At 41.7% G+C, this 72,089-nt stretch overlaps 1 protein-coding gene across 1 annotated transcript; it reads left to right on the top strand.

Annotated features, from left to right (window-relative positions):
* Positions 1–49,061: 49,061 nt before the first annotated feature.
* LOC124143838 lies at positions 49,062–69,344 on the top strand. Its single transcript, XM_046512962.2, has 4 exons — positions 49,062–49,124; positions 63,886–63,929; positions 67,461–67,746; positions 68,355–69,344. Exons 2-4 carry the CDS (start codon positions 63,897–63,899, stop codon positions 68,456–68,458), a joined length of 423 nt encoding a protein of 140 aa, XP_046368918.1. The 5' UTR covers positions 49,062–49,124; positions 63,886–63,896; the 3' UTR covers positions 68,459–69,344.
* Positions 69,345–72,089: the final 2,745 nt, after the last annotated feature.

The following is a 72,089-nucleotide window of genomic DNA, read 5'->3' as shown; positions in this document are numbered from 1 at the left end:
CAACAGATCATGTTCTACCGTAGATTCATTACCGCTGATAGGGATCAGGGTTAAGGATTAAAATATGACGTGTTGGTAAATACCTCTTCACGCCTGTGTGTTCGGAAATAAAGGCGCATGAAATCACTGATGACACATTTATGTTGCTACAACCGATGACGTCATTGGTGTTGTGGTTAGGGCTCAGTCACACATTCAGGATTTTTACTGCCGTCCTTGCACAATTTGTCAAAAGTCTGATCAAGATCCTGTGATTCGTGGCGGGAAATTCACAAACAATCAGATATTGTTCAGGAAGCGTCCCTATTCAGCGTTTCCAGCCGAATTCTTCCCGATTCTCCCGTTCTCAATCCGAATCTGATCCCATTTGTATCTTCCGCATGATAATAAACGACCGAGTCTGTCCCAACAGCGTCCCGACTCTCCCGAATGCGATCCGACAGAGATCAGACAGTGACCGGACAGTGAACCGTCAAAGACGGTTGGCATTCGGCAAGCTCTGGACGCAGTCTGGACTCAATCGACAAGAAACTGAATGAACAATTCATCACGACAGCGTCCCGATCCACAGGACACCGTCCAGACAACACAGGACATTGTTACGATTTCGATCCGATACAGCAGAATCTGACACGACATAGTCACGATTGTAATCCGACTAGACAAAATCGGCTGAGTTTCCCCAATGTTACGGGACGCACCATACTGTCGGAAGTGCTTGGCTGACCTCTCTGGACCTTTCCCGATCCGTTGGACTCTGTTACGAACGTATACGACTGCGTTCAGACAATTATGGGACATTCCAGATCATTGAGGATACTGTTCGTGTCGTAGCGCTGTCTGATCTCAAACGGGAGCCATAATCGGCACCGTGTGAACCTGGCCTTAAAGCGTCAGCTTGCACGCCGAATGCTCGGGTTCATTTCCCCTCATGATACAATGTGTGAAGCCCATTTCCGGTGTCCCCTTGCCATGGTATTGCGGGAATATTTCTCGTCTCGTAAATAATAATAAGTAATAAGTCTCGTAAAGCCATGGACATCCACCCACTCGCCATAACGAAGCTTTGTGATGAACGTGGCTATTCTCCACAGATTGTCCGGGTAAGAACTGGTCTTAACGATCCTGTGCCTTTCGGAAGAGGCGACTAACGGGATACGATGACATGGCTGATGTATGTTATCATATCCCAATTGCGTCGAAACTTGCGATCGTTTTCCAATTATAAATAATTTATAAGGTTATATTATGAAATCACCTTTTGTTAAATTCCATATTTATGTTTGTAGACATGCAATTTGCCTACCGAAAAAAGTTACTAATGTTACGCATTCAGACGAAATAATCGTAATATAGGATGGCTAATGGTTGTTTTTTGCGCTGTGACAAAATTCATCATCTTTTCCAGTAATACTTTCAGCTGATAGTCCTCTGGTAATGGACATTTTGATCGTGTCCGAGTTAAGAAATGTTATATTCCCTGTATCTGAAAAAGATGAAGTTATATGTTATTATAAGAAAGTTTATATCTTCTATTGTTTTATAATTTCCAATAACTTATAACTAATATATATATTCGAGGGTTTGGGTTGCATCAAAAACAATTTCGCCATGAATGATGACAGCGTCTATATTGTTGAAATATGGAGCAAAGAACAAACAAAAAATTCTTTTAAGGATAAAAATTTACTCCAGCATAAGCTTTAAATGTCAAGCTTCGTTGTGTTGAATGGTTAAATGTTACTCGATGTGATTCATTAAAGAACAATTTAAAGGAGATCAAAGTACTTTTTTAGGTGTTAATATATGACATATTTGTTAAAGAAGTCAAAGGATTGTTGCCCAAGAAATGTATATGTAATTTATCAATGTCATTTGTTGAAGTCTGTAAATCTTCAGAATGAAAGTTAAAAAAACATCGTTAAAACATAACATTTTCTTACCTTTAACAAGCATGTATGTGTTTCTTTATTTATGTATTGTTTCCAACAGGTAAACAAGCCAGACCGCATAAAACTGTTCGAAATTAGTGTTGCAGAACAATATCAAGATTCAAGATTTCAAGATTCAAGATTCTTTATTTCAGTAATGGAGGCCTCGTGGCCCAGAGTACAATTCATTTATAAAATAATTTATTTGTGGATCTCACACAATTGATTTACAACTTTTCGATGATATGTGACGTAATACATTATACAAAATTAGTTTTTTTTCAAATTTCTCTTCAGATTCAAAGCAAGACCTTTGATTGTTGAATGTGTTGGAGAGGACATAAGTTCAATTAATTTTTGACGAGAAGGATGTTTATGGTAGTAATATTGTGGCATAAATGTATTTCTACTTTGCTTATAATATGAACAGACCAGTACAAACTGGTCCTCAACAACTAATCCTCACAATGGTCACAGTATAGCAGTAGCCGATGAACATTTGTTTTCGCATTATTTGTACTATAACGCAGTTTTTGTATTTTCAAACTATGAGAAAGAGTGCGGAACTTAGCTAATACACAGATCAAGTCTTTATCTAAAATACCCGATGGGATATACATCTCTGGCGCTAGTAATGACTTGTATGAATTATAATGTGACAGGAAATGTGAGCTGGTAATCTTTTGAAACCATTTCTTTATCTCAATATCTACACATCTCTGTTTAAACATAGTTATGAAACCCTTCGTGTTTCCACAATCCTGAGCAATCCAGACATAAGCAAAACCTGACTGTTTTGTTTATTGCAGGCATAGGGGTAACGCTACGGATTCATACGAATACGTTTACACCAATATTTTAGACACCTGCTAAAATAATTTATACATAGATTTATACAAACGGCACATGAAGGTGCTTGTTTTCCCAGTTTCAAATTTTTTTTTTAAGAAATAAACTTTGTGCTCTTTCTATAGATCCTCTGTATGTATATTCCCAAATTTCACTGCCATAACATAGAATGGGTGCAATTTTTGAATCAAACAAAGCAACAATTGTCTTCAAAGATATATCTGGATAAGTTTTCATAAGTTGACATAACGGGAAATATGACTTTCTAGCTTGTAATGTAATAGTCTCTCAAGCTTTAGACCAGATTAACCTGAAAGAAAATATAATGCCCAAGTATTTATAATGTGAAGTTGCTGACACAATGCCTGCTAAACAAAAATATCATCAGTTGTTGAATGATCCTCTCTAAATCCAGCTTGGGATTCCGATAACATCTCGTTGATTTCATCCCAGTATCTAAGTCTATGTTCAACAACAGGAGTAACTATTTTCCAATTACATTTAGGAGGGATATTCCTCTATAACTGTTAGGATTTGTTGACTCACCAGATTTATACAAAGGAATTATAAGGCCAATATTCCAGGCACAAGGGAAAGTCCCTGTCTTTAAAATGGCATTGAAAAGTATATTTAAGTATGGGACGATATTCATGCAATATTTGTAGAACTCTGGTGGTATTCCATCCGGTCCAGGTGCCTTACCTAATTTTAAAGTTTTCAATACTTGTTTTATTTCCTCATCCGTTATCAAATCAGAAATTTCTTGGTAATTTTCAGACACATTTTTTTATATGTTTCACACTTAATTGAACAAAATGCACCCCCCCCAAATTTTGACTTTTTTTGGAAGGTATCCGGGCCGGATCCAAAGTGGGAAGGTATCCGGAAGGTTTCCGAAGAACGGAAACCGACACTTTTTTTTGCTGTGAAAGCACCTCAGTATCGTTACAATTCTCACCATTCAGAGGATCATGATGTCTGATAAAATCTGCAACAGATTTATCAAACTCATTATCAGGAACTTGTTCAGGATTTAAAAGTTCATGAAAATAAGTAACCCACACAGACAATGGCACCCAAGATTTTCGACTGCGATACTGTAATAAACGTTTAATACTACTCCAGTAAGTTGAGCAGTTTTTATTTAGTGGGGCAGAATTGATGGACTCAATCGATTTTTGCGTAAAAACACTCATGCCTTTCATGACATAATTTTCTAAAATTTCCTTTAGACTCAAGGTACAACCTCAAATTTTGGGGACTTTGTGTTGTTCGAAGAAGGTGCAAACAGTTGTATTTTAACTTTTTTAATACATTACATTCATTGTCGAACCGCTGAGGTTGAGTATGAACCTGAAATGAATCTGACTGTACTTTCCTTACTTTCTCCAATTGCGATCCTGCAACATAAAATACATTTGTTAATTCATCTGCAGCTTCATCTATGTTCTCATTTACTGAGTTAGAGAATTTCTGAATAATTGATTGTACTTTATCCGAAGACAAATTGGCATTAAATTGCTGTTTTCCACCTTCTTCCCAAATATACTGAGTCAAATGAAAAACTTCACACTTTTAAAAGTAATCCCATATATGATATACAACGGACAAATGTATCAGAGAAGGTAATTTTTAATCATTAATGTCCAAAGAAGGATTTTAATTAACGGTGGTAACCATAATTTGTTCCAAGCACCTACGGTATTCGGTAATAACATCAACAGTTTAAATCATAAGTCCCAAGCACGAGAATTTGATGGCACACAAGTTCAGTAGCGTGTATGGCCATCATGTGCGTTGGCAACTGCCACACAACGCCTCCGCATGGACCTTGTGATGCTTGTGAACACATGATTGGGAAGACGACGCCATTGTTGCTGCAAAATGGTGCCAAGATCTTGCAAATTCTGTGGTTGGTTCTGGAGAGTGCGCAGACTTCTGCCAAGAGAATCCCAGACGTGTTCGATGAGTTGAGGTCGGGAGACCTTGACGGCCAGTCCATGACGTTGACTCCCGCATTCTGAAGGAAATTCCTTGTCAAAATTGCTGTGTGGGGTCTGGCATTGTCGTGTTGGAAGATCAAACCGGGTCCATGTGCTGCCATAAAAGGCAGAAGTTCTGGTGCCAGTACCTGGTCGCGGTAAGCAGCAGCGTTGAGGTTGCCACGGATGACAAGAAGCCTGGAACGGGCATTGCCACAGAAAGCACCCTACACCATGACACTTCCGCCTCGAAATCTGTCAACTTCCTGTACACAACACTGGGCGTAACGTTCATGACGGCGCCTCCTAACCCTCGCCCTACCATCAGCAAATCGAAGATTAAATCGGGATTCATCACTGAAGACGACTTGATTCCAATTCCTCTGAGTCTATCGTAAGTGTCGCTGTGCCCACAATTGACGTTGACGTCTGTGTAATTGAGTCAGAATCGGCCCGCAGTATGGCCGTCGTGCTTGAAGGTGAGCAGTTCTCAGACGGTTTCGAACAGTTTGCGCACTCAGTCTACCCCTGAACAGTTCATTTCTGGTTGATGTAGCCGTCAAAAATCGGTTACGGAGGTGACGTAAGACAATCTGACGATCCTCTGCATGTGACGTCACACGTGGTCGACCTGGCCGAGGGCGATCAGCGGTGGTACCCGTTTGCTGTAGACGCATCTGTAAATCATAAACAGTCCGTCGACAACAAGCCATCGTCCTTTTGACTTCAGCTACGGACGTTCCCGTCTGCAACATGCCGATGGCACGTTCACGTTGCACATTTGAAAGGCATGGCATGACAAATGGCCGTAAAGACTTTTGTTTTCTTGTGTTTTTTAATGACTGCTAACAAGTATGGCTGAAAACACGTGCGGTATTATGGCCACGTGACCAGTTGCACGTGAAAAAACACTTTTGCCACTATAGTGCTGTGCACATGATTTTGATCGATTCACCTGCACAAAAACAGGTGTTATCTGAAGACAATACGTGGCCATTACTGTTTAAATACACAATAAGGGCCCACAATGATAACTGGTCATATTGTTAAAATTTTAGGATTGTGAAGTTTTTAATTTGGTTGAGTATATGTGGCAACTACCAAAGCGGAAATGAGTGCCCAATATAGGTTTGTGGTCCATCCCACTGCCGAGTCCCTAGGTTTCCTGCTCACCCTGGGGTGTCCTACCTTGTGGCTCATGGGCTGGTGACCGCCACCGTGGTCTAGTGGTAGAGCGTCCGCCCGGAGAGCGGAAGGTCCGGTGTTCGATCCCCGGCCGCGTCATACCGAAAGACGTTAAAAGATGGTACTTGTTGTTACCCTGTCTGGGGCTCGACATTTAGGGGCTAAAACAAGGACAGCTCGGCTCGGAGTCAGTATACTGTGTCTGAGTGGGGTATTCATGTTCAACTGCGGCATGGTATCTCAGTGAGCTAGCACTATAAATCGGCATCAGACCGGACTAGTACAAGCAGCCACACACACACACACACATACGTACATGCACGTCGCTATATAAGTGCAATAATCTTGGACGCGACGTTAAACCTCATTTCACCTCACCTCACCACCTCATGGGCTGGTTCTCAAGCACCTCATGAAGCTCGTGGACTCCCTGTGCAGCTCTATCTGTGCCAGCACCACGACCAGGGTGAGGAACTCGCCTGGTGGTACCCACTGGTTCATATAACATATACTTGATCAGATATAACCAACTTGTCATATGTTAAGTTTGCCCTTTTACCATCATTTCGGGATTAAACCATGAACAGTATCAGCTGTGATCGAACATTTCTTACCCTCTCATTTACAACTCTGAACGATTTATCATCTCGGAGTTTGATTTTGGCTGCATCCAAAACACAACGTTTATCTTTAAAAAAGGTAAACTTAACGATGACTGGTTTTATTTTTGATTTAGTATTCAAGCGGTGTGCTCGCTGAATGGAATACTTATCTACGTCTTTCATCCCAAGCTTCTCACGCATGAAGTCACGGGCTAACTTCTCTGTGTCGTCCCGGCCACGCCCTCAAGACCATGGATTATGATGTTGTTCCTTCTGCTCTGGGCTTCGTATCCGTTAAACTTTACTTCAAGCCTCTCAAGTTTAGTCTTAAGTTCCTTATTTTCTTCTGTCAAACGAATTTGTTTGTCCATGAACTCTTTCCTGAAACTCTCAAACTTTGAGTTTAAAGACTGTATTTCCTCCTTAATGTCTCTGAGCATAGAAACAGTGTCGCCTTGCTCGTCATTATCGCTATCAACACTCGTGTGATAAGCACCTTTGCTTTTCAGTTGGTCCCTTCTGACTACGTACTCTTGGGCCAGGATTCAGTTCCATGTCACAACATAGTTGCAATAGTCTTGGTACATATGGTTTACTACAAATAGTTAGTTCATTGCACATGGTCTGATTTGATTTCATTTGCAATACATCCACTGTCGGCAGACAACCGTCCTGAACACCGCCATGTTGAGACATCCGGCAATTCAGGAAAATACACAAGTTCAGAATAAGCAACAATTGTCTAGAAATAAAGCCACCATTCAAAATCAACGAATTATTTTTCACCGGTGGCTTTCGTCTCCTTGGTACGAACGAGCCGACCCGGGCCCTCCAACACTGAATAGAGATACTCATACTCTTTTTGCACGAGCTTTCCGTGACAGCCGGCAGTACGATACTCACTCACATTTTATCAACATCGTACAATTGTGCGTACAAAGCTTCAGGTTACACAAATACTATTAACCATTTTATAATAGCGTGTGCTAAGACCACTATCTAACTCGTATAAGTAATTTTCAGGTCGTTGTAAATGCTCTACGGCTGTATTTTGCTGAGCCGATGTGATTCGTGTCCTCCCGGTGCAAGCTCCACCTGTCGAGTGAGTGAGTGAGTTGGTTTTAACGCCGCTTTTAACAGTATTCCAGTTATATCGCGGCGTGTCTGCTTAATGTGGGAGGAAAGCCCGAAGTGATGCAGGTCTCAGACGTTTACCACTTCGGTGAAACCCACGAGCACGGGTATGGTGCTGACAAACCTAGAAACATAATCGGGGCGAATCGAGACTCGAACCCACAATCATAGGTTTCTGGCGTGCCCAAGGGACGCAACTCTGCACAGCGAATCGCGGCGCCTTAGACAACTGGGCCACCCGTGCCCCCACCACCTGTCTGAATGAATTGAGAACAATATCCCGTTATACTTCAAGAGAAATAAGTAAATTGTAAATAATAAAAATTATTGTGGCTTAACGCCGCAAGTCAGAAATACCCATCACAGCGGTTGTAAATAATCAAAACGAAGAAGAATAGTGAGTGAGTGAGTGAGTGAGTTGGGTTTAACGCCGCTGTTAACAGCATTACAGTTATATAACGGCGTATAAGCTTCATGTTGGAGGAAAGTCCGAATGATTCAGGTCTTAGATGTTTACCACGTTAATGAAACCCATGAGCCATGGTGCTAACAAACCTAGACACATAATCGGAATGAACCGGGACTCGAACCCACAATCTGGCGGGTCCAAGGAAGGCAACTCTCCACAGCGTCGTAGACGACTGAAGAAGAAGAAGAAGAAGAAAAAGAAAAGAAATTATTTAATCATTGTGACCCACTTATATTCATGTATATAACCATGATACTGACAAAGGTAACACTAGTTACCTTCTGGCTTATCGCTTACGTGATTATATTAGAAACGTCCTAGACAGTAGGGGACACAGGTGACCCATTCGTCTAAAGCGCAGCAATTAGAGTTGCGCCCCTTAGGCGTGCCAGAAGCCTGCGATCCTGGGTTGAAATCCCAAATTCGCCCTCATAAGCGTCCTGAGTGAGTACCATACATGTAGTTCGTGGGTTTCACCCTAGTGGTAACGTCCTTCCTCCCACATCAAGCTGACACGCCGTGATGGAACTGAAACACTGTTCAAAGCGGCGTTAAACCCAACTCACTCACTAGTGGCCTGGGTGATACTGTGACGGGAGTAGATGGTCTCCATGACCAAGCTCCCTACAAAATACACTATAGCGCAGAAAAGGCAGATCAGTGCTTGTTTACTCGGGGTGACGCTCGGTGACGCTCTACATCAGTCTGATAACACAAGTGGCGTTGTCCCTGCTGGTGACCTATACCGCCAATACCAGTGACCCCCAATCGACCATGAAGGACACACAAGCAAATTATGACGATTTAGATCTAGTGACGTAGGAATAATCACGGATTATGGTTCTGACAGACCAAGGGTCGTAATACAGACCAATCTTGGATTCGAAACCACCAGCGGATCCTGGCACGGTTTAGGGAAGTAACCATGTCAAGCAAATTACGACAATTTAGACCTAGTGCTGTTGGTATGATAAGTCCTGGAGCGGGTTTGGTTCTTATTCTACAGATCAAGGGTCATATTTGGGCGCATTTGATGTTCGAACCCATAAATAGCGGATCCTGGCACGGTTAAGGGACGTGACCCTGTCAAGCAAATTACGACGATTTAGACCTTGTGCCGTTGGTATGATGAATCCTGGAGCGGGCATGGTTCTTATTCTACAGATCAAGGGTCATATTTGGGCGAATTTGAGGTTCGAACCCATAAATAGCGGATCCTGGCACGGTTAAGGGACGTGACCCTGTCAAGCAAATTACGACGATTAAGGTCACTGGGTTACTACCCCTGTTAAGGTGAAGAGTTGTCAGCATATCATATGAAGAAGAGATTCTAAGCATAGAGGTGGGTCTTTTACGAACGCTTGCCTCAATTTGTGTTGGCGAGTGACGAGACAGACAGGCTGAGCCAAAATACATTCAGTGCAAATGATTTATAGAGCAGAGTATTGATTGGCGGTTTCTAGTTTTCAACAATTTGTTTACTCCATGTAAATATAAGGCAGTATTACATATTACATATTATATCCATCGTATTGTTCTGTAAACGATTTATAAGAGTCCGAGCTCCGATATATGCTTTGTTCTTATATGAGAGTAATGATAAAAAACGGGTAAAACTTGTATTGCATGTTCAACATAGCATAAGTCTTTAGATAAATGATGTACACACAGGTTTGCACAACGTGAAGCAGTGCTCATGCTGTCAACCACTGTTTTCATAGAACGGACTTGATTATTTACAGGCCTGTATGTTGTAGCTAGAATTGCAATCGCTTGCTCGTTCATTATAACTGGATAATATAGTGCAACACTAACTTCTAACAGTTCTATACTAACCGGCTTATTTACTTCTTGAGAGCAATACACTGATAAATAACTCATATGTATATGTTAAAACTTTGTATTAATGACTCAATTGCATATATATCGCCTTATTCAATATGACTGAAATAATGCTGAGGCGACGTGAAATTTTAACTCATTCACACACATGTATATGTTAAAGGGCAATATTGTTGTGTTTTAGTGATATTTCTTTTTTTTATTTTCACTAAAGATTTACAGTGTTAAACATATGACACTGATAAATTGCATATAAAATCTTTGGGAGATAATATTTTGATTTGTTTTTTATCCTGTTTGGTTCGGAGTATGTGCGGTACCGTCGTTGTGAGTGAGGGTGTGTCAGGAGAATGATATACTGATAAACCTATCACATTTTTCTTCTGATTATAAATCTCGTAAATCGTAAATTGTCTATCAACGTGGGGCGGTCGGGTAGCCTAGTGGTTAAAGCGTTCGCTCGTCACGCCGAAGACCCGGGTTCGATTCCCGACATGGGTACAATGTGTGAAGCCCATTTCTGGTGTCCCCCGCCGTGATATTGCTGGAATATTGCTAAAAGCGGCGTAAAACCATACTCAGTCAGTCAGTCAGTCTATCAACGTATGAGAAAACGTAAATTATTTTTTTCTGGATTATATACCGGGGAAAACTAGAATCCCAGTGTCCAATGTTTGTTGTCAGAGATAAACATGAGGTTCGGTGGCACAGTATGCATCCATCGTGCCCCCATGGTGTGGATAGGTGCTCGTGCTGTCAACCACTAGTTTGATTATCCTAGATTCGATTATTCACATGCCACCGTGATATACCTGGAATTTTAGTGACAAAGATTTACTCAATGCAAATATCGTTTTAAAAGGACTGAACAACCACTTCACCAATTACATGAAACGCGCATAAAATCCCCCAGCATCGCCACATGGCGATCGAGCGGGTGTCCTGAAGGAAAAACGTCAAGGACAAAAGGCAAAAACCTGTGACGATTTGGGTAGAGAAAAGGCCTTAGCAACCCATGTTTGTCGTAATAGGCGACTAACGGGATCGGGGGTCGGGCTCGCAGACTTGGTTGATGCATATAATCGTATCCCAATAGCGTAGATCGATGTTCATTATGTCAATCACTGGAATGTCTGGTCCAGACTTGATTATTTACAGACCACCGTCATACAACTGGAATATTGCTGAGTTCGGCGTTAAACAACAAACATATTTCAACCTTCATGCAAATCGCGTTCGTGCAAACCTAAACCTGAAAAAAAGAAAGCTACGTACTCATACTCCTCCCTTCACAGACACAGACATGATGACGACCAAGCTGTTACAACTCAATTTCAAACTTTAATTTGAGATTCAATTACAACCTTTTGTACATAGGCAGTATTCAAGGGAGGTCTCATTATTCCCATTCATCAACTGAGTGGCTGTTGATTGCTTCTATCAATAGCTGACACAACCCTATAACCAATCAACTACCCCTCCCGCCACCACCCTTGATCCTCAACTACCCTCCACACACCCTTGATCCTCAATACCTCTCCCTCCACCCTAACTTGACCCTCAACTACCTCTCCCTCCATCCACCTCTTGATCCTCAACTACTTCTCCCTCCATCCACCTCTTGATCCTCAACTACCCCTCCCTCCACCCACCCTTCACCCTCAACTACCTCTCCCTCCACCCACCCTTCACCCTCAACTACCTCTCCCTCCACCCTCCCTTGATCCTCAACTACTTCTCCCTCCACCCACCTCTTGACCCTCAACTACCCCTCCCTCCACCCACCCTTCACCCTCAACTACCCCTCCCTCCACCCACCTCTTGACCCTCAACTACCCCTCCCTCCACCCACCCCTTCACCCTCAACTACCCCTCCCTCCACCCACCTCTTGACCCTCAACTACCCCTCCCTCCACCCACCCCTTCACCCTCAACTACCCCTCCCTCCACCCACCCTTCACCCTCAACTACCCCTCCCTCCACCCACCCCTTCACCCTCAACTACCTCTCACTCCACCCACCTCTTGACCCTCAACTACCCCTCCCTCCACCCACCCTTCACCCTCAACTACCCCTCCCTCCACCCACCTCTTGACCCTCAACTACCCCTCCCTCCACCCACCTCTTGACCCTCAACTACCTCTCCCTCCACCCACCCTTCACCCTCAACTACCTCTCCCTCCACCCTCCCTTGATCCTCAACTACTTCTCCCTCCACCCACCTCTTGACCCTCAACTACCCCTCCCTCCACCCACCTCTTGACCCTCAACTACCCCTCCCTCCACCCACCCCTTCACCCTCAACTACCCCTCCCTCCACCCACCTCTTGACCCTCAACTACCCCTCCCTCCACCCACCCCTTCACCCTCAACTACCCCTCCCTCCACCCACCCTTCACCCTCAACTACCCCTCCCTCCACCCACCCCTTCACCCTCAACTACCTCTCACTCCACCCACCTCTTGACCCTCAACTACCCCTCCCTCCACCCACCCTTCACCCTCAACTACCCCTCCCTCCACCCACCTCTTGACCCTCAACTACCCCTCCCTCCACCCACCTCTTGACCCTCAACTACCTCTCCCTCCACCCACCCTTCACCCTCAACTACCCCTCCCTCCACCCACCTCTTGACCCTCAACTACCCCTCCCTCCACCCACCTCTTGACCCTCAACTACCCCTCCCTCCACCCACCCTTCACCCTCAACTACCCCTCCCTCCACCCACCTCTTGACCCTCAACTACCCCTCCCTCCACCCACCCTTCACCCTCAACTACCTCTCCCTCCACCCACCCTTCACCCTCAACTACCTCTCCCTCCACCCTCCCTTGATCCTCAACTACTTCTCCCTCCACCCACCTCTTGACCCTCAACTACCTCTCCCTCCACCCACCCTTCACCCTCAACTACTTCTCCCTCCATCAACCTCTTGACCCTCAACTACCCCTCCCTCCACCCACCTCTTGACCCTCAACTACTTCTCCCTCCACCCACCTCTTGACCCTCAACTACCTCTCCCTCCACCCACCTCTTGATCCTCAACTACCCCTCCCTCCACCCACCTCTTGACCCTCAACTACCTCTCCCTCCACCCACCTCTTGACCCTCAACTACCTCTCACTCCACCCACCTCTTGACCCTCAACTACCCCTCCCTCCACCCACCTCTTGACCCTCAACTACCCCTCCCTCCACCCACCTCTTGACCCTCAACTACCCCTCCCTCCACCCACCTCTTGACCCTCAACTACCTCTCCCTCCACCCACCTCTTGACCCTCAACTACCCCTCCCTCCACCCACCCTTCACCCTCAACTACCCCTCCCTCCACCCACCCTTCACCCTCAACTACCCCTCCCTCCACCCACCCTTCACCCTCAACTACCCCTCCCTCCACCCACCTCTTGACCCTCAACTACCCCTCCCTCCACCCACCTCTTCACCCTCAACTACCCCTCCCTCCACCCACCTCTTGACCCTCAACTACCTCTCCCTCCACCCACCTCTTGACCCTCAACTACCCCTCCCTCCACCCACCCTTCACCCTCAACTACCCCTCCCTCCACCCACCCTTCACCCTCAACTACCCCTCCCTCCACCCACCCTTCACCCTCAACTACCTCTCCCTCCACCCACCTCTTGACCCTCAACTACTTCTCCCTCCATCAACCTCTTGACCCTCAACTACCCCTCCCTCCACCCACCTCTTGACCCTCAACTACCTCTCCCTCCACCCACCCTTCACCCTCAACTACCCCTCCCTCCACCCACCCCTTCACCCTCAACTACCTCTCACTCCACCCACCCTTGACCCTCAACTACCCCTCCCTCCACCCACCTCTTGACCCTCAACTACCCCTCCCTCCACCCACCCTTCACCCTCAACTACCCCTCCCTCCACCCACCCTTCACCCTCAACTACCCCTCCCTCCACCCACCCTTCACCCTCAACTACCTCTCCCTCCACCCACCTCTTGACCCTCAACTACCTCTCCCTCCACCCACCTCTTGACCCTCAACTACCTCTCCCTCCACCCACCTCTTGATCCTCAACTACCCCTCCCTCCACCCACCTCTTGACCCTCAACTACCTCTCCCTCCACCCACCCCTTCACCCTCAACTACCCCTCCCTCCACCCACCTCTTGACCCTCAACTACCCCTCCCTCCACCCACCCTTCACCCTCAACTACCTCTCCCTCCACCCACCCTTCACCCTCAACTACCTCTCCCTCCACCCTCCCTTGATCCTCAACTACTTCTCCCTCCACCCACCTCTTGACCCTCAACTACCTCTCCCTCCACCCACCCTTCACCCTCAACTACCTCTCCCTCCACCCTCCCTTGATCCTCAACTACCCCTCCCTCCACCCACCTCTTGACCCTCAACTACCTCTCCCTCCACCCACCTCTTGACCCTCAACTACCTCTCACTCCACCCACCTCTTGATCCTCAACTACCCCTCCCTCCACCCACCCTTCACCCTCAACTACCTCTCCCTCCACCCACCCTTCACCCTCAACTACCTCTCCCTCCACCCTCCCTTGATCCTCAACTACCCCTCCCTCCACCCACCTCTTGACCCTCAACTACCTCTCCCTCCACCCACCTCTTGACCCTCAACTACTTCTCCCTCCACCCACCTCTTGATCCTCAACTACCCCTCCCTCCACCCACCCTTCACCCTCAACTACCTCTCCCTCCACCCACCCTTCACCCTCAACTACCTCTCCCTCCACCCTCCCTTGATCCTCAACTACTTCTCCCTCCATCCACCTCTTGACCCTCAACTACCCTTCCCTCCACCCACCTCTTGACCCTCAACTACCTCTCCCTCCACCCACCTCTTGACCCTCAACTACCCCTCCCTCCACCCTCCCTTGATCCTCAACTACTTCTCCCTCCACCCACCTCTTGACCCTCAACTACCCCTCCCTCCACCCACCTCTTGACCCTCAACTACCTCTCCCTCCACCCACCTCTTGACCCTCAACTACCCCTCCCTCCACCCTCCCTTGACCCTCAACTACCTCTCCCTCCACCCACCTCTTGACCCTCAACTACCTCTCCCTCCACCCACCTCTTGACCCTCAACTACCTCTCCCTCCACCCACCTCTTGACCCTCAACTACCCCTCCCTCCACCCACCTCTTGACCCTCAACTACCCCTCCCTCCACCCACCCCTTGACCCTCAACTACCCCTCCCTCCACCCACCTCTTGACCCTCAACTACCCCTCCCTCCACCCACCTCTTGACCCTCAACTACCCCTCCCTCCACCCACCTCTTGACCCTCAACTACCCCTCCCTCCACCCACCCTTCACCCTCAACTACCCCTCCCTCCACCCACCCTTCACCCTCAACTACCCCTCCCTCCATCCACCTCTTGACCCTCAACTACCTCTCCCTCCACCCACCTCTTGACCCTCAACTACCTCTCCCTCCACCCACCCCTTGACCCTCAACTACCTCTCACTCCACCCACCCTTGACCCTCAACTACCCCTCCCTCCACCCACCCCTTGACCCTCAACTACCTCTCACTCCACCCACCCTTGACCCTCAACTACCTCTCACTCCACCCACCCCTTGACCCTCAACTACCTCTCACTCCACCCACCCTTGACCCTCAACTACCCCTCCCTCCACCCACCCCTTGACCCTCAACTACCTCTCCCTCCACCCGGCCTTGACCCTCAACTACCCCTCCCTCCACCCACCTCTTGACCCTCAACTACCTCTCACTCCACCCACCTCTTGACCCTCAACTACCCCTCCCTCCACCCACCCCTTGACCCTCAACTACCTCTCCCTCCACCCGGCCTTGACCCTCAACTACCCCTCCCTCCACCCGGCCTTGACCCTCAACTACCTCTCCCTCCACCCGGCCTTGACCCTCAACTACCTCTCCCTCCACCCACCCTTGACCCTCAACTACCCCTCCCTCCACCCACCCCTTGATCCCCATTGGTCGAGGATTAATTACAACAATGGGCGAGTTTAATGACAGTGTAACAGTTGTTTTTCGCCAGAGTGGTGACGTGTCATGTAGCGTCCTCGGAGACCCGGGTTGTAAACATGAATGAGTGTAGTTAGGAGATATAAATACTGTGTTTTCAATGTACACTTAGGTAACCTGTAGACTTAACCGCGCTATATTGAATCTGGAACCGAACGTGCAGCGTCACCAACTTCTTGACTTAACCACACATAGCCAAGCCTAAACAGAAACATATTTTTCACTTTAGTTCCCCAATGTTATACGCTTATCATCTGAAGAGGGGTCGACGATTAATTACTACAATGTGCGACGTTTATGACAGTATTACAGCTAGTTTCCGTCAGAGTGTTAAAATATGTCCTTGGCGATCCCGGCTGTGACCCATTTGTGATCACGGCCAGGGACACCAGGGTTTCACACATTGGGTCTATGTGGGGAATAGAACCCGTGCCTTCGGCGTGACGAGCGAACGCTTTAACCACTAGGCTACCCGACCGTCCCGGACTGAGTGTAGTTATGATATAAACATACCGTGTTTTCAATATAGAGCTAGGTTATCTGTAGATTTTACCGTTCTAAACTGAATTTGGATTAACCACACACACACACACACACACACACACACACACACACACACACACACACATGGATATTGAAAGCCAAGTTGTGTGGCTACTGTTGTCCAATTGCTATTGTATGCTTAACGTATAATACCAGTGTATTTTAGTTCCACTGGATAAGAATAGTACATCCCCCCATACTTTAGCGGGTCAAGCCCCCTCTTAATGCTTTGATAGCCCTCAATTATTGTCACGCTTGCGGGGATATATTACCCCCAAAATAGTATACGTGGATGCATGTCAGCGAACTCGCATGTGTAACCTTCACGTGATTTATCAACTACGTGTACATTTTTGAGTTTTGGTAATTTTTATCTGGTGGTGTGTGTTGGTGGTGGGGTGGGTTGTGGGTGTGGTGTGGGTGTGGTGTGGTGTGGTGTGGTGTGGGTGCTGGGTCTTATGACTTCTAATATGTAATTGAGTTTCATGACTTTGTTACCTTTTCTTTAATCGTCTCCCTAGGATCGGCATTGTGTTTATTCGACTTAAAAACAACTTAAATTCTATAGTTAATTATACACATCAATAACTTGACGTATCTGTGTACCATTATATTAAATGAAAACATAATATGTATGACGGAAAATCAAAAGTATTGGCTACTTATATTAGTTGCTGTAGATGTACAACTGGTGGATTTAAAACTATTACTGTCATTTCAAATTAAATGATTGATCTTTTGGAGGTAGAGATTATAGTATGACCTTGTACTATGTACTATGTACGTAGTCTGTTATATTTCGAAATGTCGACATTTTAACTTAGCAAATATATGTCATTTGTAATTTTGTGTGATAAATTAATAGAAAAACAAAATATATTTGATCATTTTGCCACAAGTTAATGTTTCCTTAAGCAATTAGCTATTTAACACTTTTTAATTAAGTGTTCTAGTTATTGTAGTCTGTCATACAGACCCTGAAACAAATATATCTACTACAGCCCATGCAGGTCTATAATATTTGGCAAATTTAGATTACTGTAAAATAGTTCATTCCAGAGACTAGATGTTAGTCTATAGTTATTGTAAGGCTCGTGATGTCAATCACTGGATTGTCTGGTTCAGACTCGAGTATTTAAAGACAGTCGTCATATAAAGCCATATCGAGCCAGTAATTTTATATAATAGTGAAATCTGGGGTGTAGAATCAATCCTCCTGAACAACTTTGATTCATTTATCCCCGAAAAACTGCAGCTCAAATTTTGTAAATCCATATTAGGTGTCAACAAAACAACACATAACTGGGCAAGCCGAGCTGAACTAGGACTCTACCCCCTTATCTACACAGTATTAATCAAAATAGCAAATTTTTATCACCATGTCTGTTCTTCCAAAAACATAATACTTCAGAACGCTTTTACAGAAAGTACATATTTGGTGAAAAAACGATTAGGATGGGTTTACCAGCTAAATATATTCTTAGGAAAACACAATTTGAGTATTTCAGCTTTGCTTTCACCAATATTCAAAGAGACAATCAAATCTAAATTCAACTCCCTCTTCAAGGAATCTCTTCAAGATGTAAATACAACAAGAGGCACAGGAAACAAACTTAGGACATATAGGCTAGTTAAAAATGAAATAAAATTAGAACCCTATCTCAGTCACTGTAAAGTAAAAAAATATCGAGTTCACTTTTCTAAACTAAGATTAAGTAACCATAAATTAAATATTGAACTTGGAAGACACACAAAGCCACCAACCCCACTACATCAGAGGCTATGCTCTACATGTTCAATCATTGATAACGAAAAACATTACTTACTTCATTGTATTAAACACACTCGAGAAAGAAATATACTATTTGAAAAACTATCCAGGCAAAATGTAAATGTAAATGTCCATAATCATGAAGACAAATTATTTCAATACATCCTGTCAAATAATGAAGCAGTCAATATCAACTGCATTTGTTTCCACATCTATAATTTCAAACAATAAATACCCCCTCATAATCAACCGTTGACATTTTATGTATAAAATATGTAATATTGATTATTTTGTTTTTGTATGTGTCTACAGGAATGTAAATTATGTTTGTCTGTATATATGTATATATAAATCATAATGTCTTGTCTTTTAAAATTGCATCTGTCCCGTAATGGAACGTTTCTGCAATAAATATTATCTATCTTATCTATAAAGTCTTTGAAAGGCATTATGAAGGAATACACGTAAGGAAGAGAATTTATGGATTTCAACTTCTTTATTATGAGGGACACAACGTTTCGGGGTATATACTTACTCCTTCACCAGGTGACCATCCCTATTCGTCATATAGCTGGAATACCGTGGTGTCAAACAATAAAGAAACAAATTAGTTATTGTAACATATGCCAGTCTTGGCGTTAGTATCGACATCTTCATAACACCTTTAAACTGACAAATACTTCTTTCAAAAGACGGAACTCAACCATCAGGTACTCCGTCATTGGCTCCAACTCATTTTACTATATGTGACTTTGTAGTTTCAGGTAAAATATGATTTATTGCATCATGGAAAAAAGGAAAGTTCTAAGAATACTGCTTTTAGGAAGAGAGTGTGTATCAATTGGCGTGGCACTCTGCGTCACATACTTGTCATTGTAACAGAACGCACCTGTCACTATCTATATAACGTCACTACACACATGCGGGAACGCAATGGACACCGCTATCCGCAATGTACAACACTATTACAACAACACAGGAAGCAAGAATCAACACGTGGGTGGTGAGCGGTGGACTTTGGACCCCGCTGACCGGCGCGCACGATGACCAGTCCAGTTTGGAATGCCGGTCGATGATTGACCGCTAGACAGTACACGTATTGTTTACAACGGTCACATATCTAAGCCAACGGCATGGATTAGGTTGGTCAAGCCTTTAGTGTCAGTGGCGTGATGATCTAGAAAATCTATCCAAAGTACACATGTACACAAATATTGCATTTATAAAACATCAATCAATTCTTTAACTAGTATACATATGTATGGTTGAACTTATATATATTAGGACATTCCTAATTGTTCAAGATAAATGTTTAATATCTTTATATCTTTGAAAGTTTAACAACTCTCCACCAATATTGGATGACACGTGTCATGTAAATAATTTTCAAAGGGGAACCAGCTTCAAATTCACTCAGGACCATTCCATTGCATGATGTTCTACCAGTTCTTAAGAAATATTAATAAAGTTAATCTGTACTGACTCTATGATTTTACGATGGCAGGATCCCAGATTCCTCGAGCGTAGCATAGAATTATCATTAAAATAAATATGTTAAACAAATCAATAACCGATGATGCCTAATTTCCTTTGAAAACAATTCACAGTCTAAACAGCCTTCCCGTCTTGTGATCCTAAAAAGGTTTGACCTAAGTTTAGAAATGCTACAAGTTCAAGATAACATTCTTAATGTTATTGTCTGTGGGGGAAATTGTCTACGGAGGGAATTGTCTATGTGGGAAACTGTCCGAACCCCTGTGAAACCATACATATCCAGAACGTTTCCAATATCAAAGTTTCCCAGTTTTACTTTGATGTAAATATAAGTATAGCGGATGAAATTTAAAAAATCCATAACGATATGTTTGTAAATAGGATGTTTTTCACGTCGACATTAACAAGTCCACAGTTCAAATGCTCCTGTCGACCTGGCGAGGTGTGCCATGTCATGACAACCTGTCGTTAGTGCTGAGAGGTGACTCAAGACACAGATAACAGGTATTGCAAAATATAATGCTGAAAAAGTAATACGGGCGGGCGGTCAGAGCTTGTGGGGCGAGTACACTCCCTTCTGAAGAGCAGGATAAAAAAACAAACATATTTCACCCTAAATACGCAGGTTGATTGTTAATACGGTTCCTCTGTGGAAGTTCGGGATTCCAAAAATATAATGTTTATATATATATATATATATATATATATGTGTGTGTGTGTGTGTGTGTGTGTGTGTGTGTGTGTGTGTGTGTGTGTGTGTGTGTGTGTGTGTGTGTTGCTCGTAGGGTTGCCTAGCACTCTCATATACAAATATTTTCATCTTTAATACAAAGGTAATTATTTACTTGCTAAACATTTTACATCATGCATTACACGGCTATAACAGTCATATTAGTTTCAAGGGGCGTTTCACACATCTGATTTGAACAAGGTCAATCATGAATTTGTAAATTGTCAAAATAATGTTGCTTTTGTTAGTATAACGTATATGGCAACATATATTTCTTAAGTCATGCGACAAAATGGACTACGCCGTTTTCTCATCTACACTAAACAGACTTATAGTTATTTGTGTGAAATGCAGATGAACCTCGTTATGAGATTGAGCTGTATAATTTACTCAACCGGTTTCACGAATGTGATTTTCAAGAGTACAGTTATACCGTTACACTGTTTTGACGTCCAACACTGCGAATAAGTAAGCCATAAAAATGTTTACTGTTTGTAGAGCCCAGTGATTTAATCTCGTCACTCTCTGTGCCTACTGACCTGATGTGCCTACTGACTTGGTGTGCCTACATTCCTGATGTGCCTACTGACTTGATGTGCCTACAGACCTGATGTGCCTACAGTCCTGGTGTGCCTACTGACCTTTTGTGCCTACAGTCCTGGTGTGCCTACTGACCTGATGTGCTTACAGACCTGATGTGCCTACAGTCCTGATGTGCCTACTGACCTGATGTGCCTACAGTCATGATGTGCCTAAAGACCTGTGGTGCCTACAGTCCCGATGTGCCTACAGTCCCGATGTGCCTACAGTCCTGATGTGCCTACAGTCCTGATGTGCCTACAGTCCTGATGTGCCTACAGTCCTGAAATGCCCGCTGACCTGATGTGCCTACTAACCAGGAGTGCCTACAGTCCTGATATGCCTACGTCCTGATGTGCCTACTGACCTGATGTGCCTACTGACCTGATGTGCCTACAGTCCTGATGTGTCTACTGTATTTATAAAATGATACGTCTGATGTTCAGAAAGTGATGCACGAGTGAACATGACTCTGACCTGTTGTACATGAGATATGAGATAACTTTGTCCACACTGAGACAACGAGACAATGTAGGCACAATGGGAAACACTTGTGAAATGAAATAAAAACATACCATAATGAAAGTCACGGATATATTCTATTTATAATAAAACACAGACAAAAATAACAATAATTTTGGCAATAGTTTTACATTAAATCAATTAACCACAGGCAAATCAAGGAAAGTTATTGACTTAATTTGATAAGGTGACCTGCCGTCACATAGCTGGGATATTGCTGAGTGCGGCGTTAAACAACAAATAAACAAACAAACAAATGATAGGGTGAACAGTGACATCTAATAAATGCATGGGTGTCTTTTTTTCCAGAGGCGAGGTGGTCCTTCAGTGTCATCATCAACCTGTATCCACTGGACTTTTACAGTCAGTGAACTCCCTTGCCTCGGGAAGATGGTTGATAATGTCCGGTTAGTCAACAGTGCAAAGACAACTGGGTAAATCTTAGCATTCACCATACAATGAACTGCATACAAATGGCCCCACAAACTGGGACACATACAGTACGTGCCATCCAATTACAACGTGTCAAAACTTTGATGATCACAATTTGTTTCTTGGTTGACAGTCATAACAGTCGACTTGAGGATTGGATGGTCACAATGTATTTCTTTGTTGACAGTCATAACAGTCGACTTGAGGATTGGACGGTTACAATGGGTTTCTTTGTTGATTGTCAAAACAGGCGACTTAAGGATTGGATGGTTACACTGTGTTTCTTTGTTGATTGTCAAAACAGGCGACTTGAGGATTGGATGATCACAATGTGTGACCTGGCTTGTTGTTAACCAGCGTGCCCCGACTGTGTGTATCGTTGCTGATGCTACCAACCAACCACTGGCCAAGACACGATTAACAAGTCGCAATAACACATTCACTCAGCACATTTAAACAAATATCACCAAGATGACGCCACGTACACTTTCAACTATGTGTCATATCGGGTTATACATGTACATCGACATGGACTTCGTGGGGTATTGAAAAACATGAAAAATGAAAAACAGACTAATCTTAAAGTCAAACATGGGATATTATTAGAAGTACTAATTCAAACAATAAAAATAGATTACAAAACAGTAGGTTCATGTTTATCATCATAGCTGGTAAACATATCTGATACACATTATGGTAATCCTGTCTCGGTATAAGCCTTGCAAACAGGGCTATACCTACGGCAGTTCCAAAGTCCACTAGGAAGTCGCTTTCTCACGTCCAAGTAAATAACATGGTTTCCTGGGTTTACGTGCCACCTGACGTGAGCGTCCGTGTATATCACTTCAACATGGTGACACACGTATATGTTGTTGACTATTCATGAAATAGCATTACCTGTGGATGACATGACGGCCTGGATATATCAAATACACACCTGGAAAATAGTTGAGCATCACTCCTTCGTATATCCTAAACGTCAATATATCTATTGGAAATATCAGAACATGATATTGATATCATTTTGTTTAATATGTTGACTATACCACCGATACCCGCTGAGCAGTCTGCACAAGAACACTGCATGTTCATCCAGATGGTCGCAAGTCCCGGGTCAAATCGTGTGATGCAAAGAGTGAGTTTGTATTGATTTACGCCGCTTTTAGAAATATTACAGCAATATCGCGGCGGGGGACACCAGAAATGGGCTTCACACATTGTACCCATATGGGGAATCGAACCCGGGTCTTCGTCGTGACGAGAAGATGAAGAAGATGAAGCACTTGAAAGGGTACTAAAATAAGTACGCAGTAAAAAATCTGTTCAGATCCTAAACACAAACCGAAGCGCGTTCCATGTACCACAAGCGCTTCGGACCTACACATTTCTTAGGTTTGTGTTTAAACGTATTTAGTATTCAAATGTGGGAGAGAGCAGTATCCCAACATACACACCCCTCACCCCTCACCCCTCACCCCTCACCTTCCGCACCCCTTCCTTGTACAGTAAACTTCGGTTATAACGAACACGGTTATAACGAACTAACGGATATAACGAACTAACTTTTTAGTCCCGACTATATGCTGTAGTTATGCTGTATATATGCTTATAACGAATTACGGTTATAACGAACAAAAATTAGTAGTCCCTTTGAGTTCGTTATAACCGTAGTTTACTGTAATTCATTGTTGGTAATTGGAAAAAGGGGGCTCGTCCCATGTCTAAAATGTTATGAGTCTACCATAGAAATCAAAAAACTTTCATTCAGTTTTCAGTTTCAGGTTCTATTAGTCATACAGTAACAACACGTTTAAGAAGGCAACGCTTTTAAAAACTCGGCGGGAGACGAACCCGCGACTTCTTGATTTGCAGTCGGGGTACGCGGTCACAAATATATCAAGCCACCGAGCCTTGCCAATCGATCGAATGTTTTTATACGAGCAATAGAGTGTTTGTTGGGAACGTCACAAGAGCGGTTGGTAACGTCTTCCATGTGAAATGTGGTTCAGTCTGAAACAAATGTTTTGGAGTGACTTGTGACAGCTTAAATGAAAGAGTAAACATTGTATTTTGTAGGGAGTGTTTATTGCCCCAAATCTGTATATGATATTGACTCCAGCTGCACATGATTTGACCCCAGGTTCAAGGCCGATGTGGGTTTCTGTTCGCTACTTCAACCATTGTTGACAGACCTTACGTTTATAACCATATGGTGGATCCAGGCTGATATTTTGCTGTTAAAGTGACAGTTGGCAGGTTGGTCAGCATGGAAATTGTATAATGAATACATACAGAGTTGCGTCCCCTGGTTGTCATGACCTACATGGCATGTCTTAGATTTATAATTAGCGTGATTGTGGCGTCTCTAAGTTTCACCAAAGTAGTAAAGGGCACACTAAGTTGACATCTCGTGATGCGACTGTGCTCAAATCGACGTTGCGGCATCTCACTCACTGACATGCTGGCGTGTTACGATGGAGCCACGGTGGCTCCCCCAACAACTCTCTCTACCTAGCGTCTAGCATCAAAACATTACTGCGAAGATATACCCTGTATTTATACGCATTAAGCCCACAGAGTCGAATATTCATGATTTTCATTGGTTTTCACCATTATGTCGGGTTTTTCCAACCATATAGGGCTAATTAGGGGGCATTGTTTGTTTGTTTGATTGTTGTTGAACGCCATACACAGAAATATTCCAGCAATATTACAGCGGTCTGTAAATAGTCGAGCATGGACCAGACTATCCAGTGATTGACCTCATATAATGTACCCTAGAATAACACGTAGTCTTTAAAGATACAACGTTTAAAGGAGCACCTAACAAGCACCTACATTTAAATTGAAAAGGAGTGCCAGTGAAATTGGAGATTCAGAACCTGTTGAAATTCTTAAACAAGAGTGAGATGGAATTGGGTTTAACGTTGCGTCCAAGATTATTGCACTTATATAGAGACATGCATGCATGTGTGTGTGTGTGTGTGGCTGCTTGTACTAGTCCGGACTGATGCCGATTTATAGTGCTAGCACACTGAGATACCATGCCGCAGTTTAACATGAATACCCCACTCAGACACAGTATACTGACTCCGAGCCGACCAGTCCTTGTTTTAGCCCTTTAATGCCAAGCGTCAGACAGGGTAACAACAAGTACCATCTTTTAACGTCTTTTGGTATGACGCGGCCGTGGATCGAACCCCGGACCTTCCGCTCTCCGGGCGGACGCTCTACCACTAGACCATGGAGGCGGTCTCTTTAACAAGAGGTGAGGGCCGGGCGTCAAGATTACATTACCGACCCTCGACTGTACTACTATAAGAGGACCGCGGCAAAACTTCCTTAACCTATGTTGCCATGTACACATATACAAGAGGTAGAGATATGTGTATTCATCACCTGTAAGGAAATCCTCATCTTTTCATACACTTTGTAACCACATGTACCTTTTGTTGAGAGCATATGAAATACATTGATCATTATCCATTTCCGAAAATGGTTTTTCGGTTATAGCGGTGGGATAGCTAGCTAGTGATCGGGTTTGATTCACCACTTGGGTAGACTGTGTGTAGCCCATTTCTGGAATTCCCGTCCTGTTAAAGGCGGCGTTAATTTTCAACTACTCACTCTTTCGGTAAGAACAAAAGAGACAGTGAATCCAAATGTCCATCTATATCGGGGTGGTCTGATCAATGGAGTCTTGAGAAGGCAAACCAATGGTTGACATCACGAACAACGACCTACGCCGTCACACATTTGACCACTCGATCTTCATGTTTAAGCCGGCGCCACAGAGTATTTAGTCAACTGAGTAAGGGGGGCGAACAGTAAACAACTACAGAATCATTTCAAGCGGTATCATGGCGAGTACAAATACAGTGTATTAAGCTCCACCGAAAACACGAGTGCCGGGCAAAAGGTGATGGGGTAAATGGCCGAAGAATAATATTTTCTTCGCAATGTTCAGAGTGGGGTTACCTATTTCAACACGTAGTTGAGGTTGAACACCCTTTGTAATCCGTTCACCGACTTTGAATGATTCTAGTTACAAACATTTCACGGTTTTTCTATGCACACATAACGTCCCAGTGACACGAAACCTTTTTCTCTGAAATTAATTGAAAATATCAGGCTTTCAGAAGATGACATTAATCAAATTTTGTGTTTTTTTCACGAACCAGTTTTTCACAAGGCAGGTTAAGACATATGTTTTGATTCTTATGATTTATTTTTCAAAAACTCAGTTGGAAGGGAGGGTTTTTATATTTCATTTCAGAAGGTTCAAAATGGATACAGCTGTATCTGTTCAGAATTTCCAGTCCAAACCATGATTTTCGGACTTTCGCCCTGCCAAATCTGACAAAGTGAATAGCAGGGATGGAACATACTTCAAAAGCGACATTTGGGTGGGATAAAGTCTCTGAACAATGCCTATACATAACAAAAATATTTGAGAGAGATTACGTTTTTATTTCTTGAAGATTCAAATTCCAAACTGATAACGTGTTATCGCCTTTCTACAACAATCACCGTTCTGCTATCACACATGCATTCAAGAGATATATCGATGGCAGAGCTTTACATATTGAGAGGTCGCATGATCGAGCAAAAAACACTGTTATCTAAAATAAAAAAAACCCGAATGCTTCTAGAAAGAACTCGACAGCAGTCGTGTGACACGGTAATCGGATTATATGTACTGAACAAAAACATTTAGGGGTCATGACTATTTTTGAGTAATAATTTTTGTAGTGAAGACTAAGCACTCAATTTTATGAAAGAAATCCCCCAAAATATTCATGATCCCTTACTTACAGAATACAATGAAGCCTAACTCGTTGGTATACCAGTGTCAGATATGTTTTGCAGGTGACTCTGGGCTACCTGCCCGTCTAAACATCTTAGTATATGGCTGACTCTCTATTCGGAGGGCGGTAGTGGTTAAAGCGGTCGCTCGTCACGCCGAAGACCCGGGTACGATTCCCGTGTGAAACCCATTTCTGGTGTCCCCCGCCGTGATATTTCTGGAATATTGCTAAAAGCGGCGTAAAACCATACTCCCTCACTCACTCTATCCGTAAGGTTTACACAGCTACTCTATAATTACGTGAGCGGTAGGGTGGTTTAATTGTTAAGGGCTCATCACACCGAAGACCTGGGTTCGATTGCAAAGCTTAAAACATTAATAGGATCATTTCCATAATCATAAAATAATTCTTACCAAGCAGAGTCCAAATATATCATAAGCATGTGTTTATGAATCACTATCAATTAGTGACACGAGGTGGTCGCGAGAAGGTAAGAGTATCCTGCAACGCCAGTCACAGCCGTCACAAACACATGCAAAGACAAGTCACATCAGAGGTGAGGTGAGGTGAAATTGGGTTTAACGTCGCGTCCAAGATTATTGCACTTATATAGCGACGTGCATGTACGTGTGTGTGTGTGGGTGGCTGCTTGTACTAGTCCGGACTGATGCCGATTTATAGTGCTAGCTCACTGAGATACCATGCCGCAGTTTAACATGAATACCCCACTCAGACACAGTATACTGACTCCGAGCCGACCAGTCCTTGTTTTAGCCCCTTAATGCCGAGCGCCAGACAGGGTAACAACAAGTACCATCTTTTAACGTCTTTTGGTATGACGCGGCCGGGGATCGAACCCCGGACCTTCCGCTCTCCGGGCGGACGCTCTACCACAAGACCACGGAGGCGGTCGAATGGCATAGGACATCATGTAGGTCACTGCTGCGTGAAATTGGCAATGTTCTCCGCATGTCTACCATAACACATGTTGAAAGTTGTACGACAGAATGCAGTAACCCTAATGAAACAACTTTTCATCAAGAGCCGAATACCATTCTTGGTGTGCCGAGCCCCATTGTTGAGATTTTGTTAAAACTGTCAATATTTAAATAATGACAATATTTAAATAGCAATGTACAGCTGGAAAGAAAATGGAAAACAAATTTTAAAAAGAAACGGTATATGTTGCGTAGTTACATAAGTTTAACTTCCGGTCGGGCTGGCTGCGCACGCAGCCAGAACTTATGTGAGTTCTGCCAGCGGCCACGCGACGCGGAATGACCAGCAATATCACGGCGGGGGATACCATTTTCTGGTGTCCCCCGCCGTGATATTGCTGGAATATTGCGAAAAGCGGTGTAAAACCATACTCACTCACTCACTCAATGTACAGCTGGAAACAAAATGGAAAAACAAATTTAAAAAAGAAACAGGGCAAACAGTCACAAAACAATTAGTAAAACGCAAAACTACCTCAAATAAGTATTGACAGATCGATATCGCCATGGGAACGAAAAAATACGTTATTACCATGACAACAATTTACACCTTTCGAATTTCGTCACTGAGAGCTTTAATTATTTACGTGACAATTTGAAGCATCAGGTGTATGGTGGATCTCTGGTAAGTCTTTTATTTCATACTTGACGAACTCTTCTTCAAGCACTCTTATTAATAATTCAAAACATGTCTATATGGCCATGCCAGAAATCTCTACCCTTGTGATGTAAACATGATTCGTTGCATTGCCTCGGTCTGCTGTGTCACTCGTGTCCGTCATGGTAAGAGCGTGTTCAGAGGTAGCAATGGCCTTGCGGCCATATATACACGCGTGTTGTTGTTGTAGATAAGTACGCACCGTCTCATGCAATGTCCTGGTTAAAGACATATGATACTAGTATTCCTGCACCAAAATAAGTTCACTTTAACCTTTGTAAAAGCATGCTGGTGGACATGTTCTGAAGACCAGAAATATGTTCGCCCCCATTCAGAGAACATAAAGAGACAAAATCCTTTCCATGACCATAGTGAGTGAATTTGGTTTTACGCCGCAATAAAATGTTCTGATAGAAATGAACTTGATTCTTTTCCACGACTGCAAAAATCAAGCAAATCCTTTGTGTATTTGAGAATGCACATGGTATTAATTCCACTTGTCGCAAATACGTTCTGAGAATGTTACTGAGTATGCTTCACGCCGCTTTTAGCAATATTCCAGCAATAACACGGCGGGAGACACCAGAAATGGGCTTCACACATTGTACCCGTGTGGGAATCGAACCCGGGTCTCGGCGTGACGAGCGAATGCTTTAACCACTAGGCTACCCCACAATCACAAGAAACAAACAAATTCATTCCTCAACGTGACCTTAGAACTACGACTGTCGTAGAGCTTTTACGTTAACTTCGGGAGTTGCCATTCATTATAGTGGTGTACTAAGGTCGCTTTATAAATCAAGTTTCGAAAGCTAGGGCCTATATGATAATTGTTATTCCAATAACACTGGATTTAATAATTAAGATCCGTTGCATGGGATATTATATTATGTGTTCGTGATTATTCTAAAAAGACAATGCATTTAGTTTACACAATATAAAATTTATCGATTATTTATTGACAAAAATACGGATTGCTGGATATCAGATCCAGATTTGTTAGCCTGAATCAATGCGTGCTCGTAACGGAAACTGCCGGAAAGTAACGATATGCGCCAGACGAGAAACCTTTCAGTGTTATTGATTCCAGACTGTAGACATTCCCGCCTTTCGGCTTGTTTACCTAACATATTCTCTGATATAGGGTATTCACCTGTGGACCTGTCTGTGATGAATGAACTGCCACCGTACAATGAATGACGTTGCCCCACATCGACACGTCTTCCACGTGGTTTTCTCGTGGTCGTCGCCACACACGGGCTCACGTAGACGAAGTTCAGAGGTCAGAGTTCGGCACAGTTGTGGAAAAATATGGATTGTCACACGCGAGCCCCCTCATACTGCGTTAAATAACAGCCTTGTTTACATTCCTTTTATAAAAGCCATTCATTTACGTTTTGTGACGATATGTTTCATTGACATATACACTCCATCTGTTTACAAACACATTTTTTGTACTTCATGTAATAGTAGAAAGGGACGTTATCACGTTCGTCTCCGCTATCAGTAAAAAAATTTGTTGATTGATATTGTAAATATTTACATAGAACAGTCTGTGATTTCTAGTTCATATTCACAGATCTTTTATTGACACATGAATGTGTAAAGAAAGCGACACAACCCTCAATCATATGGTCAAAACATAAGTCTATAACAATCACTGGATTGTTTTTTTGCTGTTTAACGGCGCACTCTACAATAGTCCAGCTATAAATAAGTCTGGACCAGACAATCCAGTGATTGACGTCACTGATGATTGATATGCAGCACAGGGCATGTCATTAGTAATATTAAGACAAAACATGTGACAATTATACATTATTTGTTTGTTTGTTTGTATGTGGTTTAACGCCGCACTCAGCAATATTGCAGCTGTATGACGGCGGTCTGTAAATAACGGAATCTGGACCAGACATTCCAGTGATTTATAATGAGCATCGATCCACGCAATTGGGATACGATGACATGCATCAACCAAGTCAGCGAGCCTGACCACCCGATCCCGTTAGTCGCCTCTTACGACAAGCGTGGGTTGCTGAAGACCAATTCTAGCCCGGATCTTCACGGGTTCAATTATATATTAAACATTTAAGGTACATACGATATAAATATTTACTGTGGTGAATATTTAAATTATGTGCATAAAGTACACATAATAGCTGATAAGATGTAAGTAAGGGACATTATATAAACTGTTCATATGTTAAGAACTTTACAAACTTTACAGAGATATATAAATACAGCAGCCTCTATGTCAACAACACCCGTGAAGATTCCGGGGTAGAATAGGTCTTCAGCAACCCATGCTGGCCGTAAAAGGCGACTATGCTTGTCGTAAAAGGCGACTAACGGGATCGGGTGGTCAGGCTCGCTGACTTGGTTGTTGCATGTCATCGATCCCAATTACTTGGATCGATGCTCATGATATCAATCACTGGATTGTCTGGTCCAGACTGGATTATTTACAGACCGCCGTCAAATAGCTGGAATATTGCTGAGTGCGGCGTTAAACAACAAACCAACCAACCAAACGAACCATGTCAACAAGGATTTAGTTCAAGCGACAGTGGGTTTTGACATTTTACATTAGTTTCCCAGATCCTTGGGTATTTGATGTAAAATGTCAACCTGTTCCAACATTGCTGGCCGCCAGATGACCCTCGTCAGACCAGACACATACAACATAATGACCGGAAGAATGGCATCTCTGACAGCGGTTCCTGGTTGTGATGTATACGGCTATGTATGGACAAGGCATGGTTATATCTATGCGGAAGTTAATGTCCATGGTACGTTATTGGTATATGGTTATAACGATGGCTCGTACGGGACAACAACTTCTAATGCAACCATGTGCCGAACTGTCGTCCAGAAGAGTAATTGGATTTTGGAAAATCGTGGATGGATCTGTGCAGAGGCATTTTCTGATGTCGAACTAACAAACAGTTTTCAGGCTAGTAAAGCTTTGATATTGTAATTGCTTCGTGAAATCATTTTTTTAAGTGTATACTTTCTTTTGGCCGGCAGTTTATAATCCCAGTTATTGGCACTTGCACGTCGCGTGTTGGCGATTTTGGTTCTGAAATGCTTGTTTCGGAGCAAGATCGTTTAATTCTTATACAAGTCGTCTAAGGTGGCGCGATTCGCTGTGCAGAGTTGCGTCCCTTGGGCACGCCAGAAACCTATGATTGTGGGTTCGAATCCCGGTTCGCCCCGATTATGTTTCTAGGTTTATCAGCACCATACCTGTGCTCGTGGATTTCACCGATGTGGTAAACGTCTCAGACCTGCATGACTTCGGGCTATACTCCCACATTAAGCTGACACACCGTGATATAACTGGAATACTTTAAAGGGGCGTTAAACCAAACTCACTCACTCACTATACAAGTCTAGCATGTTTATCAATCACCTTAATGATCATATTATGGGTAGTCCTAACCCGAAACAGGTGTGTTTCTGTCTGTTCCTTTCCTCGACATAACGGGGAACAGGTGGAAGTTCTCATAATGCATAGTTGCTTCCCTTGGCAGGACAAGTATCCTCTGATCTTGGGTTCGATTCACAGGATCTCCCCGTTTATGATAATGTGCTATAGGTCTGTCGGAACCGTTACCATTTCTCGTGCGTTTCAACAAAGAAGGCATTTGAGACTTTCCTCCCAAATGATACGGACACTCTATCATCACTTATGGGTGTCAGAATTGAAAATTGTTTTTCATACCTGGGAAACAATATTTTCTCTTGCATGCATGAAAACCTGTTGGATGGTTGTCGAGGGTTTGTGTTTGCCTGATTCCATGCTCGTCTTTTAGATATAACTGATACGTCGACGATCAATCGTAAAAATAACTAAAATATCATGGCATATGGGACTATGAAAGTTGAACATTTTATCCGTTTATGGTGTAAATATAAAACATCAAACTCAGTGAATAACCAGTCTCGATTATCCACTGAAACAGATCACATTGGGCGCAACAGGCAAAATATCTGTGAAAATCATATGAATGGATCAGTGAAAATCATATGAATGGATCAGTGAAAATCATATGAATGGATCAGTGAAAATCATATGAATGGATCAGTGAAAATCATATGAATGGATCAGTGAAAATCGTGATGACACCAGGCGTTCGCGAAAAGGGCAGTCATGTCCCGCCCGACCGGTAGCACCCGACACTCGTCATTATTCAGTGTGTTATTCTATACATCGAATGTGCACTCATGTAAAACAAAATCAGCATTTATTTCGTATGAACAGATAGAAAAAAGTCTTGCCTTGATCAGGGCTAATGTTGTCCATTATAGGCCAATATAAAATAGCTACGCGATAAATCGCAGAGAACAATGAAGAACGAAGCGCGGTATATTTCACGATAAAACATTGTTCTATCAAAACGTCATTTCTGGAGATTCGAACACGCTGTCGCAACTTGAAGATGTCAGTTGAACGACGTTATTCTTTAGAGGGAAGTGTCCGGTACGTTGTTCTCCATAGATGTAGCTGGGCAACGCACATAAACGCAGTGACCGAACGGTCGCATCCAGAAGTGTGAGAGAATTGAGAGAAAAGGTAGAGATTATCGATGTGTAAATTGTGGGAATATCTGGAAAATACCAAACTAACTTTCTGGATGTCAATAACTGGATTGTCTGGTCCAGACTCGATTATTTACAGACCGCCGTCATAGAGCTGATATATTGCTGAGTGCTGCTTTAAACAACAACAAAACAAAACAAAAAGCATCAACTACGTATGTTCGGGTATTTATCAAAACATTTAATGTAACTAAATAGAACATCATCACACGTGTTAATAGAACCCTACGTGTAAATACAACAGCTAGCACTACGTATGTGAGGATATCTAACAGAACATTTAATGTAACTAAATAGAACATCATCACACGTGTTAATAGAACCCTACGTGTAAATACAACAGCTAGCACTACGTATGTGAGGATATCTAACAGAACATTTAATGTAACTAAATAGAACATCATCACACGTGTTAAAAGAACCCTACGTGTAAATACAACAGCTAGCACTACGTATGTGAGGATATCTAACAGAACATTTAATGTAACTAAATAGAACATCATCACACGTGTTAAAAGAACCCTACGTGTAAATACAACAGCTAGCACTACGTATGTGAGGAGATCTAACAAAACATTTAATGTAACTAAATAGAACATTATCACACGTGTTAATAGAACCCTACGTGTAAATACAACAGCTAGCACTACGTATGTGAGGATATCTAACAAAACATTTAATGTAACTAAATAGAACATCATCACACGTGTTAATAGAACCCTACGTGTAAATACAACAGCTAGCACTACGTATGTGAGGATATCTAACAAAACATTTAATGTAACTAAATAGAACATCATCACACGTGTTAATAGAACCCTACGTGTAAATACAACAGCTAGCACTACGTATGTGAGGATATCTAACAAAACATTTAATGTAACTAAATAGAACATCATCACACGTGTTAATAGAACCCTACGTGTAAATACAACAGCTAGCACTACGTATGTGAGGATATCTAACAAAACATTTAATGTAACTAAATAGAACATCATCACACGTGTTAATAGAACCCTACGTGTAAATACAACAGCTAGCACTACGTATGTGAGGATATCTAACAAAACATTTAATGTAACTAAATAGAACATCATCACACGTGTTAATAGAACCCTACGTGTAAATACAACAGCTAGCACTACGTATGTGAGGATATCTAACAAAACATTTAATGTAACTAAATAGAACATCATCACACGTGTTAATAGAACCCTACGTGTAAATACAACAGCTAGCACTACGTATGTGAGGATATCTAACAAAACATTTAATGTAACTAAATAGAACATTATCACACGTGTTAAAAGAACCCTACGTGTAAATACAACAGCTAGCACTACGTATGTGAGGAGATCTAACAAAACATTTACTGTTATGCAACTATTATCAACCGTGTTTATTAAGCCTAGCATGGAACTTAAACAGCTACAACTACATATCAAAGTATTTAACTATAACTTAATTATTATTACATGTATTTATGAAACCTTACGTGGAATCGAAAAAGCTAGAACGATTTATGTTCGGATATTTATCAAAGCCTTAAGTGTAACTAAATTATTATTAGATGTTTTCATAAAATATAAACTTGCATGAAACCGAGAGAGCGAGAACTATGTATGTTCGGATACTTATCAAAGCATTTACTGTAAATAAATTATTATCTGTGTTTATAAAAAAACCTTGTGTGAAAACGAAAGAGCGAGAACTATGTTTGTTCAGACATTTATCATAGCATTTACTGTAAATAAATTATTATCTGTGTTTATAAAACCTTGTGTGAAAACGAAAGAGCGAGAACTATGTTTGTTCAGACATTTATCAAAGCATTTACTGTAAATAAAATATTATCAATGTTTATAAAACCTTGTGTGAAAACGAAAGAGCGAGAACTATGTTTGTTCAGACATTTATCAAAGCATTTACTGTAAATAAAATATTATCAATGTTTATAAAACCTTGTGTGAAAACGAAAGAGCGAGAACTATGTTTGTTCAGACATTTATCAAAGCATTTACTGTAAATAAAAAATTATCAATGTTTATAAAACCTTGCGTGAAAACGAAAGAGCGAGAACTATGTTTGTTCAGACATTTGTCAAAGCATTTACTGTAAATAAAATATTATCAATGTTTATAAAACCTTGCGTGAAAACGAAAGACCGAAAACTATGTTTGTATTAACTGTAACTACATTGTTGTAACATGTGTTGATAAAACCTTGTGTGAAAATACGAGAGATAGAAGATAGAACTGTTAAGATATTCATCAAAGCATTTTACTTTAGCATAAATATTATTACCCGTCTTTGTAAAACTTTCATGGAAACGAAATCGTTAGAATGACGTTCGTGTGTTCAAAAACTTATCAAAGTATTATACTACATTAAAACTTCCCTGTGTAAATATAACTTTGGATAAAAATGATATTTGTAAACGTAATTGCCACTGGTAAAGAAACAGGATGAAATCAAACATGCCTTTGACAACAGCCCAAACAAACTTAAAAATCAATTGAGCTAATTAACACCTTTTTAAACTATAAAACGTCAACGCCAGAAAATAATCAGTCACGATTATCTGCCGAAACAGATTCCACTAGGTGTAAAATGCAAAATAGCTGTGAAAATTATAGAAATGTATGGCTGAGAATCAGAGATGATATCAGGTGTCTCGAAAAGGTAAGTAATCAGTTACAATATCTCTATTTATGTGTTAGTTCCCAGATGTCACTGTCTGGCCATCAGCTGATGCGACATTGACAACCTTTGTACCTGCATGGCCCGAGATAAACTCATGCAACACGCCTGTCTGAATAGTGAATGGTGTCGTCATGGGATATGTATAGATTATGTAACTGCCCAAGGTGGCGAGAAAATTTCTGCGGACTTTGGACTCTGTCTCGCCAGGCGATCTGGAGTGGGTCATTAAATTCGGACCTTGGTCAGAAGCCGGGAACAGCCGCAGGTGGGTGTTGCGCAGGCTGCCGGTTCCGACTACAGCAGATTAGACATTGACGCAATGTGTCGATTAGGTGATAATACCATGTTATTACAGAGACATATACAAGAGTTGCACAGACCTGTATGTAAGCAGTGGGGGTTAATTATATATAAACCTACGTAAGACGGTGCATTCAGGGGCATTTATATATAGCCCAAGGCTAATGTATGGTCAACTCGGCCTTGGGGCAGAAAGGAACATCGAAACACATATTTGAACATATTAATGACTTGAATTGCGACTATCAATTTATGTTTACATTAATCGTGTGACAACTTTTATTACATCGAAACGACTCTTCGGTTTATGCTTGATTTAGCCTCGAAATTTCGAAAACAAATTCTTTTTTCTTCGATTAATTTCTCGTTATTTCACGTTTATTTCAAAACCTCGAAATTTCGCACTTTTTCTCCTTACTTCAATTATTTTCTCCTTACTTCAATCAATTATGTGTTCGTTATTTCAATTATTTTCACGTTGCTTCGAGGTTTTTTCTCGTTACTTCGATTAAAATTATTGAAGTAACAACTTGAAGCAAAACTCGAAATTTCGAATTTTTTAAATAAACTTGACTTAACAAGAAAATAATCGAAGTAACGCGAAAATAATCGAATTAACGAGAGAAAACTCGAATTAACGAGAAAAAACTTTAGTAAAATTTCGAGAAAACAATTAAATAACGAGAAATTTCGATTAAGAAAAAATAAATTAATGCCAATGTGGTACCATTAGGATTTCGTACATTCACGCTCTCTACATTCGAGGCTCGTCCAGACTCGATTATTGACAAACGCCGTCACACAGCTGGAATATTCCCGAGTGCGGCGTTAAACAACAAGCAACAACGCACACCTTCGTGGTTGTATCGTGACGGCATTTCAAATTGTTTCAATAACTTCTCCCTTAGGCTGCAAATTACACCCAGAAGATCCGGGGAAGAATGGGTCTTCAGCAACCCATGCTTGCTGTTAAAGGCGACTAACGGGATCAGGTGGTCAGGCTCGTCGTCTTGGTTGAAGCATGTTATCGATCCCAATTGCGTTGATCGATGCTCATGATATTAATCACTGGATTGTCTGGCCCAGACTCGATTATTTACAGACCGCCGTCATATAGCTGGAATATTGCTGAGTACGGCTTTAAACAACAAACAAAAACAACACAAAATAACAGCATCCTATGTTAATCCAAATGAATTCAAATTGTTCTGGTGTAAATAATGTTTGAGTGTCAGACAGGAGCCATGGCTTTTTGGTTCAATTACTTCTTTGCTCCCAATATGATCCTTGGTCTGTGTGCACCATTTCTCTGCTCGTACGTTTCATCAAGGTTCTCCCCGTGACCACACTGGGTACTGTCAAAGCGACGAATGTTTAAGCTCACTATCTCACGGCGGGGTACCAGAGATTATCCTTAAAGCGTTGGCTCATCACATCCGCACCGTGGGTTTGAATCCCAATATGGCAATCCAAGGTCAGGTGTTTCTCGGCGGTGAAAATACTGGAATATGCTCTAGGAGGCATGACACTACGAACTCAATTCTTCATGTCAAAGGGTGCACGGGTTTCTCAGTCGTCTGAGCAGCCGCAATTTGCTGTGCAGAGTTGCATCCCTTGGGTACACCAGAAACCTATGATCGTGGGTTTCAATCCCGATCCATCCCGCTTATGTTTCTAGGTTTCTTAGCACCATTCCCATGCTCGTGGGTTTCACCAGGAGGAAAACCTCTAGGACCTGCATCACTTCGGGTTTTCCTCAAATATTAAGGTGACACGCCGTGATGTAACTGTAGTGATGTTCAAGGCGGCGTTAAACCTGACCTACTCACTCACTCTTCATGAAAAGGGTGGGGAAAAAGGTTTGTCCCTTTACTGTACCACAAGCTCCCTATCAACCTGTTTGTGACCAAAGGAGACACTGAAGAGGGTGAAAGGTCTGTTATCACTTATCAAGGTCAATGTCATCGGACGTAATAAGTTGATTGTTGAAAATGTCACTCATTGATAACACTGAAAGGCATGTCAATCAAAGATTATCATTCTCCATATCAAAAAGGATGACACTGTTATCATTAGCACAGAACATATTTACTTATTACGTCTGTTCTTGTTTGATTCGAAGTGAAACATTTCATTCAAAGTTTATGAACCCACTCAAACAAATGTTTGAAAATATGCAAGACCTAATTAGCCAGATACCTATGTGTTTGTACATCTTACAGATATGTCTACACTAAATATCAATATTTTCCTTCTGCCTCGGAGTATGTTTAATAGAAGTAGGAGGCAAAACGTAATTTCAAAGCGATATACGAGGCATTGATACCTTGCTCTATACCCATGAAGATCCGGAGTAGAATAGGTCTTCAGCAATCGTAAAAAAGGAGTGTTTGTCGTAAAAGGCGACTAACGGCATCGGGTACTCAGGCTCGCTGACTTTGTTGATGCATGTCGTCGTATCCCAATTGCGTGGATCGATGCTCATGATGTCAATCACTGGATTTTCTGGTCCAGACTCGACAACATGTGTATTTACAGACCGCCGTCATACAACCGGATTATTGCTGAGTGTGGCGTTAAACAACGAACAAACAAACAAATCCAACTGGTCTTTCAGTTTTGTTAGACGGTTGTTGGCCTCGCGATAAATTCTTTTATTAGGAGGATGTGCAGTACCAACTGTTCGACCTTTCTCCGATCAGCTTTCTCTATTCTTTGGACTAACGCTGACTGGATCAGTCAAAAAGACAACCATGGTGGTCGTGTTATGGTAGCTGCAATTTCTTACAAAGTCACCAATAGTAGTGCATTCCCAGTGCATGTCAATATACACATACTTTAGTAAACACAGACAAATTGAGTAGCGATCTTAGTGTCTTAACAGGCGGTTGCTTCATTTTCCGATCTTTGCATAAAGAGTGACAAAACACTCGCCACAAGACTGTATGACAAGAGGGGGTTTTCAACCTCCCCTTTATGTCCAGCAATATTCCAGCAGATCCATCCTGTGGTGTCTTCGTTGTAGGTTTGGTTACTACAAGTTTGTACGTACAATCGAACATGCTCTTTGTACGGTGATTTCATAGAGGGTCATTCGACCTAAGGGTGTCATATTGGCTCCGCACTTTGTACCAATGGGGAAATAGTTCTAAATAGCAGTTCTTAAGAGAACCGATTCTTTCTCAAGCTTTCATTTTGATTGTGTGTCACCGTAGCGTGAATAGTTGTTCACGGTATGGACCGGGGCTAAACCTTGCCAAGGGCCGATTGTTAACAAGCTGCCGTATCATCCTGACTGCGACATTAATCGAAATTTACTCATTCATATATTACAATCCGTTCTTTATATTTGTATTCCCGTGGGTCAGAAATGACCCCAGTGACAACTGCTGGTCGTAAGAGGCTTATTTCATCGAGTGGTCAGTCTCGGTGACTTGGTTGATTGTGTGTGTCTGTGTGTGTGTGTGTCTCTCTCTCTCTCTCTCTCTCTCACACACACACACACACACACACACACACACACACACACACACACGTACACATACACAGAGACACACACACACAGACAGACACACACACCACACATACATGCAGACACACACACACACCACACATACAGACACACACACACACATACAGAAACATACGCACACGCACACACGCGCGCACACGCACACGCCAACACATACCACACACACACACACACACACACATACACAGACACCCACCAAACATACAGACACACGCACGCGCCAACACACACACAGATCCACACACACAGATACTCACATGACACACACAACGAACGCACACACACGCACGCACGCGCACACACACACAACACAGACAGAGACAAGGAGATAAATTGTGATCGACGATCATGTGCCAAGTATGTTTGTTTGTTTATTTGTTGTTTAACGCCCCACTCAGCAATATTCCAGGGCCCACTTGCACAAAGCAATCTTAGCGCTAAGATGATCGTAACTCCCATACTTTAACATAGGCTTACAATAGTTGTAGCGCTAAGATCGCTATGCAAGTGAGTCCTGCTATATGACGGCGGTCTGTAAATAATCGAGTCTGGACCAGACAATCCAGTGATTGACATCATGAGGATCGATCCACGCAATTGGGATCGATGACATACATCAACCAAGTACCAAGTATGGGGAATGCGGAACGGGTCATATAGCTAGACAAACATAAAATCTTTACATCAAAGCGTATATATGTGTTTTAGTTTGTGAGCAGAATGAGTGAGTGAGTGAGTTAAAATTTGACGTCACTTCGGCAGTATTTCAGCCATATCGTGACGAGAAGTACATTAATAATACATATATGTGAGCAGAACGTTCTTTAACATCTTAATCATATTTCATAATGTTATAAAGGATATTAATTGCAATAATCGATGAAATCATATCAAATTTACACACTGTCTGTCTGTAGCACCTAAGGAAATTTCAATTACCTACATACGACTTGCAAAGATAAAATGTGTTTGTTGAGTAGAGCATTTTATAGAAACGACAACAGATTCCCCGTTGAGATTTATTCACGTCGACTTTCTTCTCACCTGCCGTGAATCAATAAACAGGTAAACACGATCAGCCGTTCTCCAACCTGGACTTTGGACTCGACTGTCTTTCAGAACGGCAGATTCCATCACCCACCGTGACCTAGATACGTACGTTTGACCTATTTCCTGCACAATAGCCTCACCGCGCATGCTCAGTAGGTTAAACATTCATGTTGCACTCGACTAATTTTGTACAATACAGTGATCAAGGCAGCCTTGTATTTGTAGGACATATGTCAGGGATATCTATTTTTAGTACGATATGCACAGAAACAAGCAATCGATGGCGAAACCAAAGACGTATATATCTATATACGTCTTTGGCGAAACTAAATGCTGCATTAGGGAACATGGCCTTCCGAGATATAAATAAAACAAGAAATAGATCTGATATATTCGATGGTGATATGTTTGATACGGGTATAATAGTTGTACAATGGCCAAGGTGGATCCCGGACCGAATGTAGTTATGATATAAACATACTGTGTTTTTAATATAGAGCTAGGTTACCTGTAGGATTAACCGTTTTAAACTGAATTTGGATTAACCACACACACACACACACACACACACACACACACACACACACACACACACACACACACACACACACACACACACACACACACACACACACACATATTTGATATTTTGGACCCTTCCCTTTTTAAAATGCTGGACCCTCTCTTTCTTGTTGGAGGAGGGTGTGTGTATTTGGGGGGGGGGGGCATGAATGTTCGACTCTGTGCTCTTAACGCGTATAATTACAGGTTATAACTTCGCAGTAATGTTTTGATGCTAGACGCAAGATAGAGAGGGGGAACGGGTGCCAAGTCGTCTAAGACGCCGCGTTTCGCTGTACAGAGTTGAGACCCTTGGGCATGCCAGACGATTGTGGGTTCGAATCCCGGTTCGCCCCGATTATGTTTCTAGGTTTGACAGCACCATACCCGTGCTCGTTGGTTTCACCGAAGTGGTAAATGTTACATTAATGTTTTAGTGAATATTTACCTTTGCCCGGCAGTTTAGAAAGGAATAATTATGACATAGTAATAATAGCAATATCACCACTACCACGCCGACCTAAGTCCGGACTAGTACAAGTAACCACACACACGTGCATGCACGTCGCTATGTAAATGCGATCATCTTATCACCACGTTGACCCCCATTTCACCTCACCTCATTGAATGATTGAGAGCGGGTGGAGCGTCCGCCCGGAGAGCGGGTGGCCGGTCGTTCGATCCCCGGTCACGTGAACCCAATGACGTTAAGCATTTGTTGTTACCCTGCCTGGTATTCGACACAAAGGGGGTAAAATATGGACTGTTCGGTACGGAGTAAGTAAACTGTCTGGGTTGGGTATCCATGATAAACTGCAACATGGTATCTCAGGGAGCTTGCACTATATGACACCGACTAGTCCGGACTAGTACACATATCCACACACACACGTGCATGCACGTCGCTATGTAAGTGCGATCATCTTAATAACCACTTTGACCCCCATTTCACCTCACCTCATTGAGATAAGCTCTACATTGAGATAAAATACACAACAGTAAGCGTGGAAAATAATGTATTGAAGATTGTTTAACAATTAACTTTTGTACATAGTTTACAAAACGAAAGGAGAATGTTTGCCTGCGTTTACAAAGCGCCATAGAATAGGATAAGAAAGACCAACACGTGACATATATTTGTAGCATTCTTGACATCGCCGAATACCCCCCTTCACAAGTATCTTATCTTAGCTCTGAAACTGACAACATTATAAATCTCCCCCCTCTCTTTATCCGCGGATTGACATTATCTATAGACGGCTTGCCTGCTATCGTGGAACAGGCAAGGAAGTTCCCAGGTCACCTGTCTCCTCAAGATAACTACCAAAATAATAATATTTGCTTTTCTCCCAAACCATTCGGTTGGTGGGCACGTGAGGTGGAGGGTCACATGCATGTTGATGACCCACAGATAAGAAGGCAATCAACAACAGGTGTGAATACACAGTATTCTGACACCTACACCTGTCGGGGCCTTTGATGTTCACCTGTCGCGGGTAATTGCAGGTAACTTTTACTTGGCGTTACGTAATGTTACATCGTTTAACTAATGGTTGTGATGTCTAAGAGCTTACGTTAAAGATAAAGTAATTTAACATGTGTCTACAGTAGTAGTGGTAATAGTTTTAGTGTGAGTGAGTGAGTATGGTTTTACGCCGCTTTTAGCAATATCACGACGGGGGACACCAGAAATGAGCTTCACACATTGTACCCATGTCGGGAATCGAACCCGGGTCTTCGGCGTGACGAGCGAAGGCTTTAACCACTAGGCTACCCGACTGCTATAATAGTAAAGAAACATATTAGTATTATGGTAGACTAACATTAAGTCTATGAAATCTTATATTACACAATACTCTTCTCTCCTCTATAATTAAACAAATAGTTTTCCTGATACTGAGTTCATATTGTGGAATAAAGATGTAAAGATGGCTAGACTTGCTTTTGTATACATATGTAGATTTATATTTATTCAGAAACTAAGTATATTCCAGTCATGGTGCAGGACTAGTATTATTGTGATGACACTACATATATGTCATCACCACCAATCGTCTACGTCGTTGTTTACCACTGGCATATATACTGGTAATTATATATATACTACTCAAAAGAAGTTAAGGATCACCTGATTCTTTCATATTACAATAGTTAATCTCTCATGCCATGACAGATTAACATTACCAATATGAAAGAATCGGGTGATCCTTAACTTCTTTTGAGTAGTATATAAAGGGTACACACTCTGAGTATATTTACTGAAGACGTCAAAAGCGTATCACAGAAAGCTGGCATTACATCTTACATAACTTAAGTTCAATCTTCATCAGTGACTATTTAATGTATCTAATGTTTTCGAGATGATGTTGACCAATGTCGACCTGCACCATAACAATAATATGTTTTCTTTGTGTAAGAAGCATGTGTACCTATTATATCGTGTTTTCTTTCGGAATGTTATGATGTAGGGCGTATATTGAGTGAAATGTTGTACCATCTATTTAGCAGGCATCTCCATCATTGTAACGAACATAAAAATGAATTATTTTTAATCCATACCTTATCTTATCAAGCATGTGTTTATGATTCATAATAAATATATGGCGTGACATCATATCATGATAGTAATATCAGCGATTGACTATTGCGTTTGAATATTGCAACAATGTAATATATGTACATGAAATATAATAAGCAATTGTACGTTCGACGATGAATTAACGACACGCATTAATGTGAAATGTGAAATATATATTTATTACATTTAAACACATAATATCAATATATAAGCACGGTAACTCTCTCTCTCTAATGTTCAATCTGACACACACGCCACTAAAATGATGTCGAAATAAAATGTTTAAAAACTCCCTTCTCCCTCAACCGGGAAAGATTTTAATAACATATTTTCCGTGGTTTCTGTTCAACTAATCGAAGCGTTTCTTACCTGTGTTTAAAGATGGTAAAGACTTTATGGAACCATTTATTTCTTTAATTGGTCTTTCAAAACGTCTTCAAATTTCTTGAATTATTTGTAATTATTAAATATTAGCCTATCTCATTTACATTTAAATGTATTTAGTTGAAAATAGATTAAATGCAGTCGAGATACCGTCAGAATTTGAAATAATCAATCTTTCTCTCTCTCTCTCTCTCTCTCTCTCTCTCTCTCTCACACACACACACACACACACACACACACACACACACACACACATATATATAGTGAATGTCATGAGACAGCGAAAGTGCTGTCTGAAACTGATATAAAGAAGATGATGGACTAACGTGGACTTTATTATTTTATTATATATATATATGTCTTCCTACATTGTCTTCCTACTAAGAATTCATTTTCGAAGGCTTCTGTGACATATCCTCATCATATTGTGGTATGTATCTGTAAAATGAACTGTGACTGTGTAAGTATTCGCTGGAATATAATTTATACACTTTAAACAGCGTCCATGTTTACTTGATCCTTAATCCACAGCTAATCTTCACTTTTAACGCAACTGGCATATTGCAAAAATCAAGAAGGGCTCATGACATTTTCAGCTGATTCAACAATTGCTATCCATTGCATCAAGCTGGGGGGCTGTTGACCTTGACTGTGACCCATATCTGGAAAAGGTCATCAGGTTTGCGGCACATGCGTGGCGATCAAAGAGAGTCCAAAGTCCAATCTGGGATCTCACCAGCCATTGGTCACTCATGCCTGCAGCCCGGTGTTTACAAAATCCGCGTGCTGGTGTTTGCGTCTCGCTCATAGTTGACGGACAAGCATGTTAATTGCTTTCCTCGTTTAGCCCGTGCTCCGCGAGATTCATGTCGATTTCACATTTGGAAGACTGTCCTTATTCCTCATAGTGGATGTGTTGCGTACTTTTTCATCTTATCGAAACACCCGGCCGACCAAATGGTAAGATTGCAACATATTGTTGTTATTTACATTCCCTGATGTGACGTAATATTCGTTCAAGCATAAACAGGAAACCAGTCATTCATTGACGGCACATGCACGACACGACGAGGTCGACACGACAACTGGTGATGCAATGTCGCGTTCATCCAACTGCACGATTTTAGTTTTCGAATGTAATACATGAATATCGTGATTTATTTTTAACGTAGTGGTTATTAACGGAAGCGGTTAGATTTGATGAAAGTAATTTTTAATGCTCACTAATTCTTTAATATGGTTTGAGCGCAACTTCTGATAGTGAGTGACAGTTTGCCCCATGTCAATATTGGATCGGATGAGTGTTGGATCATTACATGGAGGGTCATGTCATGGTTGCCACGACGATTGAAGGCGATAATCAGCTCGACACTTGTGTATTAAAGCAGGCATATGATCCTAGCTTAGAAAGACGTTCGCCCGCATCCACCCTCTTAAAGTTATATATGTCGATTGTGACACTCAATCCTTTAAATATCTGTATTTATGGGCGGGGTGGGGTGGGGTGTGGGTGCGGGGGCATCTTGCCCCTAGTTTATATAAATAATAAAGACAAGTTATTACTGTATGTTCCTTAGATGCGTACTAATCTGGACTTGACAATTATAAGGATAAAAGTACTATACACCCATGGACTTATCATTCAGTACGAGAACAGACTGAATCGGAACTTTTTTCGGTTGGATAAAACGGCACCGAACTGGCTACAACGGGACCAAATTGGCTTTCTAAAACGGCACCATACATTTTCATACAGTAAATTAGGATATATAACGAAAGGAGTGTGTATTTGTGGTTTGTTTAGGCAAGACATTCACCACCAGAAGCACTTAAGTTGCATTCCATCAATATGACAAACAATATGACAGGCACCAATACAAAATTGGGAACGCATTTTTCACGTCTTAAACACTTTGTATTATTAAGAGCTGTCGTCATATAGATGGGATCTTGCTGCGTGTGGCATTAAACAACAACCAAACTAAACATATAATGTTGAGATGTGATGAACAAGTTTTACTAACTCTATAACAAATATTTTATTGTCAAAATAAATGTTCAATATGATTAAATTTACAGATAAAATTGTTCCGTTTCAGTCAGGAGTGTTGCCGTTAAGGCCAGACAAGTTTGTTCCGTTTTAGCTAATTTTGGTGCCGTCTAGCCAACAGGGAAGGTGACATTTTAGTTTTAGCTATAACCCAGAGCTACAGATAAGTAACTTGCGTACAGAAACGAATGCATTAACTGGAAAACTCAAATGTATAAAAACAGCACCCGTAAATACCCAATGAAGCTTTTTCAGCATGCGTTCAAAGGAGCTAATTTCGGAAACACAATTACAAGCTAATTTACTTTCCGAGCCGATCCAATATATTTGGAACCGTTATATATATCTAAAATAATATTTCATGTTTTGTATATTTTAAAGTGTCCACACATTTGGGGTAAAACAAATAGAGTGATGAATAGATGAGTGAACAAATATTGGTCACTCAATAAAAAATGAAATAACCCAATTAAAATAGAAACCTTCGAGTAAAAACTCAGTTGCCCAAAAGGTTATCTGGAGCTCTGAATAACCCTCGAGTACGACCTTGCAGAACGGCTACCTCAAGGATATTCAAATACATTAACCCTGGCCGTTCACGGTTACAAATCGAGTTTGTGCATATCAATTACATATTAGAACACATACTTATGATATGTATATATCCAGACAATCCAGTGATTGACATCATGAGCATCGTTCCACGCAATTGGGATACGATGGCATGCATCAACCAAGTCAGCGAGCCTGACCTCCTGATCCCGTAAGTCTCTCCTCTTACGACAAGCATTGTCGCCTTTTACGGGACAAATGTGTTGATGAAGGCCTATTCTACCCCGGACCTTCACGGGTCGTACTTGATGTATGAAGTTATATACACATACGCACACTCTATCACAGTCTCTCAGAAACAAATCAATATTCAACATTCAATATTCTCACTGTCATCCATCTAAGTAGAAAACGTATACAGACAATGTGTGCAGGAATTGATGGCCGACATGTGCACTGTGGTATGTCTTGAGTTAAACGCAGTCAAAAACAGCCCTCGGTGATTAATGGAACACTGATACCCCATTTATATCTGAGGGTAGATTACCCGCTTTATTGCTCAGTAAGCTTTGTACTTGGTAAATGACCAACCCTATCTCACCACCAGGCTGTATTCAAGAAAGCTAGTGACCCGCGCTTGACCGATAAACGGCATATTTTAAGTACTCTGTGTTCCACGGATATGTCTATACATGTAGCACAATATAGCGTGGCTTATTAGCATAAATTTGAAAACAGTCTTTTCTCCGACTTCTATTACAATGATAGTTCATCGGATATTATTTGTAAAATTTTAACATCAAACCTTTGAGATCATGTGAACAATTTGGGTGTTTTTGTGACCGCAGACTCGTCTTTTATTATGCTAATCATGATGATTATGACTGGTGTGTGTGTGTGTCATTTGTGTATCTCTGTGTGTGTGTTGTGTGTGTGTGTTGGCGCATGCGTGTGTCTGTATTAGAGATGGGACGGGTACCCGGGTCGGGTCGGGTGGGTACTGAGTACGACCCGGGTACCCACAGGAGTACTCGGACCCGTGATTAGTCACGTGATATATTGTTTAATGACAAAATGTGTCTAGAACTCTTTGGTAACACTACAAGTCACTAATGTTCGCATTTCTTTCTGATTGTGCACCCGTTCCTTCTGACTTTTCATATGGTTGAATAAAGACATAACTTAATTCAACTTCAGTATATGAATGACCAGATTGTTTAATACATGTAGTATCTAAATACGTTTTCCCAAGGCTATGCTAAAAATGTTCCCAATCGGACATTTTGAGACATCTCCCGAGACCGTAGGGTCGGGTAATAGGGAGGTGGTTACCCGGGAAGTGAGTTTGGACTCGTCCCAGCCCTAGTCTGTATGTGTGGTGGGTGTGTCTGTGTATGTATCTGTTTGTGTGTGTGTGTATGTGTGTTGTGTGTGTGTATCTTTGTGTTAATGTTTGCGCGAGCGCGTGTGTGTAACATACCTACCACATCACGACCAGAGACACCACAAATGAGCTTGATACATTTTGGGAATCGAACCAGGGTTTGTGGCGTGTCGAGCCAACGCTTAACTACCAGGCTACCCCCTTGGCCAGTCTCTCTTACAGAGCCCAGAGCAGATTTTTAATCAATCGTTCCACTCACTCAGCTCAAGCAGTCTGTACTCATCCCCACTTCAGGTCTAGACTGCAATTAAATGACTTGATGGTTCTTTAACACTCGTGAAGATCCGAGGTAGAATAGGTCGTCAGCAACATATGCTTGCCGTTAAAGGCGGCTCTGCATGTCGTAAAGGCGACTAACGGGATCGGATGGTCAGGCTGGCTGACTTGGTTGATGCATGTTTTTAGCAATATTCCAGCAATATCAAGGCGGGGGACACCAGAAATGGGCTTCACACATTGTACCCATGTTGGGAATCGAACCTGGGTCGTGGTCGTGACGGGCGAACGCTTTAACAACCAGGCTACACGACTGTCCCGTATTATGTATGAACAGGAGTTATAATGTTTGGATATTAAGATAAGATGTAAGGCTTTAAAGCAAATCCTCTTATATGCGCTTTACGAAAACTGCTGACTCGACAAACAGTGCCGCACACAAGTCAGTCGGATCAAGTATCGATCCGGTGGGAGTCGCTAACATATAGCCACAACGTATGTCTACATCCGTCAATCACTCACTGGGCACGTGAACGAAATGTACGTCGCGCCGTTCTTCCTGGTGAGATCAAACGACCGAAAAATTCACCTTATTCGGATTATTGTAAGTAAACCTCTGGTCAGTTATAAGTCTGTTGCACGGGGTTGGTTTAGTCGTATATATGGCGTGGTTCGGTTGACACGTCGACAAATTAGGAAGCTCTTTCGCTGGCCATTTGTCACAACATCGGTTTAATGCTGATCACGCTCACCAGAGACCATCAAATCCTGTAGTTTGTTGTGTCTGCACTCTCGTCGTCTTGTGTACGTTGTCTGCGAGGCGGTGGCTGGCGTGTATTATACGATTCCCCATCGATTAAACATATTGTGAATATATCCTCAAGTGATGCTTTATTGACACTTGCAGCTTGTCATTCCTGGTGTCATGTACCGACTCGTACCCCAGTCAATCAGACGGATATATCACTATATGCATGTCTTAAGTTTTTCATGAAGACCCTCAAACAAATATTTGTTTCAGGGTCTGTATGAAAGATGAAAGACATGCATGCATGCATATATATATATATATATATATATATCCATCCAATACAGTCCATGCAAGTCTATAATAGTTGGCTAGCCTAGATCGCTGCAGTTTCATTTAAACTTACATGAAGATAAACCCTGGGCTTTTATTATTATTTATTAAGATAATTTAACAACTATTGTTTATGAAAAATATTTTCATTTCAGAGACAAGAGGGTAGTCTAGCGTTTCTTCACCATGTTTTGTTTGTTTGTTGTTTAACGCCGCACTCTACAATATTCCAGCTATATGACGGCGGTCTGTAAATAATCGAGTCAAGACCAGACAGGTTGAAGCATGGCATCGTATCCCAATTGCGTAGATTGATGCTCATGATATCAATCACTGGATTGTCCGGTGCAGACTCGATTATTTACATACCGTCATCAAAAAGCTGGACAATTGCTGAGTGCGGCGTTAAACAACAAAAGAGAAGCAAAACATCATAAATTCACTGGCCTTACAGGCAGCGTTCTTTTTATTTCTAATCATGGTGACTGTACTAGTGAACAGTTATCGCCCCTTGCGTTATAAAGGGGCATTTCACGTTGCCTATTTCTCAATGCTAACGCTTTGTGTGTGGATTTCAGACCCGTGTCACTCCTTAAATGCTTAACTGATAAACCTCGTAAACGTTTGGACAAAGACGCAGACAAAGTTATAATGAATCAGATTTGCCGAGACTGAAAAATGGTTCCGTTCTTGTGTCTTTCAAGATATATTCTGTATCTTCCGATGTCTCATTTAAAACAAGGGCGGTGTGGTAGCCTAGTGTTTAAAGCGTTAGATCGTCGCGCCGAAGGCCCGGGTTCGATTCCCCAAACGGGTAAAGTCCATTTTTTGTGTCCCTCGCCGTGATATTGCTGAAATTTTTCCAAAAGCGGCGTAAGACCACACTCGGTCATTTTTAACCATTTCAAATCTCATGTATTGTCGGTAATTGACGTTTCTGAATGACATTAAGCCAACCCATCACGGTAAGATAATTCATTTGACGATACGTATATGATCCATCAGTATAACTCTATCGTCCTTGAACATGCTTCTCTTAGCCGTCTGTTTGAAACTGTATCCCAGCTGTAGTCGACTGTGGTCGACAGCTTGTCCATCCTCTATTGTTGTATAGCTTAAGGTGACCGCTGTCCAGTAGCTAGTCCCGTTATGGGGGCTCCGACTGTTTATCAGTTAACAGGGCCGATCTATAGTCGTTAGTCACTGTAGGAGGGCAGCTGTCAATCTCAGATTCCAATCAGTTGTCATCAGCTGTGGGTCAGTATTAATTCGTGTTGTCTCCCCTTGGGACCGTTAGATTGGGGAATATTTGAATTTGTGAACTAAATAGGCTATCTTGAGTTTGGAAACCCGTGACGTTATAAATGAATATAAACTCAAGACTGGTTAGTTTGGTCGTTAGTTAATCCTGTGCCATGACTGTTTTTTATATTTTTATATCTATTTTTTTTCTAAAAGTTTAGGAGGGGGCACTGGTGGCCCAGTCGTCTAAGGCGCCGCACCATACCCGTGCTCGTGGGTTTCACCGAAGTGGTAAACGTCTAAGACCTGCATCACTTCGGGCTTTCCTCCCACATTAAACTGACACGCCGCAATATCACAGGAATACTGTTAAAAGCGGCGTTAAACCTAACTCACTCACTCACTAAAAGCTTAGGCAAGTCTAGATCAAACCAAACCAAGTCTTGTTTCCTTGATTCCACAGCAGAGGGGGATAGGGTCTATTGAAAAATATAAATTACAATTATTTCATAGAAATGTTTTCACAGAAAGTTTTAGCCTTTACGTTAGTTAACTGTACTTCGTTTCATCGAATGTCACGACTAATGATGTTTCGCTATAAGCCCGTTCATGTGTTCAGTCACTGAAACGAGGATCTCAGTTGACCGATTAGCTGCGAAATTACGTTAGTGAGTGAGTATGGGTTAACGCCGCTTTTAGCAACATTCCAGCAATATCACGGCGGGGGACACCAGAAATGGGCTTCACACATTGTACCCATGTCGGGAATCGAACCCGGGTCTTCGGCGTGACGAGCGAACGCTTTAACCACTAGGCTACCCGAACGCATCGAAAATTACGTTAAACAACATTCATTCACTCACTTGTCATCTTCCCGTGGCAAGAGAGTTAACTGACTTTAAAAGTCAAGTTTACCCCTTTGCCGAACAAGGCTGGAATTCCTGGGCTCGATCGTAGCGCCACCAGTGGCTATTACGAGTAATGTCCTTTCTATGCCTCTCCTATTGACCAATCAGATTCAACCTCTCGTATCACTTGCATTTGCTTCAAACAAAACTGTGGCGCCCAGTCAAGACGATCTGATCGATAATCAAGATCTATATTGTGATCAAACGAGTCTTACATCGCGAAGTGCAACAAATCACGTGAGCACCTTGATTAAAAACATGAAAAGATATAGAAAATATCTGTTGACAACGAGTAAGCGGTGCACATGCTTTGCAAATCCTGCAGTCGACCGAAATCTGCATGACACTTTACGAACCGGATTTCGATTTCGGTGCGCGATTTTGATTGGACTATGCATAGACTCGTTCGCCCAGCCAAAATGTAACTCCATAATACCTCCATAATTGCCTCGGGAAGATGCTCACTTGTATTCTTATACAGGATTTTTTGGTTTGTAATTTTCCAGAAATATCGCTACCGAAGACGTATTGTATATACGTCTTTGGTATTTAAATCCCACGAGAACATGACAACCTCACTTTACTATCATTTTCGATAGCACTGCTTCCCGCTACATCAGTGGTCCATGGTCCACTCTCGAACACCATTTATCACTTAGAGCTATTAAAGTGGTTATTAACTTTCATAGAACCTACGTGCCCGCTCAACCCCCTGACTCTTTCGCGTACGTGACAGGTGCTATCTTCCCACTTACGTTACGTAACACGCTGGCCGTGAAACCCGATGACCCCCCATCCCCCGTTGTCTCAACAAGGCTGTTGTTTACTGACCCCATGAAATGCATGCTCGCCTCGCCTCGCCACAGCGGTGTAATTGCCGGCCTGGACTAGGTCGCTCTAACCTCAACAAATTAATCCTTAAAGTGATAAGCTCACCTGAGGTTCGGGTGGGAATATATAATCGATTATCTTCCTTTCCTCTGTCTGCACGTATGCCGTAAACTTTGTACCACCTTTCGACATTTCTGAAACCACATACATTGTTGTTTGAGCATCATATACAGGCAATCTCGATCTTTTAAAAAACGCTTCCTGATTTGCAATGTCGACAAACTTGACACGGACAGGCGTTGCATTTAATAAATGATGTTAGTTTGTATTAATGTATATCACCTCATGTCGTCCATAAATTTATTGTTTATTGATTACATTTTAATTGACCAGAGAATGAAACTATAATTACAGTCACACTGATCGAAATTTCGTTAGATGTCCAGAAAATGTATTTGACAAATTTACAACTTTATTTTATGACGGCATACTGTCCTGTGTCCATGTGTTAACGATCTGAGGGTCAGATGTTGCACCTTCATTATTCATATACTATTTCATACCATTGCCTCGTCTAAACAACGTTACGTTCAATATCGCCGCGAATAGCTGCAAAATTGCTGATGCGGTGTAAAGCAATTTTCACTCACTCACTCACTCACTCACTCACTCAGTTACATTCAATAAATAAAAACTTTAGCGTAAGATATTGTTGTCTGAGGTTGACAAAATAACCATGTATTCTGAAAGAAATGAATAATAATAATAATAATGATGATGATGATAATGAAATCAAGTTTAATACAGCGCTCAAGAGCATAAGTAATGAAAATGTCCATTGCTCAGCTTAAAGAGTATCAACTACGTTTGCATAATTCATATATTTTGTAACGGCCAATCCTTTTAGTTCAAATCAAGTTTTTATTACCTTTGTCTCCGTGTGATGTCAAGTTACAGTTTGGTATCAACTTACCAAAGCACATGCAACGCCGGTGCGACCTGGCTGACACCGTGTCAAGGCATCATGATAAGCATATGGCATGTTACATTCAAGGCCACATGAGTAGTTGACGTGTTTCCCCTGTGTGCACGACCTTGCTGTCTGACACCCGGCCTAGACTCGCTGGTCTAGTCTCGAGTACCAGCGTTTGTCGTGACAACATGTACTTCACATATCGTCATTTGCCAGGCTAGCAAACTTTGGCCCTATTTATTTTGAAATCTAATTTTAATCCTCTATGGTTGATCAAATAAAACCAATTAAAGCAAATAATTAATATATGTAATAGATGACAAGAACCGCGAAGACACGCTTTGTGACTGCCCGATACTCATAGATCTGTTCTTACGAGTGAGTTGTGTTTTACACCGCATTTAGGAATATTGCAGAAATATTACGGAGAGTTACCCCAGAAATGGGCAGGACATATTGCACCCATGTGGGGAATCGAACACGATCCTTCGGTGTGTCGAGCGAACGCTTTACGCACTGAGCTATCCCACCGCTGGTATTCTGGAGAAACCTTTTACCCCAAATCTCTGACTGGTTTTGTGTTTTCCAGCAGACCCCCTTGGTGTCTACATTTAATAACTTTTGAGGTACAATCGAGCAATCAGTCGTCTAAGGCGCCGCGATTCGCTGTGCAGAGTAACGCCCCGTGGACACGCCAGAACCTATGATTGTGGGTTCGAATCCCGATTCGCCCCGATTATGTTTCTAGGTTTGTCAGCACCATACCCGTGCCATACCAAGTGGTAAACGTCTGAGACCTGCATCACTTCGGGCTTTCCTCCCACATTAAGCTGACACGCCGCGATATAACTGGAATACTGTTAAAAGCGGCGTTAAACACAACTCACTCACTCACTCACTTGCTCAAAGGTTGTTAGATCAGGGTGACAGCTAAATGCCTAAGTAAAGATTTCCAATGTTTTATGATAGACATGTGGAGGACATACTGATGTCCGATGTTATTCCATATCGAGTTCCCGTATATTCAGGGGAGTTCTTGACTTGCACTTGCATGTGTTTGTGACGAGTGTCACCGGTTGGGTAGGACACGCTAACCTTTTCGCGAACACATAGGATAATAAATATTTGATAGTGATTCATAAACACTGCATGACGATGAAAATGTGTTGACGTCTTTATTTGAAGATCATCCTCGCCGTGCTTGTTCATGTCATGATTCTATGCTTGCCGTAAAAGGCGACTAACAGGATCGGGTGGTCAGGCTCGCTGACTTGGTTGATGCATGTCATCAATCCCAATTGCGTGGATTGATAATTATGATATTAATCACTGGATTGTCGTTCCCTCTGCAAAGATGTGTGACTTCAGTATGCGTTCTTGTCTGTTGTTCTTGGCAAGAACTCGAGTCCGGCATTCCATTTATAATGTCATCTATAATGTTATAATTGTTCAGTTCCTGGTTTAATTAAGTCTTCTGAGCTCGTCGAGTCGATTCGGGTGGTCAGACTCGGTGACTTGGTAGATTACGTGTCAGCGTCTCATCGTACCCTGACGGCGTCGGTGAGATGTTTCGGAATCATTATTCATGATTTCTCAATGAGAAAAAACACTGAACACATCTACACTATAATTGACAGACAAGTCAAAGAAAGATCACGTTCACATATGCCCGATGTCCTGTTTAAGCCATGTTCTCGCATAAAGAAACATTCTTACAGCAACATAAGGCCAATTCTGAAAATGTTCATGAATTTTCTTTTTGCTTTAAAAAGTTAACATGGCTGCACCTAGAGGAGAACTTAAACCAATGGCCGGTATACGTCAGCACGGTATACACGCTTGAGATTCGCAGTTACGTCCCTTGGGCACGCCAGGAACATATGATCGTGGGTTTGAATCTTGGTTCGGTGTGATTATGTTTCTGTCAGCACTATACCCACGATGGGGAGTGTCACCAAAGTGAGACCTGTTTCCCCTCGGGTTTTCCTCCCACATCAAGCGGACACGCCGTGATATACAGAAAAAATGTTCAAAGCGGCGTTAAAACCATCCCCCTCACTCGTAGGTAACCGTAAAGGCTGTAACGACTGTCTATGACGAAAATAATACAGTAAAGTACGGTTATAACGATCTCAAGGGGACTACTAATTATAGTTCGTTATAACCGTAGTTCGTTATAAGCATATATACAGCATAACTACAGAAAATAGTCGGGACCAAAAAAGTAAGTTCGTTACATCGTCAGTTCGTTATAAGCGTGTTCGTTATAACCGTAGTTTACTGTACTAGAATATACACGTCTCGTTAATGTTTGTAACCCTTTCTCATTTAATGACACAGCGGAAAAAAGTAGGCCAAGGTGACCTAGATGTGACGCCTGTTTACGAGCATACAAACAGTTATTAACATAGTAAATATCAGTATCTGATACAAAGAAGCAACGTGAGTACGCCAAACAGACATTAGAGGTCAACAATTGGCATCCCAATTGAAAGCTATGGCACAAGCATAAGTGACCAGCAAGATGGCCACAGCAATGTCACAGACACTGGGAGGCACGGCGGGCATCGTAAGAATGTGTGACGACCAATCTCGCCATCTCGCCACTGGTCGGCTGTGCAACGTGTTGGCCTAACCTTTGGTCAAGGCAAGTTGCTGTACTGTCTGAGAGATAAACACCATCTTGACCGTAGGTCACTCACGTTCGCTCCATGACTTGACATTCTCTGCAGCGTTACGGATGTATAGTATCCTCATCACTGAATATCGATTGGTTATCGATTCCAAAGCTGATATTCTTGTGACAGGTAAGGGATGATATTTTGTTCATTCTTGGAATATCACTAGCTCAATCAATGTCACGTAGAATATCAATGTATGTCAGACCATCTCCCACCATTGTGACCAGAGACCATTCACCGATATATGGACTCTGCTTGTTGTGACTAAAACATGTCCGTATTCCGTTGTCTATGGTAACCTAGACTTGCCCAAGTGTCTAAGACGATAATCATTAGTTTAGATTATAATTTCTAGATTATGTAAATAATAAGAACAAGATGTCTCTGTACTGTCCAAATATCTAGACTTACCTAAAAGGCGGATAGAGTTACTACATATCCATGGATTTATCTTTCAGTACAGTTCAGCAAGACTAGTGGTAACCAAGTAGTTCTTTTCGCTGTAGGCATTGGTGTCCGAAGCCTATTACACTGTCCTGAACCATGTTATTTCCCTTTCCGCCCAGCCCTTACTGAAATGCTATAGCCCTAAATGAAGCAAGTCTAGATGTCCCACAAATTCTGATCGCGTCTCACTGGGGCTCCTTTTCAAATTAAATGGATCTGTTTCTGTCATAATTATATATTTTAAGCATTTTAAGACTTGAGCATTAGTCTATGGTGTCCCCAGCCATGATATTTGTGCCAGTGCTAGTCGTGACGTATCTGTATCTGTATCTGTATCTGTATCTGTATCTGTAGAACATCAGCCACACGGACGCACTACAGTACAGCTGCAGTTTGACTCATGGTTTAAAGTGAGTGAGTATGGTTTTACGCCGCTTTTATCAATATTCCAGCAATATCACGGCGGGGGACACCAGAAATGGGCTTCACACATTGTACCCATGTCGGGAATCGAACCAGGGTCTTCGGCGTGACGAGCTAACGCTTTAACCACTAGGCTCCCCGGCCGCCCCTTCATGGTTTAAATAAAACATTCGCGCCAGTGCAAGGTTCACTCTTGTGTAAGATAACAACCATACAATCCTGGAGGTTTTGTTTGTTTGTTTGCTTGTTTGTTTATCGCCGCACTATGCTATATTCCAGCTTAATGATGGCGGTCTTTAAATGATCGAGTCTGGACCAGACAATCCAGTGATTGATATCAGGAGCATTGATCCACGCCACTGGGATACGATGACATGCATCAACCAAGTCAGCGAGCCAGACCACCAGATCCCGTTTGTCGCCTTTTACGACAAGCACATAGTCCTCTTTTTCGGCTAGAAAGGGTTCCTGAAGACCATTCTATCCCGGATCTTCACGGGGTGCTATGTAGAAGGTCTGTGTTGGGTATATTGACGCCTTACCTTTCTTAAGGCATATGCACCTCACGAAAGTTGACCCGTCGATAAACAGCTTTGCCTGTGACCTTCCCAACTTGGCTTATTCACTTATCAGGGCAATATCTCTGCTAATACTCAAGCATTCAAACACAAACAACTCGCGTATCATAATATTTGCTGCGTGTTATGAACAATTCACTGTGGGAGTTACGTCCCTTTATCGTGCCAGGATCCGATGGGTTTAATTCCCTTCCTTATTATGAGCCGTGGCTTTTCAGCATCCCTTTTAGCCCTCTTATTCATTTTTTATTATATCTGGGAAACTTGCCTTAAAGTTGCATGTGGTAACCATGAAACGAATGATCAACAGGCGTCTTGTCCGTTATTAATCCGATAACCTTATAACTGATATTCAGTCCGGTTTCAGATTCCAGAGGAGCACCATTGATCATCTCGCTAGACTAGAGTCATTTGTACGCAATGGTTTTATGAATATACATGTTGTATCCATCTTTTTTATACCTCCGACAAAATGTCGGGGGTATATAGTTATACCAAGGTTCCGTCCGTCCGTCTGTCCGTCCGAAAACTTTGTCCGCGCGATTTCTCTTAAACTATTCAGTGGATTCATCTCAAACTTAGTACATATAATCTGTGTCATATGAAGGGGTGCAGTCAAAAGAAAAAAATTGTTTTTATTAATTTTTCATTTTTTTAATGAATTTTTCAAACCCTAACGTCCGTCCAAAAACTTTGTCCGCGCGATTTCTCCTAAACTATTTAGTGGATTCATCTCAAACTTAGTACATATAATCTGTGTCATATGGAGGGGTGCAGTCCAAAGAAAAAAATGTTTTTATTAATTTTACATTTTTTAATGAATTTTTCAAACCCTAAGTTAACCCTATCCTAGCTATTTAATTTGTAACTACTGACACACTAGGCGGGTCGGGGGTATTAGTGAGCCACGCTCACTTTTGCACTTGTGTAATTTAGAGAAGCATTTCATGCGACTTTGAAATATGGCCTCTTTAAAGATATCCAAATAATATTGATTTTCGCATCACCCCGAGGCAAGAGAGTTAACTGACTATAAAGTCCGGTTTCCACCCTTGCCGAACTAGGCTGGTATTATGGAGTTACATTTTGGCTGGACTAACGAGTCTATGCATAGTCCAATCAAAATCGTGCAACGAAATCGAAATCCGGTTCATAAAGTGTCATGCAGATTTCGGTCGATTGCAGGATTTGCAAAGCATGTGCACCGCCATGTCAACAGATATTTTCCAAATCTTATCATGTTTTTAATCAAGGTGCTCATGTGATTTGATGCATTTCGCGATATGAGACCCGTTTTATCACAATATAGACCTTGATTATCGATCAGATCGTCTTGGGAGCCACTGTTTTGTTTGAAGCAAATTCAAGTGATACGAGAGGTGGAATCTGATTGGTCTATAGGAGAGGCTTAGAAAGGACATAACTCGTAAAAGCCACTGGTGGCGCTACGATAGAACCCAGGAATTCAAGCCTAGTTCGGCAAGGGTGGAAACTGGACTTTCAAAGTCAATTAACTCTCTTGCCTCGGGAAGATGGGATTTTCGTGACCGCGTATGCCTGATTTTATGACACGATTTTTAGAAGATAGAAAATTTAAGTTCGAGTGGGCGACACATTATCTGAGAAATGTGATCAGGAAATAGGGGTTCCTCAGGGCAGTATTTTATTAGTGGCACTCTTTAGCATAAAAACCAACAGCCTTGCTGAAGGTTTAAATGATAATATTGATGGTTCTTTTGTTTGTTGGTGATTTTAATATATCATGCCGTTGTCAAATATGAATACGATTGAAAGACAGCTACAACTTTGTCTCAATAAAAGACATAAATGGTCTCAAGAAAACGGTTTTAAGTTTTCCCAAGGCAATTGTGTTCATGTTTGCAACAGGGGCGGTCGGGTAGCCAGGTGGTTAAAGCGTTCGCTCGTCACGCCGAAGACCCGGGTTCGATTCCCGACATGGGTACAATGTGTGAAGCCCATTTCTGGTGTCCCCCGCCGTGATATTGCTGGAATATTGCTAAAAGCGGCTTAAAACCATACTCACTCACTCACCCACTTATGTTTGCAACAATCGGAAATTACACAATGATCTAGAGCTGACTGTAAATAATACTCCAATTAATGTAGTCAAAGAAACCACGTTTTTCGGTATTACCTTTGATAAAAAGTTGTCTTTTATACGTAATTTTTAAGAACCTTAAATATAGATGTTTCAAAGCGCTTGATATTTCTAAGGTGGTATCATATGCTGAGCGGGGCGTGTCTGTAAAACTTTGATCAGGTAAAAACTTGTTTATGGCTGCTTTATTTATGGTTCAGCTCGTAAATCATATATCCGAGAACATGACATCATTCACCATCACGGACTTCGGTTGTGTCTTGGAGCATTCGGAACATCGCCCTTTGGCAGTTTGTGTCTGGAAGCAAATGAGACTTGGTCGGTATTGTGAGAATTGGTTGGTGTGAAGAAGAGACTGTGACTATTGGTTGGTGTGTGGAAGGGGCTGTGATTGTATTGGTTGGTGTGTGGAAGGGACTGTGACTGTATTGGTAGGTGTGTGGAAGGGACTGTGGCTATATTGGTTGGTGTGTGGAAGGGACTGTGGCTATATTGGTTGGTGTGTGGAAGGGACTGTGATTGTATTTGTTGGTGTGTAGAAGGGACTGTGGCTGTATTGGTTTTGTGTGTGGAAGAGACTGTGACTGTATTGGTTTTGTGTGTGGCAGGGACTGTGACTGTATTGGTTGGTGTGTGGAAGGGACTGTGATTGTATTGGTTGGTGTGTGGCAGGGACTGTGACTGTATTGGTTGGTGTGTGGAAGGGACTGTGACTGTATTGGTTGGTGTGTGGAAGAGACTGTGATTGTATTGGTTGGTGTGTGGAAGGGGCTGTGATTGTATTGGTTGGTTTTGAGGAAGGGACTGTGACTATTGGCTGGTGTGTGGAAGGGACTGTGACTGTATTTGTTAGTGTGTGGAAGGGACTGTGGCTATATTGGTTGGTGTGTGGAAGGGGCTGTGATTGTATTGGTTGGTGTGTGGAAGGGACTGTGACTGTATTGGTTGGTGTGTGGAAGGGACTGTGGCTATATTGGTTGGTGTGTGGAAGGGGCTGTGATTGTATTGGTTGGTGTGTGGAAGGGACTGTGACTGTATTGGTTGGTGTGTGGAAGGGACTGTGACTGTATTGGTTGGTGTGTGGAAGGGACTGTGATTGTATTGGTTGGTGTGTGGAAGAGACTGAGACTGTATTGTTTGGTGTGTGGAAGGGACTGTGACTGTATTGTTTGGTGTGTGGAAGGGACTGTGACTGTATTGTTTGGTGTGTGGAAGGGACTGTGACTGTATTGTTTGGTGTATGGAAGGGACTGAGACTGTATTGGTTGGAGTGTGGAAAGGACTGTGACTGTATTGGTTGGTGTGTGGAAGGGATTGTGACTGTATTGGTTGGTGTGTGGATCACAAAAGACTCTGGCAGGCTGTATCAATGTACATATCACAAAATGACATAGTTCTTGTATTTCAAATAAAAAGGTTAAAAAATTTGAACATTATTTAGGTACCGGTCATTTACTTTAGGTAGTACGGGGGCATTCAAAAGTCACTTGTTATACAATGTTATATAGTTTATACTATACAATATTATACTATATACAACTTAAACACCTGTCATCGTATCCCAATTGCGTTGACTGATGCTCATGATATCAATCACTGGACTGTCTGGCCCAGACTCGATTATTTACAGACCGCCGTCATATAGCTAGAATAGTGCCGAGTACGGCGTTAAACAAGAAACAAACAAACAAGCAAACAATTTACATTGTACATTGCACTGACCAAGTAAATATGAGAGTAGAGTGTAACTGACCAGTAAAACCACATAAAATGTTTGGCAGTTAATAAAACGCCATGCATTCAGACCTGTACACGCGGTGCGTAATTGGCTCCTCGCTACTGAGACAAGCGCATGCCAAGAACGAGACTAGTTAACTGGCGCCGTTGATTGAATAGCATAAACCTTATCCCTTCTGGGGGTCAAGTACGATCAGAATGTGTATACATCAGTACATATCCCCCATGAAGGGAAGGTCGGAATCTTTCAACGGCCCACACCTAGCATAATTATTCAAACACGGTGTTATTGAAAGTGACGGGCTCGGTAGGCTGATGACGTAATGCTCAAGAAGCCATGCCTTTAAACCTGCTATTGTGGTGTGGCGTCCCTGGGGCACCGGACTGAGGGCGTCATTCGTATAATCCCTTGAGGACCCTTCAAGAGCGACTTGCAGAGACTGACAAAAGTTTCTCCGAAGGTCTTGCCAAATGTCTACAAACGACTTGCGATATAGTGACTTCTGTGTTCAAGAAATGCTGTAATCTTATTCACGTTTGATAACAGATGTAAGGAATTCCCCTGAACGTGAACACCTGGTGTCATCACGAATCTTCAGTAGACAGTTTACTTATCACCGATATTTTGCCTTTTAGGCCTGATGGAATCTGTTTCAGCATATAATCGAAACTGGTTATTTTCTGCCTTAAACTGGTTATTTTCTGCCTCAAACTGGTTATATTTTATATTTATGAGGAAACGCATATATCACTTAGAAAAATAGGTGACAGGAAGATATAAAGATTTTTTATGCGCCTTTGACTTTGAAAATGCTTTGCACGGCTATTGGTATCCCCGGCAAGATATTTGTTTTAACGTAATGTGTGAATCCAAAAGTAGCATTCTTAACCCGGTCATGACGCAATGCGTACTCAGCTCGACGCCCTGGGGAGAGTAGTTTTAATATATCTTTTTGTGAACCGTGTATCGGAGAAAGTAGGTTCCAGCATAGTTGTTTGAATATTTGTAACAACTAAATATATATTTACAAAAGGTATTGTAAATATTAAAATACATAATGGGGAAAAGACTATGAATATAGTAACCAGATCCCCAGACTAGCATCTAGTCTCTGAAAAATGAGAACATTTTATAGAAAAAAAACCAGTTATCAAATTATCTTGACAAAATATTATAAAAAGGTTCCCAGAGACCCTCTCCATTTACTGCAGTAATCTAGACTTGCCAACTAGTATAGACTTGTGTGGGCTATATTGGATATATCTTAATAAAATACAATAAGAAGGTGCTCGGAGACTCTGTATGTGTCACCCGTCACATGAGCTGTGTATATACAGACATTGGACATATAATGTAAAAGTAACACCAAGCCATGAGGCTTATTAGACACAATAAGACTCTCTATATAAAACATAAGGATACCGTTCGTAAACTGCGTGTTTTTTAATCTTCATAAAATGGATATGATATAAAAAATGTAACTCATCTTCAATAAGTCTGTTATCAGACGACCCATGAAAATCCTGGTAGGGAATAGGTCTTCAGCAACCCATGCTTGTCCCCCATGAAGATCCTGGTGGAGCACCCCCATGAAGATCCTGGTGGAGCACAGGTCTTCAGCAACCCCATGCTTGTCGAAAAAGGCAACTAACGGGATCAGGTGCTTGATGCATGCCATCGTATCCCAATTGCGACTGTTTAAGACATTTTATTAGGCTGTTTTAAACATTGTGCATACATTCTGTCCAGAAAATGGGTCGGTGTTTGTTGATATGAATTGATCACTGAAAAACGCACGTTTGAAATTTGAATATTCACGTTGAGCGTTAACATTTTAACAGAAACGCTTTAGTCCAAACACTCCCGCATTTATGACACGGGAGTATGGCTCGCTAGTAATCAGCGATTAGTATTACTAATTATCAGCTTGTTAACCCCATAACTGATCTTTTCACCCACGCTGAAATGAACAACACTGTTATCGCTTCGGCTACCGTTGTCGAAATACCCATCATTTCCTCTGCACTGTTTACATAACGCAACTCTTATACCAAGGACATTTCTGTCCATTGTGCAAACGCATGGTCAACCTATTGTCCGGCAAATAATAGACACCGCATGACCAGGCAAACACAAACATCAAAACATGACCTCTAAATGCATGTCAACCTGGCGCCAAATATATATTGCCAGATATTTGAGTGTTACTTGTTTCTAGTAAGCGTAACCTGTCCACTTGTCACACATCGACAGATAAAACATGTGCTCTAGGCGATTCGCTATAGCTCAATACTCTACTGCTATCTCGCGCCAATGACATCTTAGATGTATCTCTCTGCCATAGGCCGCTCTACCATGGGACGAGTCAAGCTGTATGTTTATTCAGAGGTAAATATGATAACTTTGGACTGTTTGGTTGAATTTACTGATTTACGTTGCTTTTGCTTATCCAGCTGTCAGTGGTGAAGGGTGAGTTGTTACAAAACCGCTGTTGTTGTTCTCGTTGCTGTGAATTGTTTCGGTGTGGGTTGCTTCTCATGTTTTTTTCACGCACGTTTGAGTATTTAGCCATTTGCTAAATGTTTCGTTTTTTTCGTTATGATTCTGTATTTTTTACATCTTTTTTTAACCCGTATTTTTGGAGGTTGCGAATTACTAACAATTTTGTATATAATTTTACGATCATAATTTGATAAAATATCTTTATTAGAAAATATGTTTTTTATCTGTTAACAGTAGCTACTTAATTATGAATATAACGCCAACATTCCTTTTATGGATATGATTTGTTTTTTGGGCGTATGTTACAGTGTTGACTGCATATCTATTACAGTATTACTGTGTTCTGAATGTATACAGTTGACACACATGTACGATCTGTCGACAGGGGTCCAAAGGTTGAACCTGGATATGATCAATTGGTCATAGCGGGTCACGTTTCTTAACCTCTGACCCCGTTGCTGTCAATCATCTCACTCACTGACGTAGTCGTTTGCCTTATATGGATGTCGTAGATGAAGCGACATGCAGCTCCGATTTGTTTATGATGTAATTGCCTGCTTAGCATCGTCTCCCAGACACGTATCATCGTCTGTGAAGAATATTGTTGGTGGTCCACACGTCCATCGATCTATTCAATCCATCTTTTCTTTCTATCCTCCATTCCATTTTTGATTTCTCTCCTCCATTCTATTTTGTCTTTTGATCCGCCATTCCATTTATTCTTTCTATCCTCCATTCCATTTATTCTTACTATCCTCCTTTCCATTTATTCTTTCTCTCCGCCATTTCATTTATTCTTTCACCCCTGAAGATCCGGGGTAGAATAGGTCTTCAGCAACCCATGCTTGCCGTAAAAGGCGAATACGCTTGTCGTAAGAGGCGACTAACGGGATCGGGTGGTCAGGCTATATGACTTGGTTGATGCATGTCATCGATCCCAATTTCGTGGATCGATGCTCATGATGTCAATAACTGGATTGTCTGGTCCAGACTCGATTATTTACAGACCGCCATCACATAGCTGGAATATTGCCGAACACGGCGTTAAACAACAAACAAACATTTATTCTTTTTATCCTCAATTCCATGTATTCTTTCTATCCGCCATTCCATTTATTCTTTCTCTCCGCCAATTTATTTATTTCTATCCCCCTTTCCATTTATTCTTTCTATCCTCCATTTCATTTATTCTTTCTATCCCCATTCCATTTATTCTTTCTATCCGCCATTTCATTTATTCTTTCTATCCCCCATTTCATAGTTTTTTTATCCTCCAGTCCATTTATTCTTTCTACCCTCCATTCCATTTATTTTTTCTATCCACGATTACTTTTATTCTTTCTATCCTCCATTTCGTTTCTTTTATCCGCCATTCCATTTCTTTCTATCTGCCATTTCATTTATTCTTCCTATCTTCCATTCCATTTATTCTTTCAGTCCTCCATTTCATTTTTTCTTTCTATCCGCCATTCCATTTATTCTTTCTATCCTCCATTCCATTTCTTCTTTCTGTCCTCCATTCCATTTATTTCTTCTTTCTTTTTTTCCATTTGTTCTTTCAATCCGCCATTCCATTTATTCTTTCTACCCGCCCTTCCATTTAGTCTTTCTATCCTCCATTCCAATTGGTCTTTCTATTCTTTTTTCCATCTATCCATACCATTTAACATCTACCTTTTCTTTCACCCCACTCTATTTATAATTACAATGTATCTACTCCATTCTTTTCATCATCGATGGTGTCCCATTTTGTGTAATTGAACATGCTGTTATATTCGTGATACATCTGTTTAATAAAACTTGAAGTATATACACATGGTATACATGCTGAATAAAAAAAAAAAAAAATGAACCGTTAGAAATCACAATGTCATTGCATCCGTTTCTCGATCACGATCAAAGTTCAAGTTTTCGATCGAGAATGATTGGTTGTTTTTAAATAACGTGTAAAGTGCTCACAGTTTCAAAGCAACGATTTTATCACTTGAACCAAAGTACAAGTTTTTCAATGTTCCGTTGGTGTTGTCACGTAATCTCATACTCTAATATGCAGCCGTTCTTATCGCAATCGGGACTTTCCCCTCTGCGCGAATCCCTGACGAAACTTGTGAGACATAGCGCATCGGTGAGAGCTAAAAATAGATCAAGGTTTTCCAAAGCCATGCGTGCTCCCAACATGGAATTAGCAGGGTGAAGGTCGTTGCGGGGTCATCATGCATCTAGCACGTTGGCTATTACAACGGGTTCGTCTTGGGGCAGATTAGACCAGCAAGGTGAAGGTCGATTGACTGCCGCTCATAAATAGATGTTGTTGGTAGTACAGCTTTATATTTGTTGTGGCTAGCGGCGGAGGAGGTTGTCTATTCTTGTGGATATTTCTCCCACTGCAACAGAATGAAATCGGGTTTAAACCCATTGTGCGGGTCGGATGTGAGAGTTGATACGCTTTGCCGACATTCGGAGACAATGCGGACCCACGTGAACGACAGTGATTCGTGTTCGAAACAGGTACTTGGATGTTTCTGTCTGATAATGTGGTTGATTGGGATTTTCTTATAGTTATATGTTGTTTCGATGTTGTATTGTAATACATTCACGTATCGACGTATTTTCATTTATGGTTCGCAAACCCTGCATCTTTTAAAAACGTTATTCATTTCCCGACATGCTTCTCTGCTGTTCATACTACAGTTAGGACCAAAACGTTTTCATGTTTCCATTACAAACAGGTTGTCATGCATTTGTCAGCTTGCACATAGAATCTACGCTTAATATGTAAATATGCACTGCGATATTTTTGTTGACCACAGTTTTAGGATTACACACAGGGTATAATTAAATACAACACGGCGTGGAAAGAAATACACATTTTGTCATAGTCTATTTATACATGCTAATTATAATTTTAGACACGATTTGCGTTCCGTTAAATGTATGTAGACAAACGTTAGTGTCCATCTGAAATTACGGGTTTTATTCAATGGCAATACCACTATATCTTGCTGTGTGCCCGCGTTGATGGCCCAGTCAAGCGTTGGCTCGTTTTGTTTTCCCCCACGTGAGGGAATCGTGGACTGCTCATGCAAAACATGCGTGCACGGAAGGCAAGAGTTTGTCGTTCACACCACCAAGATCCGGTTTCGCCTGAGGGAATGCACCCTCGGTGTTTTGTTCCCAAACCCCAGAAAGGTGCAGTCAGTTTATCCGATTATAGGTATTGAAATCAACACAATAGAACAACCGCTTTCCCGTCAGCTGATGGGGTAAACAAAGGGAAGTAATTCATACCTACATTAACATATTGTATTGGTTTGTCTCTGAAGATGGAAATGTGTGCTCGAATCAGATGGGGAGAATTTATTGAATGTTCAGTGATTTCGTTTTAGATTAGATTTCTAATTATTTTATTTTTTTCAGAAAACGTCAGACGATGAACCCCAGTTCTTAGGGACAGAATCGATCTCCAAGCTCCTGTGTCATTGTGCTCGAGAGTCCACATCTCCCCGATATCAGAAGAAAGCAATAAGAAACTTTACCAAAATGAATTCAATCAGTAAATCGTTTCAAGACGAATCCAAACCCAAAAAGGACACTCCCGCAGTGAAGGGCATATTGACTTTGTTTTTTTGTATCGTGTATGCAGCAGTGTTATTCATAATGGCTGCGGTCCTGTCGAGGGTGGCATCATCATTCGGAAAATCAGGTTGGTCGAGTTTTGCGAATAAATGTTAAAACATTCTTATCCTAAGATACGTGTTAATATATGACTAAATCACAAAGAGTACATTACATTATGGGCAATCAATAGGGAAAATAATTCAAATTATTTTAAATATCAATTTTAATGTTGTTTGTTTGTTGTTTAACTTGCATCAACAACCGATCCCGTTAGTCGACTCTTTCGACAAGCAAAATGGGGAGTTTTTATTTGAATGTGAGGGAAACTGTACATTTAAATTAATAAACTCGAATATCATTTGGAACTATTCAAACCATCAATGCATGTCGCCACTGAAGTTAGTTTCCCATTTTAAGGATACGGGTGGCTAAGACGTCGCTTGTCCGCGCCAGGATCCGCTGCTCGTAGGTTAGAATGTCAGATTATGATCCTTAGTCTTGAGTCATTGCTTTAGTCCAATGAATGTGGATGTCTTTGATCGTTCTCCCGTCCGGTTGACATGCTGAAATATAGCTTGAAGCAGGGATAATTCAATTCCTCCATTTTAAGACTAATACGCTTTAGTTTCGTATATTGGGACACATACATTGCAAACTGTTCATTGTATTTATACCATGACCGTCTTGTTGCAGCTGCCAGTACGCCAGGTGTGCAAATTCAAGTGTGGGAAACAGACACTAAGAAACACATGGAAGTGCGACAGAACCGTCTCGCCCACACGAGATGGGGACAGTAGTCTCCTTTCACCACATCCATGTCGGATAGGGCAGACTTTATGTGACGAAAACGTTATGAGGTGCGTGTGTCACAAGGGAGGTGACTCTAATTGTTTTCCCTTGAAGGGCAGATAACCCAACACAAACGTCACGTCACTTCGTCCAAAGGGCATCTCAGGGACTGAAAGACATTCGTTGTTCTTTGGGACAAACTGTGCTTTTCGGAGAGGGTTATTTGTGCTTATATTTTTGCAGTTGTGACATTGACGTTTTTTGCTTTCATGTGACAATGGCATTTATGATGGAATCGTGGAGAGAAAGAAGTATGGATGAGAGTGCTTGGGTATTGACTAGTTATGAATGGGCATTGTTTGACTGTTTAGTTGTTTTTCCGAGAGGATGGCCTGTGATACTGAAATTATGATTGACGTCAAATACAGTGCTCAAAGTAGTGCAGTACATCTCACTACACCTTCGAATTCATTTCATGCATTTCTTACTGACTTCGTGAAGACTTAGTCATACATTGAAATCTAAAGTACACTTCTCAGTGAACGCGACTTGTGATCTCATTATGACGGCCATGAGGTCGTTGGCAACACTTTTTGACGGTTTAGCAACGAATGATACAGGGGACTGCAGTATTTTTATAAAAAAAAATCCAAATTGCTTAAACTACACTTCAGTCAATCACGAACTAATATTTAAATTTCCAAATTTGATAATATATGAATTACCTGTATTATAAATACATGTAGTAAAAGAATTGTATATACTCTTTCATCATTAGGGCATGGCGGTTTCATAACCGAATTATGAACAACTTAAGAGGGACACGTTACATTGTCATGAACGTAAACTTGCTGCATTTGTCGTAAAATGTATGAAATAAAATCTAAAATATAAGAATGTGTTGTTTTAATATTTCTTTATTTCTTTGTCTCCTATGATCCTGACTGATTCAATTCCCGACATGGGTACAATGTATCAAGACCATTTTTGGTGTGCCCCGCCGTGATGTTGCTGGAATATTGCTAAAAACGGCGTAAAGTCTCTCACTCACTCACTCACTCACTCACTCACTCACTCACTCACATGTCATCGATCCCAAATGCGTGGATCGATGCTCATGATATTAATCACTGGATTGTCTGGTCCAGACTCGGATTATTTACAGACCGCCGTCATATAGCTGGAATATTGCTGAGTGCGGCGTTAAACAACAAACCAACCAACTCACTCACTCACTCACTCACTCACTCACTCACTCACTCACCTCTTCACTGTCCATGGATCCTGTGGAGTTTCTGGTCAAAAGAGGCGATACATGGATCCCGGTGCTCGGTTTCATGCAATGACATAACGGAATTACTGTTGAACACGGTGTTGAGTTAACTACACTTAAAGACGAGCCTGTTATAATTACCCTATCACGATAATAGATATACCACCCAACTAATGGGTTATCAACGGGAGTAAGACACAAGCAGCTGTTTCTGTACACTTTACGGTTGTGGAACGTTGAATATGGACGAACACATGCTCGGGGTTGCACCGAGGTTGTAGACCCGTGAAGATCCGGGTAGAATACGTATTCGGCAACCCATGGTTGCCGTAGAAGGCGACTATGCTTGTAAGAGGCGACAGACGGGATCGGGTGGTCAGACTCGCTGACTTGGTTGATGCATGTCAACGTATCGCAGTTGCGTGGATCGATGCTCATGATGTCAAGAACAGGATTGTCTGGTCCAGACTCGATTATTTACAGACCGCCGTCATATAGCTGGAATATTGCTGAGTGCAGAGTGAAACAACAAACAAACAGACAAACCGAGGTGGTAAACGTTTAAAGACTTAACGTTGGTCTTTTCCATATCAAGCTTGCACGTCGCGTTATTACTGCAAAACTCACTCACTCACTCACTCACTCACACCCCTCTCACTCACTCACTCACTCACTCACTCACTCGAAAGATTTACCATAATTCCTTATATGTTCAAGTGAGGTATTGCTTAACATTCCCAGAGGGCGGTCGGGTAGCCTAGTGGTTAAAGGGTTCGCTCGTCACGCCGAAGACCCTGGTTCGATTCCCGACATGGGTACAATATGTGTAACCCATTTCTGGTGTTCCCCGCCGTGATATTGCTGGAATAGTGGTAAAAAGCGGCGTAAAACCATACTCAGTCACTAACATTCCCAGAACGTATTTGAGACAAGTGGAATTAATACCATCTGCATTCTCAAATACATAAAGGATTTGCTTGATTTTGGCAGTCGTGGAAAAGAATCAAGTTCATTTCTATCAGAACATTTTATTTTTACCCCCGGTTTGAAAAACGAGGGGATACTAGTATATCGATCACCATGTTCGTCCATTATTCAGCCGGCCGTTTTTCGTTTCCGGAGCAGAACTTCAAAACCGTTATATATTTCTTGTTTATTCTTTTGGGGAGTTTTGTTCTTTATTTTCATGACACGTTGGATTTTACTGAAAATGAGGGTAGTGCACGTTTCCGGAGCAGAACTATAAAAACGTTGAATATTCTTGTTGAAACTTGCTATACAGATCAGTCTATTGGCTACGTGACCTGTTTCTTAATACACATAAATCGGAATTTCTGCTTGGATTGGCAAAATCAAAACAGGAATCTGGTCAAGAAGTATACCTTAGCTTTCAGGTCTATCCATGATCTGTATTCGTTCATACGTGGTCAAATAGCCAATCCCCATCCCCTGAAGTACCCACGTAAATTATAACAAAAGAGACCAGTCAAACCGCTTCATATTTAGACCTATGTGTAACGATTCAGATTGACAAATACGACTATCCACACGACTGGATGGCAAGAGGGTTGTCTTCAACTGTGCAATAGTCAACTTTCCCTTAATGTCGAACAATATTAGAGCCTTTGGTGTCCACGTTGCAAAACCTACAATCGAGAATGCTTTTTCTAAAATGATTTCAGAAAGCGGCAGGCGCTTCTTGCTCAAAAGTCAATTGTTTGGTCCAGGTTACAGCATGGCTTCAGTAAATCTTTTAAAACGTTTTATTTTTTTTATTTTTTTTTTCCATCATATTTTACGTTTCAATATCATACATAGAATGTGCAGGGATTTATTGTGACATTATTGGCATGTATGTAGCATGGACAGATCATATATCATCGTTATACAGAGTTTCTAAATAATACATGTGGAGAAGACCAGAACATTTTAAAACGTTTTATGGTAGACACGGCAAGATTTCCAAATCAGTGACAAATGAAATCCGATGAAATATTCGACAAAATTCCCTACTTTGACATGCTGCCTTGTATGTTTGAGCTGAACAGTTGACTTGCCTGTGGATGTGTTTGTGATGGGTGTCACGGTTATATCCCATTAGTTAGACGTCCCATTAGTTAGACGTCCCAATTGTTAGACATTTCTATTTAGGCAAAGAGGGAATATACCTACAGGTGTAATGGATCAGTCCTAATTAGATTAATTATAATATTAAAGTATCTATTCAAAGCTGCTTTGCTTTGTTTGTCAGATCTTATCTGGACTATTCCATTTTAAAGTCTGAGGTAACAAGCATAAGGATTAGTGTGCACTCAACCGTTTAAAGTGTTGTTATAAGCTGTCTAACTATTGGGACGTCTAACTAA

Source organism: Haliotis rufescens, unplaced genomic scaffold (assembly GCF_023055435.1).
Source record: "Haliotis rufescens isolate VD_foot unplaced genomic scaffold, xgHalRufe1.0.p SCAF_5, whole genome shotgun sequence".
Classification (NCBI taxonomy): Eukaryota; Metazoa; Mollusca; class Gastropoda; order Lepetellida; family Haliotidae; genus Haliotis; species Haliotis rufescens.
This window is presented reverse-complemented; position numbering and strand designations above follow the sequence as displayed.

What these genes read in the sequence shown, in the direction of transcription:
- LOC124143838 (XM_046512962.2), top strand. Translation starts at nt 63,897, where the DNA reads ATGGGACGAGTCAAGCTGTATGTTTATTCAGAG. An exon ending in AGCTGTATGTTTATTCAGAG is followed by an intron (nt 63,930 to 67,460) that starts GTAAATATGATA and finishes TATTTTTTTCAG; the next exon opens with AAAACGTCAGACGATGAACC. An exon ending in ATCATCATTCGGAAAATCAG is followed by an intron (nt 67,747 to 68,354) that starts GTTGGTCGAGTT and finishes GTCTTGTTGCAG; the next exon opens with CTGCCAGTACGCCAGGTGTG.